Source organism: Cebidichthys violaceus, unplaced genomic scaffold (assembly GCF_023349555.1).
Source record: "Cebidichthys violaceus isolate CVI_PGR_0920_01 unplaced genomic scaffold, fCebVio1.0.p SCAF_5, whole genome shotgun sequence".
Lineage (NCBI taxonomy): Eukaryota > Metazoa > Chordata > Actinopteri > Perciformes > Stichaeidae > Cebidichthys > Cebidichthys violaceus.
Genome location: NW_027176705.1, coordinates 1,552,856 through 1,624,944, shown reverse-complemented (window position 1 = coordinate 1,624,944; position 72,089 = coordinate 1,552,856). Strand labels below are relative to the sequence as shown.

Genomic DNA, 72,089 nt, shown 5'->3' with positions numbered 1-72,089 from the left:
AAACCAAGAGAAAATGTTTGGACTATAAAAAGCTCGGAGAAGTCAACAACTGCTTCATAGCTCCATCTTGTGCCTGCCTCTCCATCCTGTGTCTTCCTCTTAGCCATTTGTTTCCCTGTTCAAAGGATCCACGGTTCACTTACCGAGATGCCGCTGAGTGTGCTCATTTGCATTTAACAAGAGATCAAGAGTAAGTGGCAGACACCTCTTGAAATTCATCTAATTTGCTCCATAAAACTATTGCTACCGTGTAATACATCCCGTATTTCCATTGTAATATGAAGAGCCGTTTAAGATTGCTACATACGCTAATTCCGTACATTTCATTTCACATAATCAGCGAAATCATTTGATTATTGATCACTCTGTTGAATGTGCATCAGAGGAGGAATAAATAAAGTAGCTGCCAAATAAATTACCTTTTCCAGCAGTTAACTTTACAGGTATTTTCAATCAAAGTCTTATGCAGTTTGTGGCATGATGAGGCAGCGTCTGGGAGGCAATTCAAATCAATATACTCTATATTAGAGCACTATAGCATCCACAATCTCCAATACAGTAATGATACTGTTTACTTTCGTCTTTTACTGTGATTGATTTATTTGCAGATAGAATTATTCTTTTTTATTACTTATTGGATATTGGCAAAGCATGTTATCTTCTCCAGATATTATTGAGGTTCCTACGCAACCACAGCTTCGGCTAAATGCCGAGTAAAACCTGTTGATTGTTACACATTTTATTTATTGATTCCATTTTCTGTTCTGCCTTTTGTAAATCTTCATTTAAAGGTAGAAATGTATCGCAGAGCTCCCTCTCCCACTGAATTGACACAGATGGACCCTTGCCTGTTACCTCAGATAAAATCATTTCAGTGGTCACATATGGTCTAAAGAATACAGTATTAGTATTAAAGGTATTACATGCAACAATTTCCTCAAACATATAGACTGAAACAAATATAATCCCTCTAAATCATCACTTGTGACCCACTAGAAATGTGTGGCTGTGTCTGTGTCTACACTGCCTGTATTTTTTCTGTTATTGTTATTTTTTCTGTGTTCGGGATATTTCTGGGCATTGGCATAGAGCATTTGGACCCCACGTGGGGGATGTAGACCCCTGCACCCCGTTTTCATTACCAGGTCAAACACCGCGGCCTTGTCGCGCCACTCGCCGTGTCGAGGCTCCAGGTATGGCACTCTTTAGCGTCCGGAAGCAGCTGAGAACGGGTTGTTACACCGCTGTGTGTTGTTATGTGCCTCTGTGTGTACGTGTTTCCCCTGTTAGTCTCTCTGCTGTGTGGCGCTGTATCGGACAGTGACCGAGTGGAGACACAGACAGGCCCACAGAAGGATGAAGCGTACCGTGGGCTGCATTCATTCAAAGGCCGGCACCTTCCCACAGGTTTGTGAGGAGGTGCGGATGTGTTTATTTGTGCTTTAGAACGTAACTGCTGTGAAGCAATCAGAAAATAACATTCTTCTGTCGTTATTCTTCTAATTCGCTGCTTTATTCTCTCTAACGCCGGTCCCTCTCGTCATTCACTCTCATAGCTCGCTCGACCACCACCATGCTTCCTCTCTCTCTCTCTCTACTCACTTGTTAAGCCAGAAGGAGGGGCGATTTTTGAATGCCTTGTTTACAAGCCGCAACCAACAATGTGACAACAAATAATACCTATTATAAACTATTGTACCCCAAACACATGTATACAAACACACACACACACTCACACAGACCAAATTCTTGTAACGTAATGATCTTGTATTTGTTCAGGTAGTGAAATTAGAAGTCCAATTTTGTTTGCATATTTTCACTTGCGTCTTTAGTTCTCTGCAATACAATCTGTCTGAGCAGGGAGTCCCAACTGCAGCTGAACACTCCCAACCTGTCAGTACTGCTGACAGCTGCAGCACTAATCATTAACTTGACTTGTCCTCTGATATGTGTTATCCCACAACACAAGTCCTATCTGAATGAGTATCCAAAATGTCAGATAAAGAAAATGAAAATCATTAGGTGTGACCATCAACTAGTATCACAGGAATAACAGGTGACAAAGGAACAATAGGCAGAACAAAAAAAAATGAAATACAATAACAAAGGAGCAAATGTGTGTGTGTAATGTGAACAGCGTTGCATGTAGGGAATTATTACCTGACTCTGCAATTTCCCAGAGCTTTACTATTGTACCGTTCAGGTCATCGTCTTGGTTTTCCAGCCTGCAACTTCATTATTTATTTCACTCTTGCCGATCTTATAGTGTCATGTCGGCAATGAGAAGCTGACCAGAAACACAACTACAAGTAAATGCTAACGTTGCTACGTATTTGCTGGATGTGTTGATAGCCAAATGTATGCTATCAAGTTGGCTGTATCAACTTGAAAGGGGATAACATGGCAATTCTGTGTCTGTGGCTTGTTTCCGCCAGTATATAATCTGTTACAGGTTAAAGTCATCTCTAATAAGTGGTTACACAATTAGCATTAGCAAGGTTAGAACAGAGCTTAATCGCAGTGTCACAAGGTGGGCCTGCCATATTGCACAGATATATTGTATATACACCAGAGCAAATGGTAACTGGTAAAGTACAGTGTATTTAATAATAGCGCTTGGCTTGAAGTGGCAGACTATATGCGGCTATGGGACAGTTAAGATTTTTCTGTCCACTTATGTCATTAACTGTGTGCACTGCAAAGGCTGACTAAATGCACTTAAATGAGCTAATTGCACTTATATTAACAGTTGAATCATTATGTCTCATTATTACTATGTCGCGAATAAATAAGAGGAACAACAAAGGTATGCTTTATATTTGAGAAATGTCAAATATCTGTGGGGGCAGGTCAAACTCAGACCTTTCAGTGTATCCGGGGATAGTCAGTTTCCTCTGGGATACACACATTCTGGGCTGGACATTCACGTCCAGATGGTCGGGTCTGACAGCCATCTGTGACCGAACCAAATATAAAAAAAAACACAAAACCAGTTTATGATCATTGACCCTGCACTCAGTACCTTAGGATAAATTGTATTTTTGGACAGTTGGTGATAAAAAGGCACCCACTGGTTCTCACACTGGGACAAAAATAACAACAATGTTATAGCTGACCTAGATTATCCTCAGCATTTTAGCTAATGTAGAGGCAGTTCTGATGTTCTCCTCAAATATAACATATTCAATAACCTTTGTGTTTTATTTCTCAATGCCAAGAACAATGAAAACAAATTGAAAAAAAGCTCAAGAGGCAATCCAAACAGTGGTGCAATGGCATGAATACAAAACAATCTTCTGGTTTTGATGAGAACACTGAAAACCAATCAACCTGTTTTCATCCTTCTAGTGTTTATGGAGAAACTGTTCAGTATGCACTGGAGTTAAAAGCAGGGTCAACCAGCAGCTGATTTATGCCTGTGTGAATGCAAATATTTTGAGTGCAATAATAATAATAACTCAGTCTTGTAAATGTTCATGAATTATAATGGAATGAAAACATGTCAATCAAAACAAATAAAATCCATTGTGGTTAGTTAGAAATGCTTAAAGCTAACATACACGGACATTGGGCATGATCGCATACCAGTTTCCAGAATTCACATGAGTTTGACGCGTGTGTGTGTGTGTGTGTGTGTGTGTGTGCACGTGCGTGGGGGTGGGGTTGTAAAGGGGGGTTAATCACCCTTGTGAAAAAAGGAAAACCTACAAACAAAAGCGTTCAAAAGCCCTTTCATATGTTTTCCATTGAAATTTGGTGAATATTCTGTCACCGTGCTTTTGAAGTGATTGCTGAGCATACAGTTCAGAGAAACGCTCACATTTGGGCCACTGCCTCCCCAGTCTTTGTTATCATCTTCATTGTGCTTTGCTGACCCTGCGCTTTTCTAAAGAGCAACATCCCACACCTCCGATTAATGCCTCATTAGGCCTGATACTGGCTGTGAGCAGGGGCGGCGAGCATGTCTCACGTCCATTTAGGCACAACTCCCACACCAACTTTCACCATGGAGGAGAAATTATCAAGAAGCCCAAAACCTGGGTACTGTTTAACTCCCCTTTTCTCACACCCTCCACTTTGTAGCAGGGCCAGAGTGCACCTTCGGGTCTTTTTATTTGTCGAGGCTTATCCCCAATCTCTTCATGTGATTGTCTAACAATTCTATACTGCTTTCAATCACATTTCATCCATGAAAAAACTAATTTGACTCTTACGTGACCAGTAAATGTGAGGTTTAACTTTGTGTATTACTCCATAACCATGCATGCATAAAATATAGTGTTAACTCTACTGAATAGAAAAATCTTCCATTGTGCCAAATCAACTTTTATATGCAGGATAATGATGGGGGTCACGGCTGTCGTTTCATGTTCTTGATTTAAAAATGTCTGGGAATGTATATATATTCAGTGTAAACCTTGTATTTCCAAATTTTAAACAGAAAAACCAAGTGAAGTGTTCCTTGAGGGGTTCAGAAAAGTTCTAAAGTGCAACACACCGTGTCATTTATTTATCATAAAATTGCTGAAAACAGGGTTGCTTTTTTTGGGACATGAAAAGTTTACATTTTGGAGATACATGGTTTTCAACAGACAGTAACAACAGAAACAAGCATCAGCTCATTTGCATTTCGTCCTATATTTTCTTCACTTTCTACAACAACATAATTTTCTGTTAATCACAAGAACACCCCACACTCTGGATGACAGCACTGTGAAATCAATCTGCTCCCTCAGAAAATAAGAAGACTATATGATAACATATAGAGTATATTTTGATTAAAACATTATAAAAACTCATTATCTTTCAATGCTTGTGGTCTCACACATACCAGTACACTGCACTGCGGCTGTAGCTCAAGAGGTAGAGCCCAAGTGTCCTTCGGCAAGATACTGAACCCCAAATTGCTCCCGAAGGCTGTGTGTGTGTGTGTGTGTGTGCGAGTGTGTGTGAATGAGCATTAGATTAGATCCTGATGAGCAGGTGGCACCTTGTATGGCAGCCTCTGCCATCAGTGTGTGAATGGGGTAACTGTTGGCATGCAGTGTAAAGCGCTTTGAGTGGTGGGAAGACAAGAAAGACGCTATATAAATACAAGTCCATTTACCATGTTCTCTCTTGATATCCATTATTAATTCTAAAAGAGATTTTCTAATTAATTCTCCCCTCCTGTGCATTTTGCTGTTTTGTAATGTATCATTACCTTTCCATTTTCAAGGACCTTGTCTTGTGTATTATTATGCTGTTTGATTGTGTGTACCCGTTTCATTTTTTATACACCGGAAAAGCAATTCTCATTTATTCATTTCCCACGCTCATGTGCTGAAATTAAGTTGTTGTGCGATTAGCTTCAACGCAAGACTCTATCTCTCATTTAATTCTATTGTAGGTTACTTCAGCCTGATTTCTGCTTGATCACTGGGGAAAAAATAAGTATGAAGCGTGTACTGGTGTCTGCTGAAGGTGTACTATACATGAATGAGGAAGAATGACTAATGAGGGTGCCTGTGAAAAACTGTCAACATGTTAAAAACAAAAGGTCTCAGTTTGCATTATTACTGTTGATGTAACTGCAAGCTGCATGCAGTGTGATCTTCATCGAAACGCACAGTAGGTTTGAGTGCAGTCTCCTTCAAGGTAACACAGCAGAAGAGCAGACCAAATAAAAACTGCAATGAACTGACAACAACACAGATTTATACACTGCTCGATACCATATATTATCTCCACTGATGTATATTGATTGAGCCGAGGCAGGTGATTGGTTGGAGCAGCCATGTTGTTGTGTTGAGAGATGGCTGTTTGACCAAAGGCCTCAGCTTACAGCTGCCCTCAGGAGGACCATCTGTAGCTCACAAACACACTAACTACCTGCTCTCCTCCTGTCCAGAGCTTCCACCACGCAGGGTTTAATAATCAGCGCTGTGTTGCTTGGAAGCATGGTTGGCAATACATTGTTATCAACTACAAAAAGCGGTGTCAATAGGTAGGAATTAAGAGATTAAGCTGCATCACCAAAAACAGGGTACATTTCGCAGTTTCATAACTGCTGTTGTCATGGAAACAGGTACAACAGAGTGGCTGGTCTTCACAGCCAATGTTTACACATTTGTAAGTCATGTTAACAAGGTTGGGTTGATTATTAACTAAAGGAGGAAGCGTGCGTTTGTATTGAAAGGAGCCCAACGTTCGTCAAAACAGAACATGTGGGAGCGAGACTCATTTTCCTGCTACTCAACTGTTCTGTAATGCTGCTCTCTTCCTCTCAATGTCTCGTGCAGTAATTTAGTGAAAACGATAAGAACAACGTACCTTAACAAATGTTTTAAAGCAATGTTAAACATCCAACAACCGCTGCTCAAGCTTAACATCCAACGGTGGTATTGCTTGAGCAGTGCCAATCAACAGCAACTCTGGAGCATGTTCGAAAAGATTACAGAAGTCAAATGGCCTTTTCTCCTATTGTGACTGTTAAACTGGTCTTGACAGCCAGTCATAGATTTTGGGGCTCTACGCAGCCTTCACCGCCCACCAAATCTATAAGCTAAGGAGGAAAATCTTTGAGGTGTTGGCCTGAGAGTAGGGGCCCTGAATTTCTCCCTAATCCCAAACCCCCCCATCCTATTCATAAGAATCATAAAAGCAATGCCTCGGTACTGCACTGCATTATCCCCTTCTCTTTTTGGTGGTCATTTGTCGTGTGATTAGCAATGAAAAAACGAGCCCAATGTGAATTAAAGAGAAATAACAGCGTGGTGAATGACCTGGATGTCGGTCAGAGGGAGGAAGAGGGGGCCGGGTCTGTTCCAGGCAACCATGCTCACCAGGACCCAGACAATGGACCCCATCGGCCCTGATGCGGCTTGACAAGTGAATGACATGCTGAATGGTTACCATGGGGACAAATGTGTTGAATTTTATGCATGCATATTCTGTTTTGATTTTTCTCCCCCCTCCTCCCCCTTCCTTTTTTTCATGGCTGAGGAGATTTGACTAATGGTGGGCTGACTCTAAACAGTGCGCTGGATGGGGCTGCATGGGGAGCCCCTTTTTTCCGCAGCTCCACCGGACATTGTAGCCCAGCTTAATGTTAACGCCTCGGAGAGTATTAGCTTAGCGCAGCCAGAGCTCGGGAAGGGATGAGTCTGTGTGAATAGACAACAGTGCATTAGCTCCAAGAGGCAGGGGCTTTCCAGTTCTAATGATCTAATGACAAATTCTCCAGCCCACTTTGTTGGACCTCATACCCTGTGGATTGCTGTGGGTCTTTGCCACAAACGGATACTTCATGCACCATAAACAGCACTGTTGGGACATTTCTATACATCCCATCTTTACACAGCATATTGCTGTGCAACACATCTAACAGTGCCAATGTTTGTTGACATCAAGCAGATAAAGGACATTTTTTTAAAGAATAAACCCTTGAGTGCAAAAAAACACAATGTTCAAGAAAAATGTATAAATTAATTAAGGTTAGTTTTTGCAAATTAACCTTGTAAATTGCTACAACTTAAATGGATCAACTAAACTCCTGATTTTGAATGTGTGTTTTCTGAAATCAGGCCCACTTCTGTGTTGAAAATCATAGCTGCTCTGTGATTGTTGAAACCCCTGAGTGTGAATGTTGGTTAATATGTAATGTATTGTGCAGCCCGTTATCAGGAGCCAGATAACATATCTTAATGCCGTGATATTTTTAGCCTCTGAGTTTGGTTTGTTTCCAGTTTGCATTTCAGCGCAAGGACAGCAGCTAACTGTGAATAAGGAGGTATATAATGTTCACAAGAAAAGCCCGGATCCCCTGGCTGGCTGCGCTGACTGCGGGTTAACTCATCCTGAGAACAGATTATATGCTGTGTCGGCCCTCACAAAACCCTGTTGATGAGAGGGGAGAATCATCACAATCTTCAACAATACTTCGATCAGACACCTAACACAATGAAACTGAGCACATGTGTAAAATAGCCCCATGATGAAACTGACACCTGAAACATTTTTCCCTCCTGCACCAATTTATCATTCTCACTCCTGGATAATAGAAAGCAATCTTCCAACCCATGATTACACTTCTCAAGAAATTGTATTTCATGTACATGCTCTGTGGACAGGATGAATATCTAAAGTGCCAATCATGGAGTGTATACACTCAAACGGCAGTAATGCAAAAGGATACATGACAGTGCATCCTCTATCTTCACTGAGAGGGGAATATATTCTGTATCAGCAACAAGAGAACACATATCACAACATGGCAGTGACCTGGGGAAAATACATTTCTATGGCTGCAGTGCACACACCTCACCACATTATGTTCAGCCCACTACACAGATGAAGCTGCAACATGATCATTTGACCATGCTTCTGGAGCAACATTGATTTACATATTCATAATAAGTTTCAAAGTCCATCATTCTAAAAAATCGCTCCAAGCTCTAAGATGCTATTAAATGCTATTTTTTTTAATGACAACATTGTGCCATGAATGTCTTTTTAGATATAAGTCATTGAACATCAGGCAACACTTTTATTTTCCAGTAGGGCTGAACAATTGTTAGTTGTTTTTTTACGAAATCGTGACTTGAAAGATTGCAATATATGTTGGGTGTCTTAATGCGATGTATCAAGTACTGTTTAAGCTAGCTACCATTTACACAGCTGTAGCTAATTAACTTTATTTACAGGTATGTTGTCTGTGTCCGTACTATTTCAGCCCAGTATCACGGCAGTTCGATAAAACAGTCACAAAATGCAATCTATTGGTTCGTGTACAGGGATACGACTTGTCCTTCTTTTTCGTGTCACTCAGGACGAAAACAATGCCAATGGAAATTAAATGAAATGCATCGACAGCAATATCAGAGCAAGTGACATACTTTATAATATCCAAAAAGACGACTATTGGTGGGCAGGAGGGGAGGTGGACAGGACTTTCGACCAGGAGAGTGCTGTTCGACACCACGTTGTGGTTTTATTGTAGTGGTTTTGTTACCAAAATCAAACTGTTCGTGACAGTTTTTGTTGCCTAAACCTAACTTTTGTCCCGAAAAAAGATTTGACAATTTGTGTCCATATACACAAAACCAATAGATTGCATTTTGTGACTATTTCACAAACTGCCATGAGACTGTGTTGACTATTAACAAATGAAAAAGGAAAACATTAAAGTTTATCACCTCATTATCATTTGAGGCTGCAATTCACAATTTAGCATCTGACATTATGTACCAACGGTTTGTCACTGTTACTACAACTGGCCAGCTATGTGTTATCAATAAATATAAAAAATACTTTTGAGATGAATTGATTAATTGATTTTAGGATAAAACTAAGAAAGTTGTCCTTTCTTTGACTGTCTGTTTATAAAAAAACAACAGGAATCAACTGCTTAAAAAAAAGAAAATATGAATCTATGTATAAACAAAATAAGTTTATTGTTGGTACAATCATATCTTTTCTACGCAATGTAGACAACAAATGTTGTACAGTTTGAGCTGCAACTACAACATTGGTCAAAAAAGTCACATAGATATTTTCCTCAATTTGTTCAGCCCTTTTTTCTACTTAAAATGTAAAGTCATTTAGAATTAAAATCTTTCAGATTACGTAAAATAGTTCTCATAATTATTATTATTATTTTGAAACATCTTTGTTTTACATAATACTATGTATATCATAATGGTCTCCTTCTTCAAGGTTAGTAATTATAAAGTAATGATATTGGCGGCACAATTATAATAATGTTAGTAACGATGTTAAGCCATTTTTTTCTTTCACACAATAGGTCAGTTATGTCGTGCTGCCATCAAGCCCCTTAACATTTAATTGCTGCATATTTTGGTATATTTCCGCAATCAAGGATTATAACCTTATTCATTACAGATGTGTGTGTTGTGTTTATACAGACGGAGAGGGAGATAGAGGGAAGGCGAGATAGAGAGAAATATGGGGGGAGGGGGAGGGGGAGGAGAGAACACGCCACTGAATGTCCCAAGCCATTAGAACAAGGGATATTTCTGGTTGACTGAGCAATTCATTCTCGACATGTCACATTGAATTTCTTCCATTATAAAACACTGCTGCCTTCTCCACTCCAAAGGCAGATTGCCTGCACCTATTTCACCCAGTGAAATATTGCTTCTCCCCTCAAACAATCTTTTTCATCCCAAAGTTGTGAAAAAATGTTTGAAACAGTGATTAGTCTATGTTCACAGTGCACAGGATATTCTTTTCGGGTTTTTTTTTTCATACTTTTGCAGACTGCACAAGCTCATACTTGGTTCAATATGCTCTTTTCAGATCGGATTCCTTACCACGCTCATGTATGTAATGTGCGTACATCATCATCAATTCTGATGTGCCCCCATATTCACTGTTGCACGGTCCCTGCTTTTGCCATTCATTTGAGGTGTTATTGATGTGATATTAGACATTGCAGAGACAACAAGAATCAATTTGTTACTGTCAGCCTATATAGAGCTTTGGTGCTGAAGTCAGAATTTTACACTAAATCTATCTGGTGACACATGATGTAAAGAGGGGGACGGAGTCTTTTGGCTGAGCCAGTTGTATGAATCTCTCATCCTCAGCTGCATCTTGTGCTTAGCTCCAGCACTTCACAAAGGGCTGATACGGGAAGCCTGACTTTGCTCTGTGCCTCTGACAGTTCTGACAGACCGGCAACAGAGATTGATGTTGCCCAGATAGAAAATAGAGGAAGAATGGCAATTATGTCAGCCTCGGAGAAACATGTGTCTGTGCACTGCAATACAAAAGGCCCTCGCTGCATTGTTATCGTTCTCAATAACCCAAGGTGTGTTTGGGAGTAAATGGATAGTCTAGAGAACATTTCATCCTTCATACCCCTCTTCTCTCTTCTCCTCTCTTCTTCAATTCACCGTGTCTTCTCAGTCTCTTGTCTTGCAGGCAATGCTGCTTTTTATATTGCTTTTTTAATGCCTTTTATTTCTTCGAGAATTACATTTCCGGATTCAGTGCAGCCAATAAGGCAAACACCGATATAAACTAAAAGACTACGTAATAAGTTACATCATATAATTTATATACACATACTTCCAGCTCATGTCAAAATTCAATCTCTTGCTATTTGAATCAAAGCGAACTGAACTGGATTCATGAATATCATGAGGAATAGCACACATCTGCTCCTTCACAATCAGTCACCGACAACATGATCCACATGCCCCATATAGAAAATGATCTTAAAGCTATCATTATTGCAAATCTCAATTCCACCACTCAAGCACACATATTGGATGAGCTCCAGGTCGTAGCCTGTAACCGCTATCCTTAACTCCTGTTTCATATTCCAGCGAAAGGTTCAGCATTATAAGAAACTTCTCCATTATATACTGTATACTGATTTCATTTACCAGCACAGTGGAGCTATTCATGCTTCAGAAAACACAACCATTTATGAAGAATTTAACGACACAGTTCAGTGCTTGTCCAATCGAATAGAGTTGGAAGGGATGGGAGAGTTTGTCAGGGCCCTGGTGAGTCTACACTAATGGAAATGACAGTTTTAGAGAGAGACAGTAGAAGGGTCATGGCTCGGATCCAGCCACCCCTCTGTTTCTCTCCTGTCCAAACCGGCTGCCCTCCTGAGCCTCGTCTCGCACAACTTAATACGGGGCTCTGGTGAAAACACTGCATTTGTCCTGACATAATTACACTGTGGAAATCAATTACACTGGAAAAATATCAGTGGTGGAAATCATTAAATTGGTTGTCACCAGGCACCATCACCAATTAGTTTTGACTACTGACTGACTGACTGCACATGTTTATTTAAATGATGGTCTGAAGCTGTATGTTTGCTTTAGCTTACATTAGCAAATGGCTTATTTTGAAAGGTTGCATGACATGTCATTTATTTGATGGCAGTATATTCTTTGTTCGCTCTGCATGGCAGTCTAGGATGGAGGATGCTGTGAGAATTGAGCATGGAGGCTTTGAAATTAACTGCTTGCTACAAATCAAAGATGTGTCACTCAACCACGGACAGCCCCTAGTTAATTTATGAGCAGAGATGAGCCTCTTTCTCTTCCAGACTCATCTATATCAGCAAATGGCACATTTATATTCAGCTGAATATGAGGTTACATTTTGTTTTACACCTGTGTTGACATTTAATTCAAAAGACAACGGCCAAGAGGGCAAGGCTATTCTCAGACCCATTTTAATGTGTTTCAACATCCAGCCATCATAAAAATGAGCCCCGATTTTATTGTGATAATGGAAAAGTAGACAGGAAAAGTGGATTTGGAATTGGTTTGCACATAATATCTTGTGCTATAAAAATGAGATTTGCAGCCATAGGGGAAAACAAATCAAGATCCTTTCTTCAGTTATTGGACCATGGAAGAGAAAATGCAGTTATTTTAATGTAGCTAGAAAATGATGCTGTGTTCGTAGTGCCCATGCACTGTGTCCACTTTGGTGCTCACAGCAATGTGATTGTCAGGCAACAAACATCTGTTGAGGAATTGAGAAAAATTTACTCTTTTTACCATGTTTTTGTAAATTTAACACAACATTGTAAATCAATCTAAAATGTGAAATGAAAAGAAATAGAAAGAAAAACACCAACAATATGTATCAAGTTTACCCAGCAGCACGGCCAAAATGGTATCTTCAAATTCGTACAGACTAGTAGATTGAAGTAGCCTGCAGGTTTAAGCCTGTAGCACTTCTATTTGTATGCAACGGGCAATATGTAGATTTAGATTTGTGTCTCAAGGCAAACAACCCTCAAGCAGCACAGTATTTCATTTTATGCTGAGCATTCAGTTGCAGTGGGGCATAAATATTCATGAGGATCCCTCCAAACCCATGATATAAACATAAGAATATGGCCAGTGACAGGCATTAGAGAATGGTCACATGTGATCAAATAGAATAACCTGTCTTTGATGTTGCAGAGGTTTCAGCATTATTCCAGTGATTAGAGGACATATACGGGACAGAATATGACTTGTTAAAACACCTCTCCCTCTGTGGCTCTTCCTTCAGAATCAGTTTAGTCATAGCCTCAGCAAAGTAGAGCTCAAATTGGGAGGGATTATTAGAACCCTCTGTGGTAAACCAACCAAGCCAATCATGATCTGAGAACAATATCATTTGACTGGAGTCGTCAAACTTTTGCAAAAGACAAGTTCATGCAATGTAGTTATTTCTGAAAACGAAGACGCGCAACTCCCATAACACTCTTTGTTCTGTTCAAGTAGTCACAAATGTGCATTCAATAAGTCCCACCCTTGAAAGCAAACTGACCAATCATAGCTTAGCTTAGGCCAGCTCGGACCAGGTTCCGACTACTAACCAGCTCTGCTTTATAGACTCATGCAATTGTTTCAGATTTTTTTGTATTTATTTTCAGGCTGGTTTTGTGGATTTTTACCTTGTCATGGTTACATTTTGTGTGATAGTGATACACATTACTCAGAGGTTAGAAGGAGATATACATTTCTCAAAATGTACATTTCTATGTTTAAACCTGTGAAGCTAACATTAGCAGAGTACGTTATCAAATCATTAACTAGCGTTAGCACATCTATACTACTACTGAGGCTATACTGAATGTCTACATATGCTGCTTTAGCTTTTTAATGATTTAATCAGTTACATTACATTACATTACATTACATTACAGTCATTTAATCAGTGAAATCAGTGAAAAAAAGGTCTCCCCTGCTTTAGGAACAGTGTTGTTACTTAATTTCATTGCCTTCTGTCTCAATCGCCAGGTGATCTGTAGGCTTCAGCTTCTATCTTTATCTGTTTTCGCTGCTGAATCAGTTTGAGAGAGATTTCCTTCAAATCCAAGTTAAGGACCCCTCTGTGTGCTTTTCTCTGAAATCATTTTAGTTTTTCCAAACCTTTGATATTTGTCTATTCAGGGAGGGCAGTTAGTGACAGTGTGGGCTCCATGGTAGCTCTGAGAGTTTGGTGTAGCAGTAATGAGTGGGGCTTTGCGAAGGGTCAATTATTGCCACAAACTACAGCTAACGGGGAAGTGTCTTAGATGCAGTAACTACCCATGTATTACCACTACATTTTGGACTAACAACACAATGCAGCCACACTAGCGGCTATGTTAGGCTGTACTTACAGTAGGCACTAGCAAACAAACTAAAAACTCAAGAAAGAGAGTTTGTGTCCTGTCATAGACCTGTGATCAATCCTTCTAAAACCACTATCTTTCCTTAACCTTGACTGTACCTTAGTTGCCTTTCGCTGATAGAGAGAGAGAATCGTAAACACTGGCTTTGGTTGTAAAAATAAATATATATATATATATATATATATATATATATATATATATATATATATATATATATATATATATAGATATATATATATAGATATATATATATATATATATATAGATATATATATGTGTCACTGAACCTATTCCCGGATATTTTCATCCAATGTGGATGACAAAGTTGGTCTCTGTACATGTGCATAATGTTTACAACATGGTGGTCTGAAGCTCACAAAGAGTGAATATTATCACTTTTTCACAATTCAACCCTAATCTCCTCAATTCCTGTCACTTTTCTACTGTCCACGATCAAAGCCAAACAAATCTATAACATCCTGCCATGGCGGACGCCTGTCTAATTTTACACAAAGCACTTTGCTGCAGCACTGTATGAAAATATCTTTGATGTTCCTAGTCACAGTCATAATGCCCCAGAATCAGCTAATGGTACTTTAACATGTCCAACTCTAGTAGAATTTTGAAATCTAATCACACCTACAATGATGTGTCCTGATTGATTTTGCTGAAAAATAAAATACTTTGAAAACTTTAAAATGTTCCAAGCTGCTATATGATGAACACAAACAAGTTTAAGAACCCCATTTGAAATTTCACATGATGTAGACTGTGTATTGAAACACACTGCATGTATTAACATACCTGTGATTTTTTTTCACTCCCTACCATCATGGTGTTTTGACACTCACACTGCGCTGAGAATAGGTTATAATCCATGTGACAGGTGACAGTTTCCCTTTTCTTTGTATAGGTGACAATTATCCTCTGAACACTGTAATTTACATGTGAAGCAAAACAAAGACCTGCTTCTTCTATGTTAAGATGAGACAAACAAAAGAAGGTTTGCGCTGACATGTTACAGAATAACTGATTGCGTTCTACAAATAAAACTTTGGACATTAATTACAAAAAACTCATCACACTGGGCCATTTAGAATATGTGCAGCGCTCGCTGTGGGACACATTCATAACATTTTTCATGAGCACGTTTCTGGAGCAACAGATGTTCTGTCAAAACACACAGTAATTAATATTTGTGTATGCATGGAGGAAAATATTTTAAAAGACAGCAACAATATGTGGAAGTTTGAATGCATGTGTTTTCATTTAAGCCATTAAATGATGGTTCTATTATTTTACCATATTAAACAACTCAAACAACACTAAAGACCAAACACTATTAGCATGCAAGTCATTACATCTAAATCTAAATATTGACATAATAATGAAATCACAAAAAATAGATTCAATTATATTCAGTAGAGTCTTGAGATATCTGCTTCTTAGCTGTAACCTGTCACATGCGACACCAGCTTTAAATCAGCAAGTCAGTAAATTGAGTGAAGCCCAGACGTCATCCTGTGCTAATGTGCAACACAAAATATACACATGGATGGTAAATTCCTAAATCACAAGGTGCCTAAGTCACCGTATAGTGAGAAGTGAATAGTTTGATTTTCTTGCACATTAAGTAGCGTAATGAAAGACTGCATGATTTGTGATTTAGATATATGCATTTGCTTACTTACTATTAGAATTTATACACATGAACTCTATGCTTAAAAGCTTCATTGAGTCAGTGGGCCAGCGTTTTGACCCTTTTTTTCTTCTAACACATTGTTGTGTGGATGATTTCAACACAAATTAAAAATAAAACAAAAAGAAAACCTGAGGAAATGTGGACGTATTAAAGGAAAACTGAAGCATATAATGTAATTACCTCCCGGACGTCAATCAAGGGCATATCTTGGAATCGCTTAATGGGATATTGAAATATCCTCTTCCAGCATGTGGCATGGAAGGCAATCTCTAATTAGTACGAATGACGAGTGCTAAGATGACTAATGCGACTGAGGACAGGTTTTAATTGAGAATAATATAATGAAGTGTCCTGCAGATTAGTCAGTATGCAGTCCTTGTTGCTTATTAGTCCACACACGCCTACAACTTGTAATAAAAAGCCAGGGTATGTCCAGCAACAAAAAGGTTGTTTTTTTTCATGTGCACAGGTGTCATTCATTACACAAGCAAATCATTTAATTTTGTGTGCAACACTTCAGGAGGGTAACCGTATTTTATTTGCTGACTAAATTGCCTTTGCTTATTGGTATGTTTCAATTCAACACACAATAAGAATATTAAGCAGGACAACATGAGAAATTGCTGTTCATAACATCCAACATCCAATCTACTTTTTTGCGGATGACATTTGGTACAGTGTAGCTACCAGCAGTCTCGGAATACAACAATATGTCCATTAATGAAAAACAAACAGCAGCTGGCATTAATTGCATTACACATGTTCATGTGAAAAATAAAAAAATAAGGTATGATTCTGAGTATGTTACTGCAAATAAAGTAAGAATGAAAATTAATCTAGTCTACTTTAAATGTCTAATCTCCCTCATTATTACAGAGAAGTGTAATGTAGGTAATGGCCCCCCAAGGGCTCGACATAAAATGCAAACACAGCGGTTGGAAGGAGGGAATAACGGCGAGGGTGGGCGGTGGGGGCTAAAGCCAATGCAGGATGAGATATTTTAAGATCCTAGCTGGTGTATATCGCATGCAGAGGACTTTCAAGTCCAGCAGTGTCTCAGTTTGGTTGCATTGATCAGTGGTTAAGCCAAAATGGTGCCCAGTGTCCTGCTATTTGATATTTAAACTGTCCTTGTTTACTTTTCTTGTTTTTAAGTCCTTTTTAAGTCCTAGTCCTCCTGGCTGTGCTCATATGATGCACAGCTCAGTCCAGACCAGTCTCGCCTTTTTTAATGCATGTTGATCTTGTCGCTTAATGAGGTTAGTGCCGTCTCGTCATCGTCTGGTCACCGTCTCATCTAAGTCACGGATTAAAGGTCGATGACGAACATATAACGTCACAGTTTTCATTAAGCTAACTTTGTCTGTAAGCCCTTTAGTTCTGGGTATGTAGCATACAGAGGGTTTATCAGAGCCTTTTCACTGAACATAGCCTGCTTTGGTGCTGATGAGAGCTGAGGTGAGACAGTAGACAAAACTAAAAACAATCAGCTCATAGATGCTAACATGCGCCATTGAATTGAGGGGAGCAGCAGAGTAAGTTTCACTAAATCGTTGTTGGTTCGTCACTATGACCGACATCTTTCACAAGGCATTCATCGGTGCAGCTTTTAACACTCTTTCATACAACACAACTCATACTGCATACCCTTGAGCTGATTTGGCCTTCAGAACTGACCCAAACGATTGTTTCATCCCAGTGAACTAATCAATGCAACGTGACGCGATGTAACAGTTTTGTAAGGGAATATCTTCAGAAATAAAAAAAAAACCTTGAGAGCCTGAGACCTTATCTTGATGCGAAAATCTCCTTATAAATACCAAAGCTCCTCTTGATGATCATGTTGCAGCTATTATCATCACTTAAGGAATCTATGCGAGGGAGCAACAGAAGGATAGAGCTGATGTGTAATGACTTAAAACCCATTCTGAACAGAGAGACATGTTCTCTGAGCTGCTAAACAGATTATCACTGCTGAAACACCATTGATTAGGTTTTATTGCTTTTTTCCCTTTCAACCTCCCAGCCTTTAAAGATTTTTAATAAAATGTGGGTATAGCTGAAGAGCATAATTATTATCATATTTTATATGGGACATGTATTCAGAACAGAGATGGAAGTTGAAAGCGAGTTGTGGAATGGTTTGCTATGAGGTTTGGAGTGTGTTATCCTCTCATGTTTTCAGTTTCTAGCTGCAGGCCACTCACTATCTCTGAAAGGGTGTCAGACTTAAATTTGTCAGTGTGTCTGTGTGTGTCTGTGTGTTTTAAGTCTCAGTGGAGTGGCTGTTCATTAACACTCCACAAAAACGGCAGTGCAGTCTTGCAACTATGCCTATTTTGCTCTTCCAATGGCATGTATGATATTTTCCAGAGAAGAGAACACTTCATGCTCTAAATTCAATTCATTTTTCATCTGCCTTTGGTTTTGGTATCATGCTTCTAGTAAAAAAAAAAGCAGTCCATTTCTTGCTAATAGAAAAAAAAAACTAATACCCTTCACAAGGAATAGATGTTTTTCTGTGGAACAAAGAGTGTGGTAGAGGTAGTTAATTAACCCTTTCACATGTTAGACTAAGTAAAAATAACTAGCAAGGCCACTGCAAGCCAAGGTAAAGTGACCTCGGGCTGTCAGTGCTGTTCAGATTTATAATGTACAAACCAAAACATGTAAAGTAAAAGTAATGAAAGTGGTTTCGACAGAAGCAAATTTGGAGCCTTGGGTTAGCTAAGGATTTGTTAACATCATTAATTCATTGACAACATATTAAAAGGAATTTCTAATAAGGGGTTGTGGAAAATCAACCCGTTCTCACTTCCAGCTCGTCACATACTGCCGCGATGTCAAAGGGCACGGACCAAGCGGCGCTATCTGATGAGTTGGAAGTGAGAATGTGTTGGCAAAATGTAGCAAAAATGAAAAGATGTCACCTGAAAGGTGTTTCGACAAGTTAGTGCTTGCTTTCAATGAAGCACAGCCTTGAAATTGCTTTCATTGTTTTACAGTTTTAATCATTGTTATCGACGGTTCGGCTGCTGTCATTGCTTACATACCCAACCGTAACCTCAGCTGCCTTTGATGCAGGCATTTCAAATACCTCTATTAACTGTTGCTAACATTTCAACTGCTTTCATTGCTACATTTAGACGGAACATTATACTGCTTTCATCTTTTACTCACTGGCTAATATTTTACCTGCTTGCGTCCTCAATTCCCAACCAAATTTTGACATACCACCTGACAGTTCAACTAGTTACAGTAACATTCAACTGACGTTTCAACGGCTTTCGGTGGCTCTCTTCCTCTTCAACTGACAATACGACTACTTTTAGTGGTGACACGTCCGCTGCTTTGATTTCTTATTGTTTAACTGAGAGTTCATCTGCTTTCAGCAATTACACTTTGGCTGACACTAACAGCTCAATTCATCACGACTTCATGTCAGAGCTTGAACTTCAACTGGTACTTCACTCAGCGTTAACGCTAAAATTAATACGCTGAATGACTACTCATATCTTACGATCAAAAAGAAACTTCTTCCAGCGCATCCATTTTCACTGCTATTTCATTTTCCTTCACTAATTGTATTTCGACTGCCATTTCCACTATTTCAAATGTTATAACAACACATTTTAGCTGCAAGCACAGTTTTTCCTCTGGAGATTTTAGCCCTTTCAGTTTAAATTGCTTCCTAAATTACATTTAATTGTGCTCTATTCTAGTGAATTAGCTGTATGGAAGACAACATATGCCACAATAATTCACTCAGTGTGTGAAACACCCCCCCACCCGCTCCAGTATTAGGCTGAAGTCGTACGCAGACTCAATGCGTAATATACCAGATTTCATGGATGCAAGCCAAGACAACTAGGCTGTACGCTTTGCACACACATCACTAAGGCTGAAGTTGTTAACAATAAGGCCACTCACACAACTACACAACGCAACAACTACACAACTACGCCCTGCAACAGAACACACACAGCACACTCTCTCTCTCTGAGCCGACACAAGCTCAAACCCGACGCACAGACCTTGGCTCGGCTTCTTCTCGTTGCTGTCCTGGTCTCACGTGTCACTCAAGGGGTCTCGGACCCCCTGAGACCCCCCGGTATGTCGCACACTGAATCCACTGTTTATTTATTAATCTCTTACTGATAACAGAGTTCTGTTTGATGTATGCACGACACTGGCTCAGTAAGTGTTGTTCAACACCACATTTAGCTGTAGCATGCATGTTTTCTCCATGGGTGATGGGGATAGCAATCATAAAAGCTCTGAGCATGACCTGTGCATCAAATCAAACTTGATTTAAATACACAAAATTATCTTCAGTGGAACATCATGGTAGAACATCAGACTGCAGCTATTTGTGAAGGTGTCGCACATTGACAGAATCACACTTAACATGAAGGGGATTGTACAGTAAATAAAGAATATTAGGTTAATTAATTATTTTTCATTTATTACTCTTTTGTAGCGCCATATAATTACTCTGCACCATTTTAATTAAATCTGAGCAGGAGCCAGCAGAAGATAATTTGTTTTCACGTTACCAAATGCTTCCAGTGTTGCCAGGCTGAGAGGAAATGACATATGGTAGAAAAGCATAATTCATCTGGCTGAGACACTGATACCTAACCATCAGAAAAGAAATTAATTCCGCTCCCTGGCTGCACAGCCAAACAACATTAAAAACAGGAATAAATAACAACAACAGCAACAGAAATACACACACACACACACACACACACACACACACACACACACACACACACACACACACACACACACACACCACACTCATGTCATATTGAAAACCAAACATCCAATAACCAGGCTGAATTTGGAACGTAGAGGAGCTTGCTTATCTGATATGTGGTGTGTGGGAGGCTGCGTGGGTTTTTTTATGTGTCTGTATGTGCAAGAGTGAATGAGATTTGATTGGGTGGGCGTTTCAGTGTGTGTAGTATGTGAAAGCATTGCTTCGTTATGCATGCAAGAGCCACTATCAAACAGGAACATGACGAAAAATGGTTTGCATATGCATCAAAGTGTCCATAATTACAAAGTAGATTTCTTGGTGACTATCATGGATTGTTGACCATCTTTAAGCAAGCACTGGAGAGCGTTCCGATGAGGATTATCTCCTCCAGCACAGCACAGCAGAGTTTAGCTCTGTATGTCATTGATTAAGCTTGCGTATATTACATGCCAACGCACATCCCACTTGCAGTGTTTTCTTGTCTCATAACAAGTGCTTAAAAGAACCCTCATCTAGGATAGACAAGCATGCACATTATTTGAAAAGTAAAGAAATATAGTATGTTTTATTCCATACAAAATGAAAATACTTTGTGCTATTGCTATTATATATAGTAGTATAAACATCCATTAATTAGTCTGTGTGTGAAGTATAATTCCTAATTATCTGGCAAAGCAACGCTCAGAGGTATTAAAACATCAGTGTGGCACGTTTCCATTTAATATGTGCTGACTGTGTATTATTATTCCCAGAGTTAAAGGGCAAGGGTAATTGGACTTTAACACCACAGACTGAAAAAGGACAAAAGAAGTAGATGTTGTGTCTAAGATACATTTTGTATTTAATGAAGGAAAAAGTACTCCCAATTGAACATACTTTAGTCACAGGTATTGTTTTTATAAAAAGCATATCAGGACAGAAGAAATTATAATTAAAATGGCGATAACCAGTTTAAACAGGTCCATTGAAAACTAACTACTATTACTACAACTAATACCGAAAACTAATATGACAAGTTTTTGTAATCAGATGGTACAAAAGCATAGCAGATACACCGATGATGCACTGAAATATCTGTCCATGTAAACCCTCTCAATATGCTAAGAAAGCCATTCGGCCGCAAAAACTTTGAACTGGAAATTCAAAAAGTCTTCAAGAGATTTATCTCTGGTGCTGCACATTTGAACCTTCACACAACAGTGTGATTGCATTATAGAGCAGGAGGTACAAAGTAATATCAAAAGCAGCCTGCCAACTGTATCCAATTAAAAAACTTGTTATTCTAAACTACAGACCTTGGTACTTTGTGCTGAAAACGAATAAGAGGTGAAACTGAAGCTGCATTGCAGATTAGATTTTGATAAAACAGTAGAGGAAGTACACTTGAACAGAAGGTATTGTCTTAGGGTACAGGAAAAAAAACACATTTTGACATATTTCAAAGCAGAGATTGAATGGTAAATAAAGGCAATCTGACATTTACAGACAAATATGACACAACTGCAAAGCTTTGCTTATGTATTCTCATGGCCGATAGCATTGATTTTCATGTTTATTCTGACCTCTTCTTCCCTCTCTGGAGAGCTGAGTGTGACAGGTGAATGAAAAGACTTGTTCTGTGTGCTTACCGCACAACCAGGAGCATAGTGAACATAAAATCCACCGATTCTTTTGGCAATTTAAAAATGATGTGACAGTTTGTGTGAGGAAATTCATTGTGTACACCGTGATAATAATGGGCCTTTTTGTGTAGCATTTCCTTTTGACAAAGCACAGGTGTAATTAATAACGTTAATTATAGCTGTGTTCCATTCAGGTGTGCATGTTGCAATGTATTGGTATTGTACGTGCTGTCTCACTGACAAGGCTTACATGTAACGCCGCCATGATGAATGTTATTAATCACACCTGTGCTTTTCCTGCTATGCCAAGTCTAAATGTGTGCAGTGAGAGCTATGCTATATATAGATGTTGTGTGGATTATCACTTTAAAGTTCCACTTATTGCCTATTCATCTTGTCTGATCTTCACACAATATAGTGAATGTCTTATTACAATACAAACAGGTGTACTATTTAATCTCAGTACAATTTCCAATAAAAGCAACTTCCTTTTTGGTTGTGTTTCTGAAAACTCTCCAGTAACGAGCAACATATCTCCTTCAACACTATGTCAATATTTTTACTGCACCCAGTTTTACATACAGGTATTTGCTTTCTATCCCTTTACGACTTTCTTTTTAGAAAAACCTTTCAACGGTTTCTCCATTAAACGATTTTACTTGCTTATTCCACACATACAGTACCGCTACCTTTCAACCTGATCAGACAGTCTTACAGTGGGCTTCTTTGGATGCCTGCTGCTCCTCTCACCCAGTGGTACTTCTACTCAAAAATAATATCTCTGATCTTGCTTGGAAATAACAGTTTCCAGCAGTCTTACTCCAAAAGTAATCCTTGCACAATCTCGTCTTGTACCTAACTCAGAAACTGAGGGGAAAAAAACCCTGGGTTGTGAGAAGTGTATTGGGAGAGTTGTGCATACTGTATGCACCCTGTAAGCATTTAGAGTCAAACAGCAGCATGGTGAAGTGTACATAGTTATGCATGATTTCCATCGCCGACTACTCCGCCTTTATAGCCTCACTGTGTATACTCTCACTCATGAGACCGTGGTGTAGTTTGTTGATAGCCTAACGTTAGCTTTTTACTTTTGGCCACTGTATTCACGCTTCAAAAATCGTAGTGCTGGTAATGGCGGATATTAGACGATTTGAAGAATTATCATAAACTTGTGTTTGCCTGTGTTATTCTGCAATCCAAAATTTTATGGGAAAATTCCATTGGCTTTTTGTTAAGGGATCCAATGCGATGCTAATTGGGTTGCCCTACAAACATACTTCATCCCTGAAGCACTCTATATTGGGGCAGGGAGAAAACTTGCCTGCTTGAATCATCTCTCCAAATATCAACTGCAATAATAAAGTTACATTTTAACTTCTAAGAGTCAAAGGACAAGTCTGTGTACAGACAAATTCAGGAGATTAAAATCATGTTTGGCGAAACGATAGCTTTTTGTTTTTTCTCTGTAATGTTACATCTGCTGTAATTGTGATCAGTTGTTGACATTTAGTTCATGTCAGAAGGTTAAATTGGAAAGATGATAGTCCACAATTAATCCCATTGGGACTGGCTCTGTAGCTGTAGATGGCTGTTCGGTTCGATCAGCACCAATACAATACATCATGTCTCTTTCAAAGCAGTCCAAATGAACAGTGGATAATGTCAACATTATTTCGGCACGTTGCCCATATGATCTCGTACTTAGGTTAGCTTGAACTTAATAATACGTTAGAAATGCGGCTGTTGAATAAGAAAACCCTCAGAACGTCATGGGTTGTTTTACAAACACTGTTGACACTGTCAAAATGACTCACACTTTGGTATGAGGACTTGTTAAAACACATGCATATTCATATCATAAAAGTTCTAAAAACAGTGTCAAATGCTGCAGTTGTATAACAAGAGCAGGATGTGTTGTTTTTCTCAGTGGCCTCTGAGCACCACCACATCTGCCCTGGTACTTTCTTGTATTTTTGTTTGCTCCTCATTTTTTCAAAATGACTAAATAGCCTATTGCTATTATCATTATTTTATATGGGGTCTGAAACATGGCTGTAGCCAGGGCAGATCTCTAACTGATGTTTGGTTTGAGGAGACATTGGTTAGAGATGGCTACAACTCCCTGCAACATAGAGCACAAGCTTGCCATAACTTTAAATAGTGAGCAACCTGTATTTCAAATGAAGAGTGAATGAATAAATTAACAAACTGACTTTTTTGAAGTTGGTTACCACAAAATTGCTTCTACCCTGGGTATGTATTTATGTACACTAAGTAGACCTGGATATAAAGAAATACAGGGATATGCTCTGGGAAACGTTACGGATGTCTTGACTTTGAGAACCTCATATATATATATAGGTGATCTGAAACTAGAGATGTATTCAGGCAAAACATGAAGTAAATCTTAGAGGTGGCGCAAAAGTCAAGACAGAGATGTAAGTACATGTGAACAGTTGCGAGTTTGCCTTGAGGAGAAGACGCGTCTGCACAAGTTGAAAATGTTCCAATTATTCTGGGGCTTTATGACTCCAATGCATGAACATATACGGGAACAAGAAGGAAAACAGAGAGAGCAAGAGACAAGAAAACTACAGAAAGTACAAGTCTGTGTTAAGTTCTGTCACAGAAACATGCACGCAGCTGGGCTGTCTTTTACTAGCTACGATAGCATCTAGTCGGCACATCCAAGTGATCAATTGTGAATAAAGCTAGAAGGAAATTCAAAATTCAAAAAGCTTCCAGAAAAATAAATGTCTTGGATCATCAAATACTCAGCATTGGCACTTTTTAAAGCATGCTGTCATTCCCCACTGACAGACGAGAATCATCATCAGAAAAGAAAGCATGCTGATATGCATGGTTTCAAATAATAAAATACATATTCATATGCAAAAAAAAAAAAGAATCCTATAATTGTAAATCATATGCCAACATGTCACATGGAGTTAAATGCAGTGTTTTAATGGGAGTGGCTACGTGTGTTTGGGGAGTGGCTGGCGTGTTCACACATTTTGCCTTGTTCATCACTACGACAGGCAGAGCCGTGGGCTGAACTCGAACACACACACACATACACACACACTGTACTACATCATATCCACTAATTGCACCATCTGTGGAGTGTTGTTTGGCTTGTTTTACAAACCTCCCAATCGCTCTATTTAGCAGAGGGGCTCGCGCAGCCAGCTAGCTACTTCCTACTCAAACCTGCTTCACCAACGAGTTTCCTAAGTTGGGAGAAATAAACTTCTGAGGGACACAGCGGAGGACAGGGGACACCTTTCTGAGTACTGGTACTGTTTTGACGCGCGGACTTACTTCGTGGTTATTACTACTTTGTTGCAGTTTTCCTTTTTTTTTCTTCTTTTTCCTGCGACTGAAGGGGGAGGAAAAGGAGGTGGACCCACGCTCAGTCGCCGGTCTCGTGGCTTCTTTGTATACAGCAGCAGCAGCAGCTGTGTGTAAATGCATGGGCACACAGCGTCTACTGCCGCTTGACGGACAGCTTATATTCGGCTCAGTCCAACCTTCACGTGGGCTTCCTGCGAGATGAAGCGGCCGAACCAGGTGTAGAAGAGGGATATCGAAACTTCACACCGAACCTTTCCCCCTCTTCCCTTACCCTGCCACAGTGTCTCAGTCGCCCCCCCACAACAAAGCTTGGGTCACTTTCACCGCCTCTCTTTCTCCGTCTCTCTTTCTCCGTCTCTCTCTCTCTCTCTCTCTCTCTCTCTCTCTCTCTCTCTCTCTCTCTCTCTCTCTCTCTGTGCGCTGGGATTGTACACGGCAGAAACAAATTGATCTCGGTTTGCAGAGTAGGCTAACGTTACAGCTACAGCTGCGCGGCTGTCTCACACACACACACACACCATGGATGTAAGATTTTATCCGACTGCTGGTGGGAATTCTATTCCGGGAGAACCAGCGAACCTGGATTTTGCCCACTGTTTGGGCTACTACAACTTCAACAAGGTGAGAAACACCCTCTGTGTTTGTGCTGTTGTCTAGTTCTGTGTTGTGTGACCACGCTGGTGCACCGTAACTGCACCGGGCTGAGGGATTATCCATCCATAATTAACTTGAATTAAAAGTAACCATATTTTCATTTTCTTAGTTGTTTCCCCTCCACTCTGACTAATAATTAGCCGCTAATCATTACTGTCTTTCTGGGAGTTGCTTAATTAATGCCTCCCTCTCTTGCCACAAACTTTGCTGTTGTGAACCACCAATGGAAATGAGAGCACGCGACAAGTGCACAGTGGCACACAGCGTTACTTTGGTCCAGCTCGGACCGGCCACGCTGCACTGCTGAACTCTCACCAGAGTGATGTGATCCACAGCCACGGGCGCTGTTGGCTATATATATACATACACACACACACACACACACACACACATAGTTACATGTTCCTAGACATCAGTGATGGAGCGGTGCATCAGCGATCTACGTGACAGAATGGCTGCATGCATTACAATGTGGTGAAAGTATGACACAGTGTATCGAGTGTCAAAATAAAATGCTCTGCTGGACTCAGATCCTGTTACAAGAACCTCAACAGGGGTGCAGTTAAATGCCATGTTATGCTTGTTTACCCTTTGGCATGTGGAGCTGCTCCTTTTCTACCACCCCCCCCCCACACACACACACACACACACACACAGACACACACTCATTACAACTTTATTCAGAGTATTTAGCTTCGGCACATCCGGGTTGCTACTGATGGCTCTTGGAGATTGTGCTTAAACAGCTGCGCATAGAATCACAAACACACGGAAAGAGATAGACGGCACACTTTAGATCTGCTCAGTGCATTTCATTTCATTGTGTTGAGCGCTTATCTTCAACATGGCATCAGTAAACCCCTCAGACTGTCATTCTAATAGAGGCAGCCACATGATGTACAACAGCGCTTTATCTACTCGCTCCCAGCTCAGACGGCCTGCATTGTTTACAAGTTTAGTTTATTCACTTCCCTGCATCTGTAGGCTGTACTGGCAGCCCTGTTCCTCACATTGCTGAGGTATGACATGTTTATTAACTCTCCAACTATGCGAGGCAGTGGTCATGTAAAACGCCGATGATACTTGGCGATTACTTTCTCAGTGATGTAACACTTGAACTATTTGCCCGGTTATCCATCGGTAGCATGCCTCCCTCGTACCACCAGCAAGAGGGGACATCACTTTGACAGACTGATGACACCAGTGCAGCGTTTTACAAAGTTTAAACAATGGTAGCCCCCTCCATACATCCCCCAACCCTCCTCGCGCACACAGGCCCCCCCCCCCCCAAATGCATTCAGCCCTATAGTGCTGTTTGCCCTTGCAATCTGATGCTGCTCTAAACAGTTACCAGGTTTGTCTCACTGTTTCATCAGCTCTTTTGTCATGTGGCCAAGTTGTCATATGTGCCCAATTTCATCATGTCTTCATCAGCCTTGAGAAACGCTAACTACATCGCTTTGATTTGGTGTAAAGAGTCGAAGTGCGATTTTTATCCCCGCTCATAAATTCCCCAGGTCAAGTGAGATTTTCCATCTGTAACAGTAATTGGCCACGATGCAAAAAGGAGGCTGAGAGCGAGAGGGGAGGGTGGCGAGAAGGTGCCTATCCAGTATCTCCACCAGTTATGTTTGGGGGGGGGAGAGAGGGAGAGTACAAAGCATGCATTTCATGCTAATTACAATGCCTTTTTCCATGGCGAACAAATAGCCGCTCTTACATGCATCTTTCAAATCAGCCTCCAATTTGTTTGAATCAGCTAGCTGAAAGGTAGCACAATGCATGGCGGCTAGTCCTCCAGAAGAAGTGGCGTGCTTACAAGTCCTACAGAACTGAGGCATTACTTCTGTAATCTATTTATAGGCTGTCACAGCACCTTTTTGCAAACAGCATGACTTTCACTGGATTCACAGTTTTTGATTTGAAAAGAGGCAATACTCCCTCAAAAACGCTGGCACAGGAAATGTTCAATTTTAATGACAACAGAGACAGAAGGGCCCAGAGGCACTTTGAAACATCAGAGAATCTTTTAAATTTACAGAAAAATCCAAACGAGTGGCACAAACTTAATTAGGTGCTGCAGTCATGACTAATGAAGCTGCCGTTTCTTTTGGCACCGAGATGAAGCAGAAACAGTGGTGCTGGAGAGAAACACGCCACAACTTCACACAGCTGAATGAATGAACTCAAGAAAGATCACTTGCTGTAATCACCTAGAAATATACTCAGTACCTTTTATCAAAACTCTCCTTACAGCAAATGTAAAGGCTGATTTCTGTCAGTTTTTACCATTTAAATGCAGAGCATTCAGGTTGGAGACGGGGATGTCAAAGCCGGGTCTGCTTCTCTTACGCTACCTTTACTTACGAGTGAACACTTATCAGCTATGCTCAAGGGCACACCTGCCGAGGACCATAGTTTTACTGATTGGTTGCTACTTCAAGGTGCGTTGTTTCCAATTTATCTGTGATAAAGACTCTTAGTTTCACTGGCTCTTTGGCTCGTGTTAAGAACACCTGGTTGTAGTCATTAAAATGTATACGAGCTGCCTTTTTTTTTAAGTTTAGACAACTTTGAATGAATACGCTGGCATCTAATCATCATTTATCCAATTTCTTGTTTTGGTAATGCCAGCGATGCGAGACAGTTGAAGTTATGTGGTTTTTCTGGGCAAGCTCCTCAGTCATGCACTGCGTCGAAGCAAACACAAGGAGCTGTCTGGATTTGACTGCTTTTGATATTTGCAAAAGTCATATGTTATTGACTTTAATGGTTTCATGAAATAGACTCAGTGTTATTCCCATATTTATGGCCATCTGGTCTATTTTTTTTTCTTTCAAGGTTTAATAATGTTTCAGATGCAGGCACCATTTAGTGTGGGCTTTCATTGCCTCCATCTGCAGAGACTGAAATTAACAACAGATGTTAATACAAACTCTTCACCTGCACCGGTGCTAACACTTGCACCACTGAGACGTCCTAATTCTTTGGGAATGGACCATACATCAGAGTAATTTAATGCCACAAGCATACAGACAAAGAGCTTCATAATACATTGTAGAGGGAAAGCTTCAAGCTAAACCAAAATCATCCTCTATTATTGTTGATGTTGAGCTTTGTAAGTGGACATGCAACTATTGTGCTCAGTAAACATTTCAACAGGCAAGTTCTCATCAGATCTAATCAATGGCAGCTTCTTTTCACTCCAAGTCACAATCCTTACTATTTTCATGAAATCAAACCCCATATGCGTCACCATTGCTGATCGACAGTTTTCGTGCATTAGACATTCAATTCCATTCATTGCCAAACGATACTGTAGCTTGTATTGGTAGTGGCGGGGTCTGCCATTCCCGATCTGGAGTCAAAAATCATACATTAAAAATATGTTTTCTATGGTGTAGTCATACATATTGGAAGTTTAGATACTATTGAATATTTTAAATGGTTTCGATAACAATTGTCAGCAGTATGGATACGTGGGACCAGATGTGCTTTCTGCTCACTCTTCTCTCAGAGAGTGAGTGGACACACACAACAGCTAATTATCTTTTAATAACAACCTAGTATTGAAATATTCCCTCTGGTATCAGAAATATCAATATTTTGAGGTGTTGTATCAGTTAGTAATTCCAGTATTGTGACAACACTACAAAAAAAAAGAGAGGCCATTTTCAGCTTCTTTTTTTCCCATCAGCGGGCTGAAGGCAACAGGCTGCACAACACCAACTACTCAGCAAGCTAACCAACTTTGCTGTGCCCTGATCTCAGGGAAGACTACAAGTGCCATGTTCAGCATGAAATCTGATTACGGCTGTAGTTATTATTGACTTCTTTATTAAATCAACGTTTAATAGTTTGTTTGCGCTGTAAACAAAAGCACCCGTTGTTCTTCTGTTGTATTACGTAGAAAGGAGCTGCTCAAACTTTATTTGATGCTGTTAACACGGTAACTCCGGTCGTCGTCAAATCCACTTTAAGTATGCCATAATAATCAGACAAAATCTCTTTTGCTGCACATATTCTACTTTTTCCTTTTTTAAGGAAAACTTAACATTGGAAAAAGCCACCCTGATATTTTGGTATTTATCAAATTCTTTGTATTTTATCATTAACCCACCTACGATATGAAACAATAAACAACAGCTAGGAAGTTGTTCAGACTGTAAGACTTGACTTGATGATGTAGGGGTGCAGCTGCAATTATCAGAGGATTTTATTAAGCCTGTAAAATGTGGTGACGGAGGTGAAACAGAAGCCTGCTCATGTAGGCCCCACTGACCCACGTATAGGTAAACTGAAAACAATTTAGATTTAAAGAACTAAGAGAAGGGCCTTAGTGAAGAACTGTACAGCAACACCCCCCCCGGCAGTAACATCTTAGTTTGGCCAAACCATAGTGAGCCAGGCCTCTTTTGTCTTTGCTGTCCTTTCCAAATCATCGGGAGGGAAGGGGTTAACACTCTGCTCAACAGGGGGGGGTCTTGTGCATCTCTCCAGTGTACACAGCTGGTGCCATTTCATCACACACATTCTAAACATATCCAAACACAGCTTTAAATGTGTGTGTGGGTGTGTGTGTGGGTGTGGGTGTGGGTGTGTGTGTGTGTGTGTGTGTGGGTGTGGGTGTGTGTGTGTGTGTGGGTGTGTGTGTATTGGGGGCTGGGGTGTAACCTCAGAGGCTTTCTGCTTTGTCAAACTCAGCAGTTGATGGATATGACTTCAAGGTGCATGTTAAATGTTTAAATGTCCGAGAAGTGAATAGCTGATGTGTTTTGCCGTGTCTTTTTAATTGTAGCCTGTCAGGAGATGTAGTTCAACAGATTTATTAAACACCCAATTTTCCCACTGAGATTAGACAGTGTTATTTTTAGTCCGCCCGCTCGAAGACACACTGTACTCGGAGTTCCTGCCTCTAAGAGCGACTGCTCTGTTTGACTGACTGCACTACACATATGTCTCCACAGGGCAGATGTTAACATTGTGTTAATGCACAGCTCCCCACTTCCTGCAGGATGTCTGAACGCTGAATGATGGCATACAGCGATGCGCTTGCATTAAAGATCATATTGATGGAAACCATGTCATGTTTATGAAAACTGACCTTCAAGGGGTTCACAGCGATTGTTTCTAAAGAAGCGACCCGAACTACAGCTAACGCAGCTTGGTATTAAACTCTGAGCCTGATAGTTTGTGATTCCTGTGGCACATTGTTATCACAGCTGTCACTCTCTTCATTTTGTTGAACTGTTGACATAATGCACACACACACACACACACACACACACACACACACACACACACCAAGTCCCATTGCAACTTGTTTTACAAGTATAATCTGATGATCTGAACCAACGGTCTGAACCTGTGGGAAACGTAAGACCAGCTTGTCCGCGTTGTTTATGAGGTGGATATGAGAGAGGCTTTGAAATCTAAGGCAGACATAGACCATTACCCAGATCAGCACTCGTAAAGACCTTCTGTAATCCCGCCATCACTGCTCATAAATCCACTTCATTACATTACTCAGTGCGGCTCATTTAGGCAGGCCTCACACTCTTCAATTGTTTCTCCACTGGTGGATTGTGGACCCAGCGGGCATCGCATGTCCTCCTGATATGACTTGCGGACAAAGAACATCTCGCTGTACTGAGTCGGCCTGAGACAAATGGGAGCCTCAGTGTAAAACAAGAATGCCAGCTTGCACGTCAAACATTTCCACATAGTAAGCCATCCGTGTGTGTACCTTTCTTACGTTTTTCCTTTAGGATTAACACTGACAGTCCCCACTATTTGTAGCTGCATGGCTGTTTCACAAACATCTATGTCAGTGCTTCAAAGTGGATGAACCCACAAGAGAAGCACAGTTGTTATTGGATTTTGATCATGCACACAACATCACTACATCATCCATCAAACCATGTTAGTGCCTGAGGAGAAAATGTTTATTTTGACGTTCAAAGTCTTGAAAGAAGAGTTGTTGTTTTTTCTTAAAGTGTTGTCTGGTGATTTTAAATTCACGGTAAATAGAACACAAGCTCTATTTCTGATCGCTTCAGGAATCTTTTTTTTGCCTTAATTTTTTATCCCTGAATTTAGATTCAGTACATTGCAATATATGTTACTCAAAAGAAAAATGCTTATTACTTTTCTCCTAAATATGTCATTATTTCATCCATCGGCACGCTGTAAATAAAACACAACACAGTCATTATTCCAATGTTTACTGTATTTTGAAGATGACCAAACCATATATAGCAGAAAAAAGGAATCCACACTCAGTTCAATTTCGAAGTTGTGTGACACAACTCAAATCTATTTAAACTTGAGTATTTATTTTTTGAGGAGATGCACAAAGCTTCAAATCTAAGCCCACTCTAAGAACTGCCATAAGCCACAGTTCCGCACAGGACAGGCCAGTGAGGGAGTGAGCTTTAGGACTGGACCATCATCTTCTGATGAGACTGAGATACCTCTCCACTCGAGTACCAGAGGCACTTCAGGTACTCAAGTTTTTCTAAATTCTTTATATGTCACAGACATGAAAAATAGTAAATCTACTGATTGGGTTAGTGTATCTCGTAAGGTCAAAGGTAAAATGAGCCTCCTGTAGGAGTCTTGTTATTTGTGTGAATACTGTGCCCCTTTGAATCCAAGCAGAGCCCCCACAAGGTATATTTTTCCACCATGATAAACTGTTTTAATCTGGTTTCGGCTCACTACATCTTTGACAGCCTCAACCTTGCTGACTTATTAAAAGGAAGGGGAAAAACTCCCAGCGCCCCTGAAAACCGCTTTTACCGTGAATTAAGCAGTTTTCAAAAGGACCAGTCAATCACTTTCTGGTTGGCTGATTCAATAAGTGTTGTGTCCCTTTAGTGGTTAGCCTCGCTGTTAAGACACATTCATTTTTAAAGCTTTCCAGAGAGGCAGCCATTCCATGTTTCATAGATCTAATGTCCAACTCTCCTAATGGGCTCACAGACTGTATCAAAAACATTCAGCTGTTTTCCTTTTAACTTGACTTGCTTGACTTAAGCTCCTCTCCTGAGCTCTTTTCAAGGAGCAAAGGCCACTGACGAATGCCCTCCTTATGGGTAATATTTTCGGGGCTGGACTTGTTGAATTCATTGCTGCTATTTCTATATTAGACGTCTTTCCTTTAGCTGTATCCCATATTTACTTTTAAGTCGGGTACCAATTGTGCAGAATATCTTATTTTCAAATAGTAATTATTCCTGAAGAAATTAGTCCCGTCAACCAAACAATATTTATTGTCTTTAGGATTTCTCTCTCCAATTTAGCTGTCACTGTTCCAGCAAATGTTCACGTATCAGGTTGACTGAATATATTTATATTTGTGTGTAGTATTACATGTTAGGCAGTTTGATTAATTCACCCTTTTTTCACTTGCCCCCACCTACGTGACACATTCCCATAATGCAGCATGTTACCGGGTTGCACTAAAAGCACCGACAAGAGTAGCAGGTGTGCAAATATCCCTCCGACTCGATGAACAAAGAGCTTAAATAATGGGGGTGAATAAAAGTTTTATTTGAATAGTCAAATAGATCGCACGTTGGAGCCAACTGAGAGTTCAAGAAAGACCAACTTTAAATACAGCCTGTTTGTTGCACAGCAAAACATGTAAGCACCACTTTAAACCATAGCTTTTACAAATATACTGTACACTGATGTATTTGTTGCTTACAGGAACTGTATTGTTCCCATCTTGCTTGATTCTGTTCATGCTGGTACGCACTCATCCTTCTCAAACATAGTCTGTTTGTGGCAGTTGGATATTGTTAATGTCTATCTCAGCAGTTACTCTACCATAGCAATAATACGGCAGCCTATAAACCCCCCCACCCCACCGCCCTAAATGAGCTTTAATAGTCTTTTAACATTGGAAAACTGCCATCGCACTCTGCCACAGTTTGATTGGATATTTTATGTACATGCATTAGACTGATACTCTCTGGCATGTATACTTTTGTGTTTTGCCATAATTCATGTTCATGATGATATCAAGATCTCAGTACAGTGCACTGTCTCGCTGTACCGTGAAGCCCTGGAGGAGAGTAAAACAGCTGTTCTTAGAAGAAAATGTTTGCCCTTTATGTCTTCCCTATACTTTGTCACAAATATCTTTGCATCCATTATAGATAACATGTTCATGTAAATAGGCCCGTCTGCAAGCAATTTACAACAACTGCTCTGTTGTTCTTAGTATTTCTGCCCTCTAATCTACTGTCATTGTTTCACTCTTGCCGAGTCACTAATTTATTTAATTTTACAAATTTAATTTTAGGTTTCCCTATAATGAAATTTTATATTTGTACAAACTGGAAACCTTACTTTAAGCACGAGGCAGTACACCCAGACCTTTTCCAATGTTGATCTAAGATCAGAATCTTTTTCTAACCCTCAAAAAAGAGCTTTGAGTTGCCTAAACATTGCTACACAAATGATAATCACGCTGTAGTTGCTAGGACCTCATATTGTTGGGAAGACATATCAAAGATGTTCTGCAGAAAACGGCTCATGACATCACTCTTACTTTATTCTGTTGGCTGTAATTGCCCAACAATCATGTTCATTTGAATGAGCAAAGCTCTCAACATATTACTGAAGTATCACTGCTTTGAGGATTCTTTATCCTCAGATTTCCAGTCGGATGAAAAACATGCAGTATTCATGACTCGGTCTGGTTTTAATTCAGTCGCATGATCAAAAGGAACAATGGACACGGCCTCGGTAAAAGCTCCAGCCATATAATAAAGGTCCGGTCCCTGAAACCTCGACTGGGATCATGAATGGGGTCCATGAAATTCTTGAGCCGACTTCAGATATTTTCGGGAGTTGAAGTCGAGGCTCATTCACAGCATGTCCTTGTTTATTGTGATGTGTGTGTGTGTGTGTGTGCGTGTGTGCGTGTGTGTGTGTGTGTGCGTGTGTGTGTGTGTGTGTTTCTGCTGGCTCGTGGACTCTCGCATGTGGTCATAGTGCGGGATGGCAGCAGTAGAAACAAGATCATGGTCTGTGAGGCCTCAGCCTTGGCAGGGTTTCCCTCTCTGGACTGCCACTGATAGTTCTTTCAAATGACATTCCTTCCAAGGAAACCGATATAGTTCCTCATCTTTGGAGGTTCTGACTCATGGTGTAACTTTTCAAATACCTGCACAGCCTAGTGGAAAGAGGTTTCTCTTTTTAAAAAAAAAAAAAATAGGCTCCAACAACATTTGTGTCTCTCCCGCTGATAAACAAGAAAAGAAGCTGAATGATTACGCTGCTTCAAAGGCATTACAGGCAGCTGATTAAAGTGTGGGGTCGGAGTTAGCCAAGGTTAACCGTCCATAATGAAACACTTTGAAAATAATGATACGCTGCATGGTTTTATGAGGGCTTGTGGCTGCTCAGCTCAGCAGTGGTGACCTTCAGCAGTTCCACGAGCTAATCGTAGCGATCCTGCAGCACCCCTGTAGTTCCGAGACTCCATTACCTTCTGATACGCATCTAGGAGAGCGGACCTTGTACAAGGTCTGTCTCTCTAACCATTCTTGTGTCGCCGAGGTGGCTGACCGTCTTCACTTTCATCTTCAGCTACCGCTTTGATCCGTCGATGTGTCTGTGTGCCACAGCGGGCCAGGCAAGTTTAACATACCGTTATAGGTTGTAGACGATCAGCTGACACTCATCCAGAGAAACAAGTACATACAAAGAGAAAGAATGACAAAATCTACTGCTACAGAGATTTTTGTCCAGATTCATAACAAGTATTACTGTCTGAACATTATTACATCACTCATGAGTATTTGTCATATGATATTGCTGGGCATGTGGTCTTTTATTACAAACAGCTGCATACTGCACACCTGGGTAGTCTGGATTATACTCCTGCCAATACTTAAAGTTTCATATTGAAAGCTGGCTGCTGTCCACGCTATATGATGACTGAATAAGCAATGCTTACCCAGAAAGAGAATGAGTATAATGCTTTTGGGATATTTGGAATATGCTACCTGAAATGAGCTTGGCTTCTCATTACTACAGGATGAAACATGTTGCTTTTTTAAACAAATCACTGCAGTAACTACACTTTTATGTTTTAGTGTGGTTCATTGGCTTAGCCTTGTGCATTTATATGTCTAACCAGAAATTCATATTAACTGTATAAATAGAGTATTAAGAGGGTGTGTTGATATCATGACTGAGACAAATATGTACACTTATGCTTCAGGGATTGCTTTAAGCTGCCACAATGTTTTCTGATGATTGCTGATCTAACAGCCACTAAATTGTGAATACAATCGCTGTTGAAATGGCATCCCATAATGTTCAGCAAATGAGTACCGTAGTTTAGGTGTTTTGTGCTATTTGCTGCTGTATGGGGGACGCATAAAGAGATGCATTATCCAGTAGGCATGCTGAACACACTGAGGCAAATTCCTATCAGCTTTTTGTTGATTTAGCAGTTATTTGTCTCTAAATGTAGCTAAACATGTCTCAACATGTTCCCAGCTTACAGTAGGATTCCCAGTGTAACCAGTTGGTTTATGTTTTGATTGTTTTGGGGGTAAGGAGATGACACGTAAAGAGAATGCTTCACTATTAGTGGGTATTGACGTTGTTAGAAGAATGCATTATTTACAGGAACTAATGAACAAATAAGAATAATTGCCCGTTTCTTTCATTCATCACCACGGTCCCTTATAACAGGCAAGCTTCAAGCAGGAACAACAAAGTAGTACATAAATCAAACTACTTTCCTTTGCCAAGCCAGAACCCCTTGGGAGGTACCTTGGTGCTTAATTAAAATCTAGAAGGATCATGTTTTAAGTGTAGGTGAGCGAGCGCTGAATAACAATGACAAATCATGCCCCAGAGCATTAGTAGGGCGTTTTGGAAAAGAATAACAGCATCTCTCTTTTTTTCTGTACAATATAAATGAGATTTAATGTGAAAGAAAGCTGTTTTCAGTGCATCGTGGCACCAGGACTGTGGTAAATATAGCCTTTCCTGGCTGCAAAACCTGCCAAAACCAGCATTGACATATTAATCTCATAATTACCCATACAGGATTATAATGAAACGGCTCATTATTTGATGCCTTTCATCCCTTTTTTAAGCCTTGCATGTACGTCTGTGCCAGCTACAGAATATAACCGTACTTTTGTCAAACTGTCACGGTTTTGACAAACTTGTCAATATTTTTCGGGGTGTGACTTGTGAAAGGAAGGCAGTAATTATTATGATGCAAGATGTTTTGTCAGCTATTTAAAGCGAGTGATAACTGTTGTGACTTATGACAACTACAAAATAATGTACGTGTTGTTATTATTAGCAGAAGGAAAGAATCATAAGTTCAGCAAACTAACTTGCTAGTATCAGTTGTACAACACTTTGCTAACATTAGCCGCCACAAGCTACTGGTCATACCAGACCAGAGTGTTTCAGCAAAATGTATTTACATTGTGCAGCAATGCGTTTACTTGTAATTGCTTGTTTTTTAGCAGTTTGTACAAACTGCATATGGTTTGTACAAAATACATTCGTTTTTACGATATTGGGCAGGTTGGCAAAATGACTCGTATCTTTTCTCTATCTTATATATATCGTTGTAATACAATATTAGTGTTGGCACACAGACATTTGCATCAACATTCTCTATATTGTGTGTATTGTGGCAGTCCTCTGGGCCATTGTTGACGCTGATCTTTGAGTTTCTAGATCTGAGAGTTCGGCAGTGACCAGGCCAACCAACACTGACCGCTCTTTGGGCTCCAGCCAGACACACTTTGGTAAATCATCAGACGAAACAAGATGTGGTATCACATTTCCAAGGGACGGCAATCAAAAATATGAACTGTCCTACATACTAATGTTTCTGCAAGCGTCGTAATTCGGATGTGCGCTGGCTCTTAGGAGCGGCTAAAAAAAGAAAAGTACATTAAAAAAGAGGAATGTGTGTAGTTATCAGCAGAAAAAAACCTCCTCTCCCAAGTCAAATCCTCTCAATTACAGAACTCTGGAGAGCTATCCCCAAGCAACCCTTCCATTGGCTAATCAGTCACACTAAATTGCAGTGCTGAATATTTCGGACTCAACAGATTTGAATAAAGACATCATGATTATTTCTCTGTCATACAGTTCCCTCGAATAAACTGCATAACTCCTGATTTAAGAAGGGGGGGGGGGGGGGGAGCAAACACAAGGGCTGTCAGTCAATGAGGCAAGCTAATTGGGTCGATCTCTTTAGCAAAGATGAATGAAGAGATTAACTCTCCCTATGTGTCCAGTGTATCTCCCCCCTCTGGCTCCAGGTGAATTAGCTGATGACAAGTTGACGGTGGGAATTCTGTTTCTCACTCCGACTTAAAGCTGCAGTCAGTATTCTCAGCGTGGCACCCCTTGTTGAAATCACTGATTTTGTCATTACAAGCTTTGTTTGTATATTGATTAATTGGATCAATCATGGATCTTTTAAATGTGTTTTACAATTCAAAAGGTTTGGTTGTGTTAGTCATGAGTTATGAACATGTAGTTGTTCCTCACCTCTGCATACAAACAAAAGGATACCAGGTGATTCACGTTCTGATGCTCTCTAGAGAGTTGGAGAAGCGGGTCAATCATGGGCCTAAGGAAGACGGATGAAGAGCGATTGGAAAACATGTGCACGGAAAGATGTGAGTGCAGAGCAGACTGTGTCCGGTTCTCTTTTATTTTAGTGGAGAAACTCCCAGCATGGTCCTAAATTCGAGGTCAAGGCTCAAATACAGAAAATGTCAGTGACCCCTTTTTTAGCGGCATGCATTGGAGAAATGGGATAAAAGTACTTGAAGGGAGCTGTGGCCAAAGGAGGAAATCAATATACCGGTAAAGGGGGGGTTGTACAAATACAACGTCCATTGTTCTTTTCAATCGTAAAAAGAGTCAAATTCAGCTTCATTTTCTCGTACATTTTTGTGTGCAGTAATGTTTTAGTAACACGTTAAATCACATCTACAGGACATTAAGACTAACCCTTCTGTGTACATTATTTGTGATTTACCTAACACAGTGTGTATATAATGTAAGTGTAATATTTGTGTGACAAATGGATTTTCTCTAGTTTGCCTTATAGCACCAGTAGGGAAATTTGGTGTGGAGAAAATGGTTGCATTTGATTGGTCACACACTGACAAGGGTCATCAACAGAAAACACATTTGCATTTATTGCTTCTTTTTTTCTCCATGCGTGAACACTTTGCTAAGTTACCTTGTTGTCTTTAAAAAAGCACCGCTTCAATACACAGCAGACCTCCTGGTTACCGTCTGCCTTTGATCTACAACCTGTCATTTCACACGGAGGAAAGAAATATTATTTCTTTTTGCATCACGACTGAAAAGATGTGTATAGTCTGTCTTTGTTCTGGATCTCTTTAAATGTCAGCGCAATGATATGGAATCAAAGTTGAAGCTCAGTGTTTGTAATTATTCAAAGCTGGTATCTTAATCTCGCACTGCTTTTGAAGTAGGAAATGTTAAAGTGACATTTTGAGTTTAAATACTGTTAAAAACATTAGTGAAGCACTTAGCCTGATGGTTGCTGTCACAAGAAAAACAATGTCTGCGACTCAACAGCCGTCAGGTTCGCTAATGATGTCCTGGTGCGCTGTCAATCTACCAGATGAACGGACAATAGTATGCCAAGAAGAAAACGCTTGAAATAGCTAATTGCTTCTAAGAGCCCGCTCAACCATTCTGTAACTACTATGTGTTCACAGATGTCTTTTCCAGCTGCTGTTTCACTATGGATCTCAAAGACATTACAGGCGCAATGCACTGGCTTTCTTTATGAGCCTTTGTATGTAGCACATCGGATCATGATGATTGTAGATACATTATTGAGACCACAGCGGGAGGGGGGTTAGAAACGGCACAAACACATCTATTTGTGTGCATCTTCATTATCTCACCTAATATGCCCCCGTCATTAATCGTTAATCTATGCCAACTTGTTGATTGTCAGTTCCGAGACATTTCTGGAGAGGAGCCCGAGAGTATTTGCAGCCGGACCTCTGTCAGTAGCGCCAAGCAACACAGCCACAAATTGGAATGTGGTACAGCTCTGGGAAAGCAGCCAAGATTTAAATTAGACAATAACCTCTGCTCTCTCTATATTGCCTCTCTTTTCCAGCTGCAGGCATAGCCATTTGTTTAATACAGTCAGCCCTGTAGTATATAATAGACTGATATATGAGTCACCGCTCAGCAGTTTGTGTTTTTCAGATTTATAGAGATTGAACAACTGTTCGGTTTGTGCTTACTGTGAGCTTATGGTAGGAATAACAGAAAAGACACAGGTTACACACCAACTTGGAAGGTATTGTCATTTAAAAATCTATGAGCGGACTTAAGAATTCCGATCGGCAAGTAACTGAAAGGGACAAAGACACTTAAGATTAAACATCCAACTGGCTGCACACGTCGCTACAAATGAGAATTCAACCATATATTTTTAACGGTGTTTTTACGAGGGTTTCCAAGGAGTTAGCTTCTGATATCAATGAACTTGAACATGAGCGAAACATAACCAGGTCGAGGTGACGCTTTACTTTGCATTAAGGCCTTTACTGATTTGAATATCCTGATGTTGTTGTTGTTTTCAACACTTTGAATTAACTACTTGTTATCTTACCCAGTTTAGTCCAAATATGTCCGTCTTCTGCCCCTACTAGATAAGAAATAGAGGATTACGTTGAGTCCATCACTAAAAGCTCTTGATTGTGCACATTCCCAAAGCCGGTTATAATGAGTGTATTAGCCAGTAACGGCGGTACAGGGAATAGAAAAATGCATATGTGCTGCTGGAGCAATAAGAGTGGACTCAGCTCCCAGCAGGTTTCAATTGAGCTTTATGTGAATCCAAGTACCAGAGCTCATAGCCGTCTGACGAACCAATACAAACACAACCATCACCATTAGCGCCATGAAGAACAAACCCATTTCCTTTCCTCCTGTATGACAGTTGAGTTAACCATGTCATTTTTGTTATTAGCCTCCTTAACCCCACAGCAGCCTCTTGCTTTGCAGTAAAGAATGACAAGTAGAGCAGATTAAGCTTGGTTAAAATCCACACCTCTGATAGCATCTTGAGTTGGAGTTGCTTCAAAGCTGCTGAGAGTAAACAGCCTTGAGACCTGGCTTAGCTGTAAAGGCAATACAACATCACCAAGCCAAGTCTTTCTCATGTTGCTTCCTCAAGAGCTGTGTGTCCATGCAACAGCAGCCATTGTGGGAAAGCTACACCATGTTTCTGAGGCCCTCTCCATTGCCTAAGCTCCTTTGTGGCTGTGGGCCAATGGCTTTGCACCTCACCAGATCAAAGATGGAACCCCATTTAGCTCGCGCTTTCTTTTAGGATTTGCTCTTGAGAGTACAGAGCCGACTCAACAGCAAGGAAGAAAACGGGATGTTGGATGTTGACCTGCATAGAATTGAGACTTCTGGGCTCGGGCTATGGATCCATTATGACAAATGATAAGACCATCTTTGTTTTGGCAGCCTTTGCTAGTCAAAGGCCTTAGAGAAAACATAGCTATGGTGAACCTCAGTGTATTTGAGTTCCATTGTGTAACATTGTGTTGGATGTGGCTGTGCTACAAAAGTATGGTCTTACTTTATTGTCACCGTTTTCTCTTGAAAATCAACATTTATACATAAAACCAGATGACAGAGAAGCTATAATGTTAGCATTATTGAAACAAAATGATGTGAAAAATGAGGGGTATTACAGTTGTCTTCCTCTAGGGATGTGCAGGGTCGCTTTGTCAGTTGGTCCACCTCTTTCATCCGAATGGAAATAGCTCTATTTTTAGTAACTATTAGATGGATTGCCATGAAATGTTGTACAGACATTCATGGTGAAGCATTACATGCTCAGCCTCAGCGTGTGTATGGTGAGCATGTTAGCATGCTGATGTTAGCATACAACTCAAAGCACTGTGGTGCCCAAGTACAGCCAGAGAGCTGCTAGCGTGGCTGTAATTGTGCTTCTAAATTGGGAGACCCATTATTAAATTACCACATATAGCTGAAGATCCCAAAATGACTTTGGCGTTGGGTTCTCTTTCATTCAACACAATAGCCAGAGTGGCAAAGCATTGCTGCTTCAACATTTACAGCATGTGCTTTAAATTGTTTCAGACAGCTTTCCTGCCTAAACTGATGCATGTTCTGCTGCCGTAAACTCAAATAATCTCATCCTCGAATACTTTGAAAGAAATTCAAAGATCTTCTGTTTCACCCTGGTCTGTTTGTGTCTCCGTTTTATCACTCTTGTACACTGTGTCTGTGCTGAATATTTATGAGTATATATGAGTATATATATATATATATATATGATGTAATTCTGCCCCGAGGAATATGCCGAATGCACCAACTATAGTTTGCCTTTCACTGTCTTTCAACACTGCCATAATGACAGGGTAGCTTGAAAAAACATAATACATATTTGCTGAGCTGTGAAATCGCTTTAAGATTTTCCTTTATTTTGATAGTTAAGCTTGTCATTTTGGTTGGATATGCAAACTTGGTTTCATGCCGCGTGACTGTACCATGCAGAGTAATTTGAAGAAAACAGAAGCTCTGCTTTTGGGTTCATGATGCCAAACTCGTGTCTATAATTTCTTCATCCTTAGAGACCTTAGTGAGGACATCTTCCAAAATTTATGGTCCAAATTTCAACCTGAATTTCCTACATGTTTAACACCCTCTGATCAAGCACTAAAGAAAGGTTTCATACTGTTGGAGCCGATTCTTTGTCATATTTGTAGCACAAATACTTACAAACATGACCTTTTGTGGCAGGTTTGATATCTCCGCAAGGGTTTAAACGGTTCCTCCAGGTCTATCTTTACTAAAGCAAAGCAAGCTGTGATCACACAAGTTCAGGCCACAGTGGTCAGTGTGGTGTGAGAGAGATAATCAGCACACAGCCTGAACAAAACTGTCATCAGCTTGATTCAGATCCCAGATAAGGCCGAGACTTTTTTTCACACGCCGCATCCTCTGCACTGCTGCGGTGGTACTCACACTGAGAGGCAGAGGAAGAGCGAGATGCTCACAATGAACTTCCCCTCAATTCCACCTCATGTAGTTGAGGACTAGCAGCCCTAATGGTGGAAGACAGTGCTTGGCTGGGGGGGGAGTAATGATTTTAGCTTTAAACTGAATTACCAATCGATCCGGCACGCAGATCAGAACACAGGTTGCGAGCCGACTCCGTGGACATGCTGTGTTGTGGAGTCGCTTTACAAATTGACTGCTGCACACATAGGAGGAAATATATCTCTATATGTCAGCTCGGCGCTGCATGTATGGCGGCCTGCTGGGCGCGAATAGGCCTCGTGATCGCCAGAGAGGCAGCTGTAGAGTGTTTATGCTGAATCGGGTTGTAAATGAGCATGTATTTGCTGAGGAGGACCTTGGGAATCGGAAGATAACTTTTCCAGAGGCTACAGTTTCACAGGAGAGGAAACAGTGCTGCTCTTTTCAGTCTCTGATCCCCGTCACCGAAATGAGAAGTCTGGTGGCAGGCCAAGCTTGAAAGGAAATTGCATAAAATAATACATCGCAAATTACCGCGGGGTTCTCGGGATTGGAGGTTGAATTTTAACTGTGGTGTTTTTGCTCTGTTTTATGGAGACCACTGGAGAACATATTAGCACAAGTGTCATGTTCCAGAGAACACATGCTAGGCTGTGATTACTGAGCTCAAGCTGAACTGTAAAATCGCTTGTCAGCAGTTGATACGTTTCTGGAAAAGCCTGGGCTCTTGATTGAATTAGTTTGGTGGTTTTCAGTGGGGAGGAAGAATGTGTCCAATTTAGTTACCTGCTGACAGACAGCACTGATATTGTGACTGTTTAATTGTACTTTAAAACCAAGGAACAGCCTTCTGAAGGCTGGGAAATACAGATTTATCAAATTTTCTGTCTTTTTTTAATGATAAAATGCTGTGTCATCCTGCATCTTCCCCAGTCATGCTTTATCATTTAATCACCATTGACAAAGCAGTATTCGATGTTCAGATGAAGTACGGGCTAGTGCCTGTTTATCTTTCATTTGTATGCATGCAGAGATGGCAGCTGTGCTATCAGAGGCCCTTCAGCCCTCTATTCTGTGGATCTTGGTTGTCCAGTTCATGTTTACTGATAGGATCTTTGTGGTTACTCCATCATATTGAGGGTGAGATGGGGTCATGTTGGTGCAATATTGTGTTCACCCTGAGGTTGAAATAATTTTGTTTGCTATAATAGCTGTAAAACACCTTATTTCCCACTGGACATTTTTTCATACAAATATTCCTGCACTGGGATTTAAAACGTGAAGAGAAAAAAAATCTGGCATCAAAGTTACATTTGCTACAGTCATACATTTTTTTTAAAACAAGCTGATATTTGTTGCTTAGAATCTGAGTGTAACTGTTTAGTCTGATAATGAATCACATACGCTTTCAAGGGGTATCCTTGAAGTTTTATGTTGACTTAGAATAAAAAAAGAAAGGCAGTAATGTGCATTTAAAAGAAAAACCTAGAATTTCCCATTCATCCCATTCACTGCGAGGGTGCTTGGTTTTCTGTCTGCCTGCGATCATGCAGACAGTGGAGTCTTTTCACGTTAGGATCAGGGCCTATGTAAGCTCTTAATTCTCTCCTGTTAAACAGTTGTTGAAGAAATGTGCTGGTGTTGCAGAAGCAGAAATAAAAACACTGAGCGCCCAGTGTTTGCTCTACCATGTAGCCACGTCTGACTCCTGGTGCGACTCATATTACAGAGCACCTTTAGCCGTGAATTCACTCTGTTAATAAAAGCCCTCACAGCTACTTTAAGGCGCAGTTTTCTATGGCTTCCATATCTATGGCTTCTGGGTGAGATGCTAGTTTCTTGGATGCATGTAACATCGCTGAGCTGTTGCTATAGTGCTTCACTAGATATACCATTTCTTGTGTGTTCAGGAGCATTTATTTAGCAAAAAAAGTCAAGTAATTCCACACCTCAGATTTCCACAACTTTTCACTTTTGTTGCACCCTCTGATTCCAAAAATACTTTCCCGTGCGCGCACACACACACACACACACACACACACACACACACACACACACACACACACACACACACGCACAAATACACGGTTGTTTGGCCCTTCACATGGCAGCTCTCGTCTAGCTCGTCACATCATTTTAATTACAGAGCCTTCATTGTCTGCGCTGACCCATTTTAGCTGCTTGGTCCCTCCAATCACACTTAATTTCATCTGGCATTTGACTCAATCGTCACTGCTGCGAACATGAGTGGCGAATGCCCCCCCCCCCCCCCCCAAAAAAAAAAAAATGAATTGAGAATAACAATAATAATCGCCACTCCCTGCTCTGGTTGTCCGCCGGGGCCTCTGGCCCGGGCTGCGAGGCGACATGGTGCAGCTTTTAATGGTGAAGATTGATACCGCCGGTGGCTGGGGACATTTCTTTGGATGTTAGTCACAGTTCTCGGAGGAGATAAGGAACTGCTCTTAAAGGGCCCTGGAAACACAATAAAACATGACTCACAGAGACAGAGACCAGGGAGGTTCACACCACTAATCAGCCCATGGATTTAACGTGATTATGTTTCCTCTAATGGAGCTAATATGATTCGCGTAATGTCCGTGCTTGCGGTATGTATCTCAGCCATACATCATAGTGTGTTGCTTCCCGATTTAGAAACACTTCCGTGCTTGTGAAGTAGTCTAACATGGCAAGTAACGGAGTTGAAATGTGTGACGAAGAAGTGCCACCAACAAGTTTGCACAGAACCCGAGACAAAGCTACTCCGCTCGCAGAGACATTTCGCAGCTTTTTTTTTTCTTTCTTTCTTTCACACAACAGGCAGGAGAGTGTACAAGCATCTATATTAAAAGTAGCATGAAGATTTCAGATCACGCTGTATTCTTCTGTTTTTTTTTTTTTTTTACCTGAATTCTCAGAGAACTATTTCCAAAGAAGATCTGTTGTCTGCTCACTCCTAAAAAGTCATATTCACATCCAGAGAGACACGGGGACAGGAGAAACAGAGCCGGCCCTGCACAGAGCGCTATCTCCCCCACAATCACAACAATGTTCCCAGTGCTTGAATAGAGAAGGATATCTCCGAGACTTCAATTTGTTATCTAAAAGGAGAAGAGGGACGGAGTAACACTTCGAAGATAAGCCCGGCATAAGGTTAATTACCAGCCGAGCGGCTGACGTAACCCAACCATGTCATGTCTCAAAGTTACACACAGCTGGGAAGTGAAGGAGTGCTAGCTATTGACAGATGGTTCTCACTTAAGGTGTGTGTGTGTGTGCGTTTATACATTTGTGTGTGCATTTGTGCAAACATGCAAACCCCCAGTGCTCTAGTCAGATATAGTTTAGTGGGGCAGCTCCAGGTAAGGTGGCACCGGAGGCCTAGACAGCACAAACCACCTGCTCCAGCAACTGCTAGCAGAGCTTGTGGCTCCGCTACTCATCGGTGCGTAGCACTGTTAACATTGCTGCTGATTCCCCACTCTCTCTCCAGGGCATAGACTAATTAATGGATACCATTCGCAGTTGATTAGCAGCAGTTCTTTCGGTAATTACATTCGCATACTAACCACTCGGAAGAAAAGGAGAAGGGCAAAAAAACACAAAGGGCTAGAAAATATATTAATGCACTTCTCAGTTCGCTCTGATCTTAATTTGTTTCCACTATTGTTTGGCTTCTGCTGGGATAAGAAGCCATTTATTTCTCTCTTTCTCTCCGTCCATTGGAGCTCTTCGCCTCTCATAATGTTTTAAGAGAGTGACTTTGTAATAAACACACAAAAGAGATTACCGCCGAGCTTTGTTGAAATTGTGTTCTCAGTGGAACCTCAAGAAAGACGCGAACGCGCTGTGACTCTTTCTCCTCCGTGCCGTGTGGGCTGGGTTTTTGCACTCCTCACTCACAGAGAGGTGCATTGTGCTCCTGGGCCCAGCTGCTAGCCCATAATTCTTCATTCTATGTCCCATTGTTCCTACCTGTCAGCATGGCTGTGTCTCCAAAGAAAGGAAGTGGCTGCCATTTTGCCAGCAGGCTATGTGTGGGTTGGGAGGGAGGGGTATGTTGTGAAAACAGTTTCTTACCAAAGTACAGGGTTTTAGTAACTTATCAACTGTCATACACACTGATGTTTCACTGTTCGGAATGTTTTCTTGACGGTGTACCACAATTGTTTCACCAGTGTTATTCTTCTGATACCCGCTCTGATATTAACAGGTTGAGAATAATACACTTTTACTTGTTGCACTAAAACAGGATAGATCCAAAATACATTTCGGTTGAAATCAGATTCTTCATGAGAATGGATACATGTCCAAATCATGTTGGTGAATTAAATTGTAAAACCCCCATTAACCAAAAATGTACTCTAGCCATATTAAAAACACTCCCCGTCTCCTTATTTCCCCTCAGTATCTCTCCTCTCCCATAGTTTATCTGAAGTTAATAACCTGCCACTGCATCTTGATGGCTTTGTGATGCAAACATATCCTTAATTGCCATCCCATATGAGCTGAATAGCCAGACCAGATTCTCATTACCCTGGTTTGAATTGGCCTGGGCCTCTCGCATGCCTCTCGTCATGTCGCAATAATGGCAGAGTGGCAGAATGCGCATGCACAGAGAGAAAAGGGGTTAACTCAGTGTGTAAACATCCAGAGCCAAGTGTGACAATCTGTTTGAGTGACAGGTGTCCATTATGAAAGGGCAGAGCTCGAGTTGCACTTGATGTTATCTGGACACTAGTAGGCTGATTGTGTTTTGTTTGTTTTTTGTCCTCATTTGCAGTTCCAGAATAACAACAACAGCTACATGAACATGGCGGAGGCGAACGGTGCTCTGCTCGCTGCTGGTGATGTAAGTATACTTTCATTAGAGTTCTCTTTTGAACGTGGAAAAGTCAACCAATGCAGACTCTCAATGCAAATGCAGTTGAGTACACATCTAAAGCATGAGCCCTATATTTCACACTCTAAAGCCCTCTGAAACATCCATAATGATACATTCCAATTTGAATTTCTCCATTTTTGTCAGAGGCAACATTATTTTATTTTCTGAAACGCTGCCTGCTCAAATGCTGCCTGTCCCGAGAGCCTCAAAAGACAATAAGCTGACAGAAAGAAAACCCATATGTCTCATAGTAACTTCTGAGAGCTGATGCTGATGTGATCTGACTATCTTGACTGCACACTGTAAGATAAAGTGATATCACATAAAGCTAAGGTTATAAACGCCTGCTTTCTTCATCTTTTCAAAGATGTAATGAAAGAGCCCAAAGAGGTGCTATATTTCTGTTACATTCCGTCTGCTGGCACTTACATAAAGTGCAATGTCACCAACAATCCTGAGTGTGTGGAGCTGCTGGGATAGCTCCGTGTGCTGCACTGTGGCATTGAAAGAAAGAAGGGAACAGTTGTTTCTCTGGAGGTCTAAAACTGCCTCTCTGAGCCATAGTAGTCCTAACAGTGTGCTAAATTTACTTGTTCTGTTCCCCCTCCACCCACTCCGCTGCCCTGTCATTAGAGACAAGTGCACCAAAAATACCCGTCATCCTCTGTGGTTCAAACGGGCCAATCTCATCCAGTGTAGCAGGGGAGATTGATCTGGCTTCAAAACGCACAGCAAAGCATCATTACACCGCTCCTAAATAGAGAGATAGATGTCACTGTTAACCCGATTGTTTTCATTCACGTCACTTGGGCAGTTGGGATGCAATTGTGGCGTTCAAGCTCAGACAGAAGTGTTTTGAGTGTGTTCGTAAAGTGGCCGCTTCACAAAGCCACAGAGTGTTGTGGAAGAAGTTTAATTTTCCCCCACTTTGCGCTGAGTGGGAGCATCCTCTGTATCCAGTGGCTGCTGGGGCCCCACTGTAACGGGGAGCACGCCGACACAAGCTGCTTGGAGAGCGTTCAACCCCCAGCTGTGAGGGCCCACTGTGGCATTTTTTGTATTATTTCTTTTTAATTTTTTTGATAAAAACAGCCTAGCTCATTTGCATTTCATCAAAAGGAACAACTGTTTCCAGTGTTAGGGCACAGATGGTATTGTGCCTAGGAGAGAAAGAGAGAATAAGTCTTCAGCATAGGTTTTTCTTTTCCCTGAGAGCCCACAGTATTGTTTGTCGCAACCAGAGCTAAATTAAGGTTAATTTGACTTCCACTTTGAGGTTTCACTCTATCTCCACTGTAATGCTATATTAATCTACTGAATGTGCCTGCCCTGGGCTCAGGTTTCAGTGGGAAAGGAAGTGTCCTTTATGAGGGCTCCATGATGAACAGCCAACTTTGACAGCAGGCTAAGTTTATGCAACCACATTTGTTTAGCTATTGTTTTCTAATCAAAACCAGAGGTGCACCGCATACAAAGATGCACCCTCTATGTATTTTATGAAGATTGACTGCTACTTTGTGGGTAGCTACACCTTCTGAAAGAGGTCTGATTAAATGAGCATTAGCTTTGAGTTATAAATTGGACATATGTACAAATATTTGGCCTGTAGGTTAGGTTCAGTTGTTAGCAATGCTGTAGCACTAGCATGCATTTGCATAGTCGCACATATATTCTCTAAATGTTTTTTTAATTTAATTACTTTTTTTTTTCTTTCTTTTTTTTCTAATTTCAACTTTAACAGTGATCGCTCTTAGAAACACATCACTTGTTGCAAAACGTTTGTCTTATATAGTATTGTACCTTCCATCAGTTAGCTTAGCTTCAGTCTGGTGGAAGTTAACTGCTTCAACAATGACAACGGTCAGCAACTTTGCAGCCCTTTTGTTTTCCAACCACCTGTTGTTTTACATGAAGAAATTGCAATGCGAGTGTTTAGTTGTTTCACCTAATAATTTAGTGAGACTATATAACTTTTGCTCATAGCTGCCACTGTGGCCACAAATTTCAATGTGCGGGAAAATGTTAAAACATAGTGTAACGGTAACACAAGTAGAGTCATAAAGTCAGTGAACTGACTCACTAATGTTAGTGAAACAGCAAAACTTAAGCCATACCTATCTAAAGGTGGCTAAGATTAGCAAGCCATAACTAGGGATGCACCATTATAGCCAAAATGATAACCACGATTATTTTGATCAATATTGAGACCATGGTTATTTATGTGGATTGTTCATTGTATTTAGGGACAAAATATGTATCTTTCATATTTAAATAAATAAAGCACTGCTTTCACTTTCATTGTGCTACGTTTGTGCTAATTAACACATCTTTGCACCAAATCAAGACTTAAAATAAAGTCATTCCTCACCTGAATTCAGTGCATTGTGGTTTGGCCCATAAAATCTACCCTACGTTACTCTTCTACTCTGGACTGCAGCCGCAACATTCAGGAACGTTTTTATCGAGCCGCTGCTGTACAGTCTGCGGCGCAGCGGCACAACAGCTTCCCTAAAAAGTGAAGCCAAAACTTGGCCATCGCCCCCTGGTGGCTGGCTGTCCGTGTGGGAAGAGCTTGATTTGATACGCAGCAGAGTTTTCTATAAGCGGAGTACGCATTTTAAATGTCAGTAAGCAGTCGCTCATATTTATTTCATTGTGGGAAGCGAAAATCCTGATTGCGATTAATATTTGATTAATTGTGCGGCAGTACCAGGTCAAGTGAGACTGTAGCGGCAAAGTGTTTCATTGCTAATGAATTAAGCTTAAAAGAGGAATAATGTAATATTTGTTTCTTGAAAAATCATTTTCATTTTAATATATATTTATATATATATATATATATATATATATATATATATATATATATATATATATATATATTGCTGTCTTGGATTTGACTGTTGGTTCAAAGAAAATAGTTAATAAATTAAGCATTACCCCAAATGCCTTGAAGCTGAATAGAAACCAGCCTACATCCAGTTACTGTTTGTCTGAGCAAACCATACTATACATTTACAACGACAGTATGTATTGTGCTCGCGGCACAGTGCTTCTACATCAGAACAGCAGACCTGTATTTGCTGTTTAGATGGCGGGTGTATCATTTACCTTCTGCACTTAGAGGATGAGATAAGATGACCTTGCTGTGCCTGGTAAAGCATACATTCTAGCAGGGAAAGCTTGACTGCTTCCCTCAAGGGAAAAAGGATACTGTACACCGAGTTTGTGTTCCACTCAGATGTATCACTTTACTTTCCTAATCAAATTAGAGATGTGTAATGAACTATAAATATGTAGAAATGGACTACAAATGATCCAAATTTGAAATAATGTTGATTAGGGGTGCCATGGTTGATGTTGTCATTTGAGTAGCTGCACTCTAGATATTTGAAACTGGATCCTCAATCCTGCCTCTATTGATTCTGAGGCCTATTATATGCAGTAATTGCATGCTGCTGCCTTTAACAAGTCTTGGTTATTGCATCTGTGAATTGCATTACTACGTTTATTGAAGGGCTGGGAATATTGCCTCAAAAGCTTTCTCTTGCTCTTTGTGCTGATATTGAAAGAGCACCAAGGCAGCACAAGGATAAAATATCAGAAGGGAAAACTCACTGATACACGTCTCCTCGTCAACTCAATGCCTGTTTCTTTTGTTGTAAACATTGTTTTATTGTTTAATTTTGTTTAATAGAGTGACAGTATAACAATATAAAGCAGCATATACTGCATGTTTAAAACAAGATTTGTTGACCCTTTGCATTAAAGTCACTTTTAGCCATGCTAGTGGCCGGCCTCAAGAGGCGTCTATGATGGTCTGTCCACCACTATTGAATGGACATTTGTTTTGCATAGACGTTCATGTTCCCCAGAGGATGAAGCCTACTGACTGTTATCCACTGACTTTTTCACTTGCTTCACAATTAGGTTCACCCTTTTTGTTTTTAGTGGATTGAGAAGAGGATGACTTTGATGATTTCCTTGACTTTTCATTCAGTGCCTCCAGTACACTTATCTCTTGAAATATTTCAACATCTGACAGATGGATGGCATACAATGTATTGTGTTTCCCAGACGATGTACATGACTTTAATGATCCCTCGACTAATTTCCTCTAGTGCCACCATTAATTTCACGTTTTTTTCTTCAACTATTGGGTTCTAAATGGGTTCTACAGACGTCCGTGACCCTGTCCAATACTTTGGTTTATGACTAAATACTTCCAGAACTAATAACACTCCCACCAGCCACAGCTTTACTTTGTGTTTACTGCTGATTATCAAATGTTAGCATGCTAACATGCTAAGATGGTAAACATCAGCATGTTATCATTGCCCTTGTGAGCAGTTTAGCAGGCTGACGTTAGCATTTAGCTCAAAGCACTGCTCTGGCTGAAGACTCTTCGTTTTGGATTTTCGTATAGTTTTGCCAAAGTATTTGGTATTTACTGCTGTGCATCATCTTGTAATTCTGATTATTATTAGGGGAGAATCGTTTGTCACGACATACTAGATAAACCCAGGCAGAATATAACGACTATTAGAGTGAATACAGTTTATTTCAGTTCAGGTTTACCACTGAGGACTGGAGATTTCCCACACACTTCTCAGGATCCTCATGCTGGCTACATCAAGCCTCTCTGTTACAAGCCCTGCTCTGCCCTCATACCACTGGCCCCTGTGGCTGCCAATGGAAAGACACACACACACACACACACACACACACACACACACACACACACACACAATACTGTCTCTCTCCCTCTCTGTGTTGTGCTGTCCCTTGCCCACCCTTTAACATGTACATGCCTGCACATCCCAAGCCAGCATCTGGCTTGGCACTTGGCTCCGCTGAGCCTTTCAGAACAATTTAAATGGATAATCAGGCTGGTGATGCGAAGAAAGTGGATTGTGCATCTGTTAATCTCTGATCAGTGCCCCCTAAGCTGCTCCTGGTGCAGAATTAGACTGGCTTTATGTGAAATGACACTAGACAGTGTGCAACACTGTAACACTCTGTGGGTTCCAGTAAAATCTGGCTCCTTTATGGGGAGAGGGCCTTTTCTTCGCAGACAGTTGACATCTTCCATACCCCCCACCCCCAAAGAGACACAAACGCCATGTCTCCATTATCAGTGCCCCTGGTGCAGATGTTAATTTGTATCATCATTAACAAAGAGATGCAATGCACACAAGCTAGCTCTCTTGATACTGAAATTTCTCTATCTTCCCTCCACCACAGTGTTTTCTGTTTCTATCTTCTACTTCTTTAGCAGACACTAAACACCGGCATCCCTCTCCTCCGAGTACATGTCTGCGTTTTGCTTAAAGGTCACAGTCATGCTTGTGCTGCTGTCCTACAAAAGTGGAGCTCTCCTCAGCCAACCTTCTTCTTTGACACCTCAAATCTCCAGGTTGGCTCTGTAATTCAGGCCACAATGCACCCGCCTATAGGATGGTGCACAGTGGCCTAATATAGTCCTGCCCTGATTTACCTTACACGGTGTAACACCACTGGAAACCTACGCGCATCAGCAAAAAGGTTTCCATAGAAGCGCAAGAGCAAAATCATGTAAGTGATATGTTTCCTTCCTCGAAAGCATTCCTGCAAGGGCTTATGTGGATAAATGTGGTCAAAGTATCACAGCCGGTGCAGCGTTTCTGTACTGGACAAGGCAAGATCAAGACCAGGCTGATACTGTCAGAGATATTGTGAGAGTGTGCCGGGGTTTTCACATCGCTACATGATAGGATACAGATGAGACAATAGATCTCAAAGCTGGTGTGGAGGTTGACCCAACTCTGCAGGGGATGTTGAAATGATGAATGAAGACTGCGATGATAAACGATCTCTGATCTTTCCAATGTGCTACTGGAACTTGTTGTCCATGACTCATGACAATTTTATTTTATATATATATTTATTATTTTTTTTTATAAACACTGCATTTTGATTCACATGCTGCTGAACAGGCATTATTGTGAACTAAGTTCTGGAGGCTTTTGAGCGGACTGAAGAATAATATGACAGCAGAGGACTCATAGTAAATGGCTCCTACTGAAGGTGCTCGTGATTTATTCTGCACTCTGCGAGCCAGAGGCCAGGGCTGTGATGAATATGACCTTAGCTCCTTTTGAAAGGAGAACTGATTCTCTAGCCGTGAAACAAGCACTGAAAAGTGAAACAGTGGTATGGGAACAGGAAGGGAGAGAGAGAGAGAGAGAGAGAGAGAGAGAGAGAGAGAGAGAGAGAGAGAGAGAGAGAGAGAGAGAGAGAGAAAGGGAAGGAACTCTATTTGCTGCCTTTGCCACTGGAATTCATCAGTGCTTGTCAAGACAGCTGCCCTGAGTAGGCAATGAATTAGTTTCAAGTGTCTGTGTGCTAAAGCAAACAGGGGGAACATTAATACTCCCTAATCAAGGGCTTTGTTGGCATATTCCCTCTGTTATTCTATCCCCTACCGGAGACAGAAAGACAGAGCCGAGGAAGACACGGAGGACATGCCCGGTTAGCGTCGTTGTTGAACATAGTGTGCTCTGCTTGCAGATCATACAACTCTCAATATCAGGTTTATAGGTTTCGGGTTAGGGTAGGAGGTTGATTCCCATGGGATAAGCCTAAGCGATGATGCTTAACATGTGCCTAAGCGATGTAATGTTGTCATATTTGTTAAGAGTGAGCCAACAAAGAGTGAGACAAACCAGCTGCCCTTTCAAAGAAGCAGGGTTTATCTCCGAAAGTGAGGCACGATCATCTCCAGGACTCCCAATCCCGCTGAAAATGAAAAGCAGGTGTGTGGAAAGGTGAAACCACCATGCGGGAGACTCATCGGTGCCTGTTTGATTTGGTATGAATGCCTGTTTACTCCTGCTTTTTTGGCCTATAAGCCAATTATTTTCATGCCAGGATTGTGCGACACATTTCAAATAGTTGATGCGGCCGCTGGAGGCAGGTCTTACACAGTACCGTAGAAGTGAACTGAGGCTGAGAAAGTAGCGTTTGGGATCAACCTGAAGCACATAGTGTTTGTGTTTCACAGCAGCTTCTTGATGCAAGCAGTGTGCAAAGTGCTAGCAGTTAAAATCACGTCTGCATACATGCGTGTGGACTTGCAGTGTGGTCATTGTGATGATGTGAATATATTGGCTTTCCAGAGAGTAGCTTAATGCAATGTGCGGATGAAAACAAGACCCAAGTAGGTGAACAGTCCCATCTCCAAGAAGGCACATAAGCAAATTAAGTGTGACCAAAAGCTTTAATTCGAAAGGCAGAAGGATTAGGCTGTTTGATGAGCAGATTTAAGGGTGCAGGCAAGGGGAACATAAAGGAACACTTCTGGCCAAGCGTAATAATCTTTGAAAATGTTCTTTAAACCCATCTCCCTGTGACGTGTATTTTCACTGCACTTCAACCCAACATCTTCCATCCCTAAGATTAAGGGCTTTTATCATGTATCCTCTCTCTCTCATGATTGCTGCTTGATATTTTTGCTTTTGACGTCTTCCTCCGCGTTCGCCCTTTTTTACTTCTTTTTCCTCAAAGTGGACTTTAATAGGTTTAAGAAATGTTACATCTTAGTGCACTTACAGACAAGTGTATTACCACTCTACCAAAACACTCCCTGTCTTAAACAAAGTTGTCTGATTTAATCCCTGAAGGTTTCCTTCCGGCATGTTGGAGAAGGCCCACCTCAGAGAATGTTTCCTTCCTGTTTTGTGCTGCTGGATTTCATGATTTCCCTCTTCCTTGCAGACTTTTCACACGCCCAGCTTGGGAGACGAGGAGTTTGAGATTCCTCCCATCACACCTCCACCTGAGACGGAGTCTGGTCTGGGTCTATCGGAAGTGGACTCGCCTTTCCCAGCAATGCCAGAGCCCCCAGTTCCTCACAGGGGTCTCTTAATCCCCCAGTTTCCCCCTCAGAGCCTGGATCTGCCCTCTATTACCATCTCACGCAACATGATGGACCAGGAAGGGGTGTCTGTCAACAACGGCCAACCTGTGGTGAGCACTGCTATGCATATACAGCACTAGCAAATCAAGAAGTCTATTTATTTTCTGCGACTAGAGAAACAACACACATGAAAGCCTGCACTAGTGCAGCTCCAGATGTGGTTTTTGATGATGTATCCAAACTAACAGATAGGATTTATAAGTATCCACTACTGGACACCCCTGATATCAGAAGCATACAGTCCTTAAAAATCCTTTTACTGAACCAAAATGTCACCTTCACAGTTTTTGTATGCGTCCTGTTGTCTCTGCATCTGGCACAGCATCTGGCCTTGTTTACAACACAGGAGGTATATGATCGCATTAAGTGAATGTCATGATATTATGTTACTTACTGTGAGGATTTTTTTTTGGAGTGTGGATGATCTCCCTCTGTAAGGTGAGCAGATGTGAATAGATCACAGGTGTTAAAGTACAAAGCCCATCCAGTCCCAGAAGGACAGAGAGAATAGGACCCAAAAGTGCCACCGTTTCACATGCTCATATTTAATTCATGTTGCCTCCAGAAGCCACTTTTTTTTCCTGTTGTAAATGCTGATGCATGCTTCTGTCCAATGTCACACAGGTCTTCAGAAAAAGACGCATGCTTTTTGAGTTTAGGATCAGCTTTGTCTTTGAGTTGTATAGAATAACCCTCTACTTTTAGCTTAATCCTCCTCTCCTCTGTTATGGATGGTCAAACATGGAACTGTAGATGAAATAATCACTCTCTTTATGTTGCCTGGTGCTATAGATTGTGAGATTGTTGTATTGGGGTGGAAAGGCATTTTCAAATGCCACAATCATGGAAGCATTGAGGAGGAAAAATGGAAATGTCACTGGCTGAGTAGTTGTCTTACAGACCTATTATAAAAATGGAAGATTCATTTAGGAGAAAAGAAATGAAAGGACAAAGGCATGAGCGGAGAGATGATGATGATGATGCTGAATTGGCTTTGTGAACCACAAAACACATTGCATTGAGAAGAGGTGCCATGATAATTGTAACTGTGAGTAAATTGAATGTAGTTCAGACCACCTGCATCCCCTTTACAACCCCAACACATTTGTTAAATCACATTGATATTAGAGATATTTATTTACATTCCATACTTGAAGGGGGCTATAACATTTTACAGCTCTTTTCCCTGCTTCCATGCTTCTGGCATGTAAAATAATTGCTGCTTTTAAAATATCTTCGCCGCATACAGTAAGTGAGCCCCGGAAGGCTTTTGCCTAAAGAATTTTCATTTCATGGTCAGTTAAGCTTTCTACATCTGGAAGAAACGGAACCTTGACACAATTACATTCCTGACTGTTCTCACGACTTGCTGGAGGATTAGATTTGATTCTCAAACATTATTCCTCTTTAACACCATTTGCATGGCTCATGTCTCTGATTGTGCGGAGACTCTATTAAAAACGGAGGGGAGAATGTGGGGTTTCTGCTCCTTGCCTCGTGGCTTTGTCGTCGGCACACTACTAACTTGTTATCAGTCATCACACATTGTAGCTCGTGGTGGCCTTTCATTTCTCCTGTAAATGGGATTGATCCCTAAAAGTCTCGTGACAATGCCTTTTAGAAATTCTATTCATCTATGGTTTTATCTTTGCCTTAAAAAGGGAACGCAACTTTTAAATGAGATAAGTAACAGCGCTGTTTGCAGTGCATTCTATACACAGAGACAATGATTTACGAAGGCCCTAAGAGGGGTGTTTTGTCATTTTGTCAGCACACTGATAAAGGAATGACAACCTTATATACATGATTACATTCTGTGGTATTTGTTATGGCTGCAGGGGCAAACAAATAAACCGTGCACTATTGCAATTACATTTTTCATCAAGCCGCCATGCTCATATTTCCCAAACACTTGTCTTGGTTTTCTTTCTTTCTACAAGCTTACTGGTGGAGAATATTTAGTGTGTGTGGAAGCCTGTCTTCTTATCAGAACTTAATGAGAAACCCAAGCAGTGAATATACCTGGGCTATTTTCAAAAGCTTCTTCCATGTCATTGCATTGCCAAGTGTTCCGCTAATTCCTCTCCCCATAATGTTCAGCGTATGTCTTGCAAATTGGCCACAGATGCCGGTCTTCTACAAAGAGAAATACATTTTCTCAGCTGCAATGTGCCTGGCAAGCCATGAATCTGAAGTCATTATTTATTTAATCTGCTCTCCTAACAAGCTTCTGACTCTCATTTTTGTCTCCCAGCATGTGTCCTCCTGATTTGTGATTGAATCTCAATAGTGCCAAATAGTACTGGAGTTGGGGCTGCCAGTATTGCTTTATTCACAATTTCTTCTCGATTTTCTCCCTGCTGCACAGCGAGGGTCTCTGGGTTCTATTTCAAAAAACACCTGGTGCCTTCACCACACTTTAGGCTTTCCTTGACACATGTTGGCATGCACTGAAATATCCTCCACGCTTGGATTCCAAACCTATAGTAACTAGTTCTATAAATTGTTAATTTCAATATTTAGGAGAAATGAGCCCTGCTGTCTCATTCCATTCACCACTATGTGGCGGTGCATTATATATGTTTCATTAACAACTAGCTGTTTCACATGTCGTTAGCTCTACAGCAGCAAACATATAGTCTGTTTGGACCACATGCATCATCATGCTAGATGAAAGCGAGGCTGAGAAAGAGATTTGCAGTTTGTTGTTCACATGATTTGATATGCCTAGATATTGTGTAGATTGCCAGAGTATAATACCCTGGGTTTTGACTGGTCAGAAACCACTATATCTTGAATCAAATGGAACATGTGAGCACTGTTGCAGAAAGCATGTTTTTCTACACTTCCCTCTTATCTCCCTTCCAAGCCAAGAAGCACTGACATGAGTTGTACATCAATTTAAGAGAGTGGATTTTTTTCTTTTTCTTTCTCTCGCTCCGTTTCTTTTTTTCTTTTCTCCCTCGACAGACGGCTATTGTGACATATTGGGTCAGTCAGAAATGAAAGATATTCATGCAGGCATGCAATACTTGTAATGAAGTCTCAGCTTGACCTTCTGCATGATTGATTCTGTAATTTACTTTTCTCAGGCAGCTCTCAAAATGAAATGATGTCATGTTGGACAAGTTTTAAATACCCATAATGCATCGGGAGAAAGGTTGGAAAGGGGTATGGGTCAGTGGCTGTACCGGACCAAGGGGAGGGAACCTGCTGGCCTCAGAGTCTGATGGAGGGGCGGGGGGGGGCAGGGGAGAAGAAGAGAGATCTGTTTTTAAGTGGGGGTTAGAGGTTAGGAAGATAGATGGACTGAGTTTGAGCACCACAGAGAGAGAAAGAGAGAGAAGTGTGTTTGACTGAGACGGGGCAGGGGAAAGAAAAACAATTTATCTTCATGCTATTATAGCCTTTACCGGCATTCAAAATTCCATTTTTCTCATTTGGCTTAAGCACAGACTTCAGCAGGTTGCTGAAAATGGAGGAGGAAAAAAAATAAAATGGTGTACCCATTTAGAAGGCGAGTAAAGGAATATGTGCAGAGCACTGATAAACTATCTTTAATAGGACTGACCTTTCATGCTGGCGAAAGTTACTGGGGGATTCATCCTTATAATTACCATATAGATGATTTTACCCCTCTCCTGCCATGGAACATTTCCAAGAGCTCTGGCATTGATTGAATGGAAATTGAACTTGTTAACATTCTTTTCAGCCTGTTACAGCTCAGTACATGGTGCCACTGTTCATAAAGTCTCCTTAAATTCTGATTTCCAATATCTTAAAGAACAGACTGTAGCCTGTTTTCATTGACATCAGTGTTGAGATTTGTATCACTTGGTGAATGCATAATGTTTCTTTTTTTTTTTGTCCAGCTGCTGTGTTTATTGTGGAAAAGGTTTCACACGTTGTCAATAGCGTTTTTGTTTTGTTTCTTTTTTCTCATCTGCTAGTCTTCTGACCGCTTTGTTTTTTTTGTTTGCTGTGTTAAGTGTGGATGAGGCAAACAAAAATGTACAAAACAAACTATTTTTCTTCTTTTTGCAGCACATTGTTAAAAGCATTGTGTTGTTGCCAGCTTTTTCAGATTCCACATTAAAAGTAACACAATGGGGAATATTACAAAATTAATTTACATTTAAAAAAAACAAAAAAAAACCTTTATTGATTTGGGGCTAGATTTCAGCTTGTTAGTGTTTGACCGTACAAACACACAGGCAGACAGCACACCTACACACACACACACACACACACACACACACACACACACACACACACACACACACACACACACAGGGCACATCTGGCCACTGTGTACTCAAGATAAGGACTTATTTGCAGATTTACGATGACTATCAAAATATCTAGTTAGATGTCTGCTGTGACTGCTGACAATACTGCAATCAAAATGCAAATGAGAAAGTAGAAGAACATACATAAACATCCGAGGACCAGATTCATATTCACAATCAAGGCAAATGTTACCTAAGATTATTTCTTTCGTTGTGTTATTAGCTGTGTTATTATCTTTTCATTCGAATCAGACGTGCTGATGCTGGCATTTCTCCGACGTAACTGTCGCCGTTGTTTTGTTACACAGGGTGAAAATTGCTGCTACTCCAGCTATTGCTATAATATGTGATAAAATAAGACATTTAGCAGGCTGTTGGATGTGATATGATTAAGTGTTTAACCGTGGTCATCAGTGCATATTTCTTTTTTTAAACGCACAACATCCAAAGGCCATTCAGAAGAAATCACCATATTCCAAACAAATGGCAGAATGGGCCATTGCTCTAAGTCAAAACTGCATCATTGGGATTCGGCAAAAGTGTTATTATACAGATGGCCACGACTAATGAGCTCAGTGTGTGCGTCTTTGATGTTCGCAGCGAGCAGAGAGCAAACTGCGAGCCATCGTGTTCTCAGTAATGAAGATGACAATAGCACTTGGAACATGCCGTGTTGCAGATATGTAAATCACAGTCATTTGGTCACAGGCTTGTTTATTGCAGCTTTTTATTTGCGAGAAAACTGAGAGCTTCCATATTTGAAGCATCGCAACAATATGTCTTCAATTTCTCACCCACCTTCGGCTCACCTTTTGCAGAATCCTCCTCGCACGTGTAAATATAAATCCGCTCTCACTTCATAGATTGTATTTATGATAAGCAGTAGACATGGCATATGAGAAAGAAATGGATTGCAGATCCAATATGTTTCTGTCAGAAATGGTGTTACAATATTGTTTTTGAAGGCGCACATTCATAAGGTTCTTTCAATAAAGCCAGGTGTGTGGGTTTATGATGTGTTGATGTTGGGAGAGATTGAGTTTGTGCTGCTGAATACCAGATGGATGTACCCAGGGAGAACAAATCACCTTTTCTGTTGTGTTCCTCTGTTCCATGTCAGCTCTGCTTGCTCTCTGATCAGTCTTCCCTCTGGGGAGCTGGCAGTCCTTGTAATTTCATCCTCACCACAATCAATGCAAACATGTTGCATGCACCTTCACTGAGCCTCTTTTCAAGAACCAAACGTTTTCCCAGGAAAAGAAACGGGAAAGAGATTTTGAAGATGTTATTACATTGTATACTTGTACACTGTATGGTAGAAGTGAGAGGGGAGCGGTCCGAAGCCCTTAAGCTTCATACCTTCAGCCAGTTAATTTATGGAGTTGATTATATAGCAGTTTTTTTATTTTTATTTCCACTCTGGCAGTCAAACATGATCTATGAAAGGTGCCTAGGAGTTATAACCTAAAAGTAACGTTACTCTAAAGCATATAGGCTTGTGGCCGCCTCAATCTCAACTGACATTTAGGACCCGGACTCCAACAGTCCTTTTATTGTGGCATTTGAAGTTATGTACCACAGCACCGGGGAACTGAGTCCACTGTTCCCCTCCAGGGACCGGGCAGTCAAAAGCTGTGTCACAGATTTCCATACAATAGAGTTTTGAAATGAATGAACCGAGCTGTGTAGCCATCTATTACTGGCTTATAAAGTTGACTCCTCGGGTGTCGAGATAATTTATCATGGCCTGTAATAGAGACATTTAAGACCCGGGACATAGTGACATGTGATCTGCAACATGACAATCCGCAGAATCCAATGACCCGATTTCCCCTCTTGTGCAGAGATACAGCTTCATGAGTTTTGTGCACTGCCCAGTGGGGTGTCATAGTGAGTACAGAGATATCTCTGCGCTGGAGGAAGGAGGTGTAAGTCTATGCAGACAAACCTTGAGAGCAGTATGAAAGGGGAAAGGAATCAATAAAATATTATGTTTGATTGTTATTTTCTTAACAAATGTCTTTTGCTTTTGTATCAATTCCTTTACAGAATGTTGGACCAGGCCATCTTCGCCAGTACCCACCCAACCCAGCCATGGTGATGAAGTCCATCATCAGCATGAACAGCCCCAATGGGATGTTATCACGGAATCAGCTGACCACCATCAACCAATCCCAACTCAATGCGCAGCTGAGCCTAAACATGGCAGGACCCAACATCACCCATACTTCCCCATCACCGCCAGCCAGCAAGTCCGCCACGCCGTCTCCCTCCAGCTCCATCAACGAAGACGACCAGGACGAAGGCAACAGGGTGAGCAAAGTTGGAATTCATTCATATTCCCGCATTAAGTCGTAATTGTAGGGAATTAACCTACTGATGAAATAGACATTGTTTTATAAATTTCGTTATCTCAATCATTGCAGGTCATTGGAGAGAAGCGACCAGCTCCCATAGATCCCGCAAAGAAGCCCAAGACCCCTAAGAAGAAGAAGAAGAAGGATCCCAATGAGCCTCAGAAGCCGGTCTCGGCTTATGCCCTGTTCTTCAGAGACACCCAGGCCGCTATCAAGGGTCAGAATCCCAACGCCACCTTTGGAGAGGTGTCCAAGATTGTGGCCTCCATGTGGGACGGTCTGGGAGAGGAGCAGAAGCAGGTACTACAAAGTTTGATTATTCAGACTAGTCTAGTTACAAAAAGTTACATCATCAGAAGTAAATGTATGTACAGTATGTGATCTGTGTAACGTGCTCTATATTTTAAAAGGAATCATCTCTAATTGATAAGAAGCCTTATTTGTCTATTCTCACGTACCTTTGTGTCATCACAGGTTTACAAAAGCAAAACAGAAGCTGCCAAGAAAGAATATTTGAAAGCCCTTGCCGCATACCGCGCCAGCCTGGTTTCCAAGGTGAGAAACTGTTCCTTCCTTTCTCATCAAAAATGTGTGAATTTGCCAGAAAAGGTTTATTCAATTTTGTCAGAATTCTTTGTATTACATTGTCCACTGTGCACTTACAAGAAAACTTTTTTTGTAATGAGAAAAACAACTGGAGCAATTTGATGTCCAGAAACTTTATAGTATACCTGTATAAATAGAGGAAATGGTATTCTTCAGAGGGGAAAACTGTGGCTTTGTAGATAAGTTTGGATATTTTGTATTTCCCCATCCAGGCTGCAGCAGAATCAGCTGAGGCCCAGACTATCCGCTCGGTGCAGCAGACCCTGGCCTCCACCAGCCTGTCCCCAGGTCTGGTGATGCCTTCACCCCTCAACCAGCACCCCTCCATGTCTGCAGCTGCCCATGCTCTCCAACAAGCCATACCACGGGCCATTGCCCCAAAGCCTCTGCAGATGAGACTAGGGGGCAATCAGATCGTGACCTCGGTTACCGTCTCCCACCAGAACATGTCCTCCGGGATGCCACCGCAGCTGCTCGGCCAGATGGGTGCCGGAGGGGGCATGGTGGCGGGTGCCCAGTCCACAGCGGTGTCTCAGATGAGCCCACCGATGCAACCGGTGCAGCAGCATGCGATGCAGCAAATCCAGCAGCAGCAGCAGATGCAGCAGCATCTCCAGCACCATCAGATGCAGCAGCAGCAGATGCATCACCAGCAGATCCAGCAGCAGATGCAGCATCAGCATTTCCAACACCACCTCCAGCAACAGCTGCAGCAGCACCACATGCAGCAACAGCAGCAGCAGCAGCACCAACAACAGCAGCAGCACCAACAGCAGCACCAACAACAACAGCAGCACCAACAACAACAGCAGCAGCACCAACAACAACAACAGCAGCAGCAGATGCAGATGCAGCACATGCAGATGCAGCATCAGCTGCACCAGCAGCAGATTCAGCATCTCCAGCAGCAACAGCAGCAGCAGCAGCAGCAGCACCAGTCCCAGTGTTCCCCACCCCAGCACTCTCCTGGTACACCCCATTCAGTGGGAGGCTCTGCATCACTCGGCAGCCCCCAGCCGGCCCCACAGCAGCAACCACACCCCTCCCAAATCCAGGCCCACGCCCAGGTCCTGTCCCAAGTCAGCATTTACTGAGCCAAATGGAAATCCTATCTCACAGAACAGGAATAGAATAAAAGCATCACTCCCCGTTGCTTTTCTAAGTTGCACTTAAAAAGTGTGAAAGATTTAGAATGTTATACAAAGAACTTGTCCATTGTTATAGACGGATATGCACACGCGTGTACAGGGGGTAAACATGTTGACTGGGTTTTTGTCTATAAAATAGGCTGAGCTATGACAGAAGCCTGTTAAGGCGAGCTCCCGGTGTTTGTTTATTTGTTTGTTTGTGCAGTCTTTCAGTTGTCAATTTAAACTGACTGGGCACACAACATGTTGAAAGATGTGTGTCTTTCACTGTTTTATTTAACAATAAAGCTTTATTTATGAGGCCAGAGTTGTCAGTTTGAATGCATTTCAACAAAAGGATTTCTATCAGCTCTTACCTGGACTGAGGGACTCAGAGGATCTTTGCTGGAAACCAGTAACCCACACGTCAGTCTTTGTTCCCACACTGGCCAGTAATTACCGAGACATTCTTTACTCAAACCTTTATCTTTCACCCGTCGCAGATGTAACTGTTCAACAATGGCTTGGAGGAAATGGTTGATCAAATCATCACACGTCGGAGGCCCAGTGATATTTGAACACATTTAAATCATGTCACCAATGCAGAAAATGTCTTGAAGAATAAGCGGAAGAGAAAATACAAAGTCTAGGGACACCGATCTCTGAATGAATGACTGAACAGACAGAGACAGAAACTGCCATAAATCATTTATGTCATCACATCATCAAACTGTAGCTGTAATCTGCTGTACATGTTTTGTAGAGTGAGGAGAGACGAGACCTCGCGTATCAAATAATCTTTGCCCAAAAGCGTGTAACTAGCAACCCCCCCAAAAATGATCTTCTTTATTCTATTTGTTTTTACTTCAGATGTTTAACAATTAAATTATGTTTTTATTTTGTGTAACAAAGGGGATATTTTATGGTAAATACAAATGTCAAGGCAGATGGTTTGGGGATTGATGTATTTTTACTCTGCTCCTTGATACGTCATTGTTTTAAAAAAGGAAAAAAGAAAACTAGCAGAGCCAGTTTCTTGCACTGCCAAAGCCAACTGAAAAAGGCATCGGAGGTATTTTTGCCAGTTGTACAGAAGTCCCTGGAAAAAAAGAAAATTGTTGTACATTTTTCATATCACATGTTGTAAAGTTTTAATATGTGAGGCTTTAATTAAAACATTGTTAAACGACCTGTGGATTGCTATATCACATAGTGCATTTCTGCTCTTTTATACTTTTTTATGAGTTACAATAGCAGCGATTCATTTTGTTTGTATTTTGCTTACGAACCAACTGCTTTTGAAAACTGTCCATAGAATAAATGCATATCGGTATGGAGTTCTTGAAAGGTTGTTTTCAGCTCACAATAGGAAAAGTAATTTAATGTTTGAGTTTTTGCTCGGCCATGAAGACGAATCCAGAGACATTCCATCACTAATATGATAGTAGCCATAATTTTGTATGAAGTATTATATATTTCTTTGTGTCTCTGTTCAAAATTAAACTATCAATCACAAATATTTATTTGAAGGAATCTGTTTATTTCAAAAGCTTTATTAGCCATAATTACTATGAGATAATTCTTCACGTCTCCTTGTTAGCTATTGAAAATTAATTAAGTATCCACAGCACTCAGTCCTTTTATGAAACATTAAAAAAAGTAAATTTGTATGTTTTCTATGGCATAATTCTATAAGAGAAAAAGATCATTTGCAGTGGTATATGAGCATTCATGTGGACATCATTACAGTGCGTGCTGTTTCTCAGTGATTTAAACAGAAGTCCGTTTTAACTGTGTGTAAAAACAGTGTCGATAGTGGACAAGGTCAGCATGTACTGTAACTGGTACTTGTCTCAATAACAGTCCCCTTCTCACACACCAGTGCATTGGATTCTGCCTCTTTCTTACTCCCTTCAAAATCGCTTCATTTCCAAGACATCCCCAGGGGTTCGCTGAGCTCCCTTGAATAAAATGGCGAGCGGGGGAGGGAAGGCAGGCAAACAATAATTATCATATCTTCACAATAGGCTGTGAATCCACTGGCCCAGAGAAGGGCCTTCTTATTCCAAAGGCAGCTGAGACATTTTAGACATGGCTTAATGTTAGTTACAAATTAGGAGAGGGAATCTGCTCCTGTGCTTCTGTGATAGCGGCTTGATAGAATTTTCAAATTTTTTGGTTTGTTTTCAATTAGTTAGTTTTAGGAAAGCATTTGTAATTTGGGTCGAGGCCCTGCCGTCATTGCTGCTGCTGCGGTGATTGGCTCTTCGGCTCGGTGTGGAAACGATGCCCATTTCTCCGCCGTGATTAATTACAGCATCTGTCCTGTCAGAAGCCTGAGTGAAGAGGTCTGCGGGAAAACTGCAAATAAGCGCTGGCAACAGTCTTAAAGTGCTTATGATGAAATGAAAATTAAAAACAGCAAGTGCCGTGCATGACCTGAATGTTAACACGGGGAGAGAAGAGGAGAATGTGAGAGCGGTTGTCCATGGATACCAAAATGCATGCTTTAAAAACACACAGTAATGAGGCTCTGGGAAATCGCCGTTATTATTCTGAACAGATTCACAGCAGAGCCCATTAATAATGCATGGAGCTCCTTGTTATTCCATAACCCCTCAGTACTGCGGTCACTGTGTGTACAAATATCTCACAGCCAGGGTTGGAGTTATGGGACTTTGCAATAAAAAGGTTACAAATATTTTCAAAACACTGCTATACACACACACACACACACACACATAATTTACAAGGATAATACACTGTTCCTCCTATAATGGGGACTGGTTTAATTTGAATAGGTGAATAAATATATTCCGCTGCTTTGTGCTGGAGACTTTGCCTGTTGTATGTGCAAGATAAATATTTTTCCAGAGTGCAACATGATATTATCATAGAAGCATGAAGCAATCAATGCTCTCCTTTTTGTTTTAGTCCTCATCATTAACTAACGCTGATGAAGGGCACTATGACATTAATATGTCATTTGTGTAATGCAATCATGAGGTGACCTAATTGTCCTCCACCTCCCCACTGAGGTCAGTTGCTCGGCACCGTGCCAAGGATGACTAAGGAGTCAGATGTGGAAGCTAAGGGATTCTGGATTTTAATGATTTATTTGGCTCTTTTGTTGTTTTCCCGTTCATCGCACATATACAATGTGAGCATAACAAAAGCCCTGCTGACACTGACCATCTGACCATCAGACCCACGCTGCAGCCAATCTCACAGTCTGGACTCAGGTCGCAGATGTAGGACCCGCTCTGCTCTGATACTAAACTTTGTTTCCTTAAAAAAAAAAAAACAGGCCTTTTTACTGATAAGGGGAGCTGCAGAGACAACTGACCCTGCAAGTCCAATGCCAGTCCTTGGTGTACAGGGAGGAAGTAGGCCTCCAGTCAAATGGATGACTCTGTTTAAGGAATTCTTGACCTTGCGATGATGAGCTTTGTGAAGAGAACTATTGACCTCGGAGATGAATGGTGAACTCTGTTTGGGGGCTGTTGGCTGCTCTGTTGGCTGGCTGGACTGTTGACATCCCTGACCAATGGTAACGTTTGTTTAGAGAACTTTTGACCTGCCAGACTAAAGGAGCGCCACAGACGATGCCTCCGAGCTAAGTTAATGGTATATTCAGGGGGGCTAGTATAAATATTATGATAGCCTCGCAAAATCTTTCTGATTATCCTGTTTTATTTATCTATTTCTATTTATCATTAATTCTTAATTAATTAACTAAGCGCATTAATTCTAATTAAATGAAAACAAGATAATGCAGATTTTTCTGAATTATCAGGAAAAAATATGAGCAAGAAATACAGATTTGTTATTCTGAAGGAAATATGAGCCCAAGCACAAATAACCACAAATGCATTCTTTTGTTCCCTCTCCGTTTTTTTCATCTCTCACAGCCACATGCATGCACACGCAACATGCAAACTCACACATACACACGTTTTCCATCCTAGGATTTCTGCTCAATGATGTTGCCTTGGTGACGCAGTGATCCAGCCATTAGGCTGAGCCCCCTTTTTTGTAGAGTTCTGTTATTGTAGATCTGATCTGCCAGTCTTTTGACATGCACCACTATACCAACACAATTCTGATAAACAAATGCAGAAAACCATATACTGTAATGACTGATGCTGCTGTTTAATATTGCCAGAGGCAGTGCTACGGCTCTTAATGACTGTAAATAAGCCTATTTCCTGTAAATGATTAACAGTATGTAATCATAATCAGAGGATTGACATGGATCTGTTATGTTAAAGCGCCACATATGAATTATGCAAATGATAAAAAAAACCTGTTGTAGAATTGATGTTTGCAAATAAGTCATTGAGATGGCATTACCTGCCTTATGATTGTTTTGACATGCGTCGAGATCCATTAGATACTTTGCAATTACAAACTCAAAGAATGGGATTTGTCATGCAAATGCATTTTATACATATTTGAGAGTGTATTGTGCAGTCAAGCATAGGCTAGAATGAGGGCAGATAAGCTAACCACCATCCTGCTGCTGTCAACGTCACAAAGGTCATGGAACAAACATCTAAAGCCCGAAGAAAAACTGTTTATTAGAAGCAGTTGTCACCATAACAATAACAGCAGTGAGCATAGCATATGAGGACCTGGTTTGTTTCAGAGTATTATGCTTCACTCAGAATGTTATTGTGTATTGTCAGTATTTTGCGGACCAAATGCATCTGGAGCATTTATTCCCTGTTGAGTTATACAGTCGCTCTAAAGAAATGCACAGCGCGCTGTCGGTGATTTGAGAAAGCTTTCTTTATTGTGACAGATCATCATGCCCCAGAGGTTGACAGATGTCCCTTCATTGTATGGAAAGCGATGGCAGACTCCTTTTATTTGGACTTGCCTGGTTTAAGAATGTAAAATCCAGCTCGCTCTCCCCCAACTGCCACCGATTTATTTCATCAGTATTTTATGGGCTTTGTGTTCAGCAGAGGATCCCGACTCTGAAATTGCCTTTTATTGCAACTTACTTAGCCTGTTAATATAGGCTATTACAGAGCCAACATGTTCCTATGGCAACAAAACTGATAAAGTGTACCAGGAGACGAGAGTGATAGATTACACGTGCACGCTGTGTCACATCCAATTAACTCAAACTGACTGTACACCACATTATGCCACGACTTGCAGGAAAATCAATAAATATGGACGGTACCCAACAAGGTCCCCCCTCTGTTCCTTTCTTTCATCCTTTACGATGGCAGCGAAGCCAAGACAGATCATGCCACTAGGATGTCCCTGCTGCTACAAGAGGCAGGTGCTGTGTAGACACCATTCAAAACTTGGCCTATTCAGTCCAACTCCTCTAACGCTCCATTCATGCATAGCAAAACACCATCTGCTCCTGTTTTGCCCGGAGCAATCACAGCTGACCAAAAAAAAAAGAAAAAAAGAAATCCATGATAACAGCTGTTGCCAAACAAAAGCCAAACAAAAGGGGGTAGGAAAAGGTTAGAGACAAGTTCGACACCAAAAATTACTCATTGGAGAGGGTGAAGGAAAACATTTACTCTTGGTAATAGTCAGGGAAATGGGATGCCATCCAGCAGAGCGACGGGGAAAGGGTTAAACGTGAGACATTCAATCTGTGGGCTTGGCAGACTTGAAACAGTACAGGATCAGGTGATAATAGATTCAAGCTGAGGATGATTCTTTTACACAGTCAATTCTCAGGGTGTGGAAGCAGAGGCAAATGAGCCATCGAGTCTCCTCACAGTGAATGGCTGCTGTCTGAAGTGCATGCAGAAGCAGCTATAGATACACACAGGCCATCCAGGAGCATACTTACCATTCTCTATACTGAACACACCTGTTGGCAGTAGAAAGGTTACTGTATTTCTTTATGATTGCAACAAACAATTTATTTCATTAAAAAAATAATCTGCTTATTATTTTCTTCATTAATTGTTTGGTCTTTGAAATGTGAGAAAATATTAATATATTGCCCGTCACAATTTCTCAGAGCTCAATTTAACGTATTCAAATTGCTTCCTCCAGATGCAAAATAATTACTCACTACCTTTACTTGCCTTTACTGTATATGTAGTAATAGCACAATACAAACATACTCTTTTACAACTAAACCTTTAGCATTCAAATTCTTACTAAAATACAGAAATATTATTAGCAATGTGTTCTTAAAGTGTGAAAGGTAAAAGTACTCATTATGCAGAGAAATGGCCTCTTTGAGATTATTATAGATTACAGATTACAATGTAAGAATTGTAAGAATAAAATGGATCATACTTTATGAATTCATCAAATGTTGTTCTGCAAAGTCACTAATAGCAATGAAATAGTTTTTGAAAACTGAATTTAAATACTCTTTCTACTGATTTTCCTTTCATAGACAACAAAAAAAACTAGCAAATATTTCAAAACTTAGTTTTATCGCCACGTTCATACAGAGATGAAATATCTGCATTTATACCCATAACAAGCATTAGGAGCAGTGCGCTGTTGTAAAGCACCCGGGGAGCAACTTGGGGTAAAGCAGATTATACAGATAATCTAACATAATGATTCAAAAATAAGAAAACTTTAAAGACAATAATTTCAGAAGAGAAAAGAAAGAAAGAATAGAAATAAAGGATAGACATACATGTGACATTGCTTCAGCAAGGCTTATAGTTTCTGCCCACCCCTTCTTTATGCTGCATTGTGGTGTGATTGGCACCGGTTCCTCGACCCTGTGAGGCCTGGCTTGATCTAATGTATGGCCGCTGACCTGGGGGAGGGGCCGCGAGCGAAGGTGAAAGACCGAACAGCTTGCATGCCTCTAGACCTCAGCTGCCCATACAGACGGCGAGCTGTAAAACCACCGTTTGAGCCACATAGAAGTGTCACGGCATCCACACACAAAGCCGACAGGAACTCAAATGAACCTGATATACAATGAGGTGGTGAAACAGCGGTCTGAGGAGGAACAAAGTCAAAGTGGAGGAGGAAGAAGAGGAGAAGAGAGGGATCAGTGAATGATGATGATACCCATTGTCCCCATGGGGATAATTAAGTTTTATCTTATCGTACCTTATGCTGACTATGAACAGACCAGGATCTAATTGCATTTTGCCATAATTCATAACATTAAAATAATTCCTTAACCTCACAGTGCCAGATGGTCGGGTGTGTTTTGCAGCTATAAAACAACTGAATTTGCACGACAAGCTTTAGACAATCGCAGGAAAGCGGTGCAGAATAAATTCTTCATATCTCTGTGATGGGACTGAGTGACGTCACCTGAATTTCCAGATGCTGGGACTCCAGGAAGGAGCAGTGTAATAAAAAAAAAAAGCTGGCGATGATTTGCAAGTGTATTTTTAACAAATTTGACTACGAAACATGCAAATTTCTGGGTTGGACCTTGATGCTGTGAGAGATTTCATAGGCAGCGCTTTTATTTATTAACAGAAGCTCCTGTGGCAGTTGATCAGTCAATTTGCCTAACAAATAACTTTTCAGTTGGCTGCACACGACGGCCTCTTCGTTTGCGACACCA

The 72,089-nt window shown here is 40.9% G+C and overlaps 1 protein-coding gene across 1 annotated transcript; it reads left to right on the top strand.

Moving 5' to 3' along the window:
• The first annotated feature begins 25,297 nt into the window (after positions 1 to 25,297).
• On the top strand, positions 25,298 to 66,071 carry tox3 (TOX high mobility group box family member 3). The gene is made up of 7 exons (XM_068731140.1): positions 25,298 to 26,210; positions 48,118 to 48,186; positions 55,972 to 56,223; positions 62,512 to 62,775; positions 62,889 to 63,119; positions 63,294 to 63,374; positions 63,638 to 66,071. Exons 1-7 carry the CDS (start codon positions 26,109 to 26,111, stop codon positions 64,517 to 64,519), a joined length of 1,881 nt encoding a protein of 626 aa, XP_068587241.1. The 5' UTR covers positions 25,298 to 26,108; the 3' UTR covers positions 64,520 to 66,071.
• The last annotated feature ends 6,018 nt before the right edge of the window (positions 66,072 to 72,089 follow it).

What these genes read in the sequence shown, in the direction of transcription:
- tox3 (XM_068731140.1), top strand. Translation starts at nt 26,109, where the DNA reads ATGGATGTAAGATTTTATCCGACTGCTGGTGGGAATTCTATTCCGGGA. An exon ending in CTCTGCTCGCTGCTGGTGAT is followed by an intron (nt 48,187 to 55,971) that starts GTAAGTATACTT and finishes TCTTCCTTGCAG; the next exon opens with ACTTTTCACACGCCCAGCTT. An exon ending in TCAACAACGGCCAACCTGTG is followed by an intron (nt 56,224 to 62,511) that starts GTGAGCACTGCT and finishes ATTCCTTTACAG; the next exon opens with AATGTTGGACCAGGCCATCT.